This window comes from Arachis ipaensis, chromosome B6 (genome assembly GCF_059453495.1).
Source record: "Arachis ipaensis isolate K30076 ecotype BB chromosome B6, ASM5945349v1, whole genome shotgun sequence".
Taxonomy (NCBI): domain Eukaryota; kingdom Viridiplantae; phylum Streptophyta; class Magnoliopsida; order Fabales; family Fabaceae; genus Arachis; species Arachis ipaensis.
Genome location: NC_142441.1, coordinates 128,812,388 through 128,884,476, shown reverse-complemented (window position 1 = coordinate 128,884,476; position 72,089 = coordinate 128,812,388). Strand labels below are relative to the sequence as shown.

Genomic DNA, 72,089 nt, shown 5'->3' with positions numbered 1-72,089 from the left:
ACATACGTCTATTTAATTAGACTTGGTCAAATTTTTTCAAGATATGGTTATAAAATTTAAAATTCAACTAAAGATATCATTATAGACTTGATTCTAATTAATTTAAATCAAATTTCATCTTAACAGATTAGATATGATATGATATGATTGGATTTAAATCAATCAGAACATAATTAAGTCCTAGTTGCTTCCCTTAAATAAAGTTCAACTCCTCTTTCCCTTGAATATTTTCATTCTTGGCTTTCAAACAAGTAAGTCATCGTTGATCTTGATCATAATGGCTACAATGTCTAATGATGAGTTATTAGAGATATTGTCTTGGTTACCTGCAAAAGCAATCCACAAACTCAAATCTTCTTCAAAACTCTTTTCAGAGCTTCCACAAACTCCAAACTTTGTAGCAAAACAAGCAGAAAACTCATTGAAGAAAGAATGTCCTTCATGCTTCTTCATTCAAAGAGATAACAATCTGAATCACAACGACCACGTCGAGTTGCATCCCTTGCTAGGAGAGGAACTTTCCTCTGGGGTCCCTGAAAACATGCTAGGATTCAACGCGTGCTCGCGGCTAAAGATTCTAAGCTCAAGCAACGGTTTACTTCTCTATCTTCATCGAACAGAATCTTTTATCATCAATCTAGCAACTTGTTATTTTTTACACATTCCCCTCCCCAACCACTTGCAGTAGCGAGGGAATCTTCATGGTGTCTCCATGACACTGGAATGCGACTCTGATGATTACAGGTTGATTTTTTTTGACAATGAAGATTGGAGTTCACATTTTGATTGCCATGTTTATAGTCATAAACAAGGTCCTTGGAGCTTAAGGAAGAACCGTTTCTTTGCTAGATCTAGGAATTTGAAATTTGACATGCCTGTGATTTGCAATGGCGTCATTCACTTCATCTCGGATTGCTACGGTTATCTTACTGAAGATAGCACTTATTTGAGGCCTTATATCATGTATTACGAAATCACGAACGATGATGTTGAAGATGAAAGCGTTGAAACCAAGATTTTGAGGGTTCCTAAAGAAGCAAGAAGGGGTTCTCATGATGACAGTTGCCATATGAATATTTTCAAATGGGGAAAAGTTACTGGCTATCAAACTATTTACTTAGTTAGATTGAGAAAGCGTGTGTTTACGGTTTGGATTCTAACAAACTATGAATCGAGTTCGTGGAGAATGATCATGAAGGTGAGAGTGAAAGGAATGGGTTTAGTGGAACAGAACCCTGTGATCAAAGGATTTACCATTTTGAATGGTGATCTTGTTTTTGCTACGAAGAAGAAGGTCTATACATATGGTTTAACTAGTGAGAAATATATGGTGCTCTCGAAAATTTGTGAGCATGGGTGTGACTCTAGATTTGTTCGTTTTGTTCCTTATTCAGATACTCTTCGTCCATGTTAAATTGGTGCCAAAAGTTTGCGTCCTTATCTTCAATTAAGGAAACATGACAAGCCGGAAAAGTTAGAATTAGACACATTAAATTACTTAATTAGGTTTACATAATTAGAGGATGAACAAGACTCTGAATTTTATTTTATATCAAATATATTTAGATTTTGAAATTTTTTTGTCGTGGTTGAATTTAATCCCATTGTATGATTAACAATTTTAATTTTTATAATAATAATAATAATAATTTTCTCTTATTATTATAGGGAACTCAAGATGATCTTTATCATCCCAAGTAGGAAATGAAGGAGCACAGTTCTTTGTACAAGCAAGGAGAATAATGTGGAAGAATTTTAAGGTTGACTGCAAAATTGCAAATGCTCTTAATGTGGTTCAGGCTCCATGCGAATTTTTTATTTCTTGAATCATTGTTCGAGCATTTTAGTCAATTAAATAGATTTTGATTCAGGTGCAGTAACAGGGCAGGTAAATGTCAACTTGTGAATATATGCCATAGTTTACAAATAGTTCACAAGTTGAAATTTAACTGCCCTGTTACTGCACCTGTATCAAAATCTATTTAATTGACTAAAATGCTCGAACAATGATTCAAGAAATAAAAAATCTCATGGAGCCTGAACCACATCAAGAGTATTTACAATTTTGCAGTCAACCTTAAAATTCTTCCACATTATTCTCCTTACTTATACAAAGAACCGTGCTCCTTCATTTCCTACTTGGGATGATAAAGATCATCTTGAATTCCCCATATGATAAAGATCATCTTGAGCTCCTCATAATAATAAGAGAAAATTATTATTATTATTATAAAAATTAAAATTGTTAACCATACAATGGGATTAAATTCAACCACGGAAAAAAAAATTTCAGAATCTAAATATATTTGATATTAAATAAAATTTAGAGTCTTGTTCATCCTCTAATTATGTAAACCTAATTAAATAATTTAATGTGTCTAATTCTAACTTTTCCGGCTTGTCATGTTTGCTTAATTGAAGATAAGGACGCAAACTTTTGGCACCAATTCCACATGGACGAAGAGTATCTGAATAAGGAACAAAACGAACAAATCTAGAGTCACATCCATGGTCACAAATTTTCGAGAGCACCATATATTACTCACTACTTAAACCATATGTATAGACCTTCTTCTTCGTAGCAAAAACAAGATCACCATTCAAAACGGTAAAGCCTTTGATCACAGGGTTCTGTTCCACTAAACTCATTCTTTTCACTCTCACCTTCATGATCCTTCTCCACGAACTCGATTCATAGTTTGTTAGAATCCAAACCATAAACACATGCTTTCTCTATCTAACTAAGCAAATAGTTTGATAGCCAGCAACTTTTCCCCATTTGAAAATATTCATGTGGCAACTGTCATCATGAGAATCCCTTCTTGCATCATTAGGAACCCTTAAAAACTTGGTTTCAACGCTTTCATCTTCATCATCGCCGTTCGTGATTTCATAAGACATGATATAAGGCCTGAAATAAGTGCTATCTTCAGTAAGATAACTGTAGCAATCCGAGATGAAGTGAATGGCGCCATTGCAAATCTCAGGCATGTCAAATTTCAAATTCCTAGATTTAGCAAAGAAACGGTTCTTCCTTAAGCTCCAAGCACCTTGTTTATGACTATAAACATGGCAATCAAAATGTGAACTCCAATCTTCATTGTCAAAAAGAATCAACCTGTAATCATCAGAGTCGCATTCTAGTGTCATGGAGACACTATGAAGATTCCCTCGCTGCTGCAAGTGGTTGGGGAGGGGAATGTGTAAAAGGTAACAAGTTGCTGGATTGATGATAAACAATTCTGTTCGATGAAGACAAAGAAGTAAACCGTTGCTTGAGCTTAGAATCTTGAGCCGCGAGCGCGCAATGAATCCTAGCATGTTTTCAGGGACGCCGGAGGAAAGTTCCTCTCCCGGCAAAGGATGCAACTCGACGTGGTCATTGTGATTCAGATTGTTATCTCTTTGAATAAAGAAGCATGAAGGATGATCTTTCTTCAATGAGTTTTCTGCTTGTTTTGCTACAAAGTATGGAATTTGTGGAAGCTCTGAAAAGAGTTTTAAAGAAGATTTGAGTTTGTGGATTGCTTTTGCAGGTAACCAAGACAATATCTCTAATAAATCATCATTAGACATTGTAGTCATTGTTATCAAGATCAACGATGACTTACTTGTTTGAAAGCCAAGAATGAAAATATTCAAGAAGGGAAAGAGGAGTGGAACTTTATTTAAGGGAAGCAACTACGACTTAATTATGTTCTGATTAATTTAAATCCAATCATATCATATCATATCTAATCTATTAAGATGAAATTTGATTTAAATTAATTAGAATCAAGTCTATAATGATATCTTTAGTTGAATTTTAAATTTTATAACTGTATCTTGAAGAAATTTGACCAAGTATAATTAAATAGACGTCTGTTAGAAAAAAAATAACAGAAATCTAAAAATAAGAATCTATTTAGAAAGACATAAACCCTCCATCTAATTATAATTTGAACCGCAGCTGTAACCAATGGTATTGGCACATTTTCTTCATTTAATTGTTCTTTTTCTGTATATTGATTACTCCTTTTTATTTTGATTCGATTTGATTGAATGGTTGATTGGAATTAATATTTTACTAACTGTCAATGAGCACTGCATTGGCCAATTGGTGGATGATATGCAATTCAAACAACATTAGTGCAAATCATTGCAGAATATACAGGATGTCGGTTACAAACGAAAATATGGTAGACACAACATCAATTTTCTTGAAAGATACAAGGTTGTGGATTCTTTTTCAGAGCTTGGCTATTTCCATCCTTCCTCTGAAAAAATTTTTCCCTTGTCATATTCTGATTTTTGTAAAGTCTTGTCATATTCTAACTGACACCATAATATTATGATAAAATTCTTTAGGTGTTTTAAGAAGATTAATTGAGTACTATTTTACAAGAGTCTCCAACTAATTGCTTTGAGTATGTACGATGAATATTGATTGTACATTTTCTATTTTACCTCTTGGTGTCGAAACTAATAATGTTATGTTTAAAAAGGAAGATGAAAAACTTAAAAGTGTTCTAATTATGTAGAACACCATAGTTAATCAGATTGTTTATAAACAATGTTGATATAATCAACAGTGATGATAGGTAGTTCAAAAGATTGGTTTTATAAAAGTACGATATTTGTTTTTCTTTGCTGTAGTGTATACAGATTTGGGAGTGCTAGGTAAACAATGACCAACTTGAACAATATGAACAACCACCAATCAAATAAAAATACACTACATCCTAATTTAATGCTACTAATTAAATTTAAGATTAATTTACTCTTTTAACCCTATTAATTCACATTGTTCACACATTGTTAAAAAATGTTGTTGGTTACCTATACTTTTCTTTTCTTAATTTCTATAAATAACTCATTCAATGTAATAAACATCCATATTACAAATGTCATAATAATATTATTAATCATAATAAATTTTACCTTACAAATATTCAAATTGCATACTATTTGAATTGCTTATATAAGTCTCTTATCTCTATTCCTTCAAATTACATCAAATTTAGCACAATAAATTTAATTTCGAACTACACAACATCTCAAACTTACTCAATGGAGATAACTATGTTGAATGTGAAAAGTGTACAAAAAAAAGCATATGAAAAAGGAGTTAACTACATTTGTGGCACATGTAATCAAACACCACAATATCCAACAACAAAGTAACTCTATATACTTTTCATAATCCCATCTATCAAATTATTAATTACTAACCCAATACTTATTTTAGGTTCAAAATTCAATTAAAAGTTTCAGATCAAAGTGGTACAACAACTTTTGTACTATTTGATGGCGAAGCAAAAAAATTGTTGGGTACAACTGCTTCAAATCTAATGGCCCAGAAAAATAATGATATTGAAGCACCACCCCAACTGAAAAATTTGTGCAACCTCACTTATATTTGAAGTCAATGTAAATGATTTTAATCTTAAAGAAAGTTCTCAACAATACACTGTTACCAAAACATTTGTTCCAACAAAAAACACTAAATTTCAACACCCATTTGTTACCAAGACATTTGTTCCAACCAAAAATACTAAATTTCAACACTCATTACAACAATAAAACAGGTAATACTAAAAAAATAACTTATTTTAGTTATTTTAGACATTATTTTTATTTCTAATTTAAATTATTCATTGATTATAGGAACCAACTTCGCCAACACTAATATCATTAGACAAAGATCACATACCCATCAAGAGATTAAGGAGAAAGAAAACTATACAAATTTAAGACACATCTTCAGAAGAAGAACATACTTGCAAAAATGGAACAAACAACACAATAGAAAGTACATATAACTCAATAATTCATAAAGAATATACCTTCACAAGAACTTATACATAATGAAAAAAGTAACAACTCTAACAACAACCAATAAAAAAAAGAGGACGAACGCCACATAAAAAGACCAAGTTCATCAACTGAAACAAATGCAAAAATCAAACCACCAAATAATTGTACATACAACTCTAATATCCAAATATTTTGTACTATAAATTATTTTAAATAAAATACATTTTAAATTTAACTTTAGTGTACACATTTAATTTAATTCTACAAAACATAACAATTTTTAATATTTATTATATACTATCATTAATTTACCGCCCCGCGCATCGCGCGGGTCTCCTTCTAGTTGAAATAAATCCCTAGATAAAGTCCCAAAACTCCCTAGACTGATAACCCATCGTCGTCTTCATAGGGATGATTGGGAGCAACAGTCATGATTCGGGGAGTTTAAGTAGATCACGTTCACATGGAACTTGGGCGAGAACTACCAATCGTAGAAGATAGGGAAACTTCCTCAATGGTGTGGATGCGGGATGCGCCCTGTTTTTTGCTGGTCCGGTACAGAAGCCAATCCTGAGCGTCATTTTTTTGGGTGTCCAAACCATAATGTGAGTTGTTGAATTCTTAGAGCTAATTGTTTCCCATTATGAGTTGTATTTTATATTTTTTTTTCTTGTGTAATCTTCAGACTACAGAGAAGAGATAGTGCGGTCTTTTTGTTTGGACAGACGAGGAGGATGACGCCATTGTTGGGAGAGCTGAACCTGAAAGAAATGCTGACCATTGGAGGATGAGCTTAAGTTGGACAATTAGAAATTCGGAAGCTGATGTTAGGTTTTAAAAATATACAGTTGTGTTTTAATCTTGTTTCTGATTGTAGTTATGTGCATTAGTTATGACTTAGTTGTATGAAAATAATATGTTATATTATTGCTGATTATAGAAATAAAATTAACATGAATACAATTGATTATTGAGTATGACAATTTGTTCAATTCTGGCATGGTGTACAATTTTAAAACTGCAAATTTAATTGGAAATCAAAATAATAGCACTAGATTGATTGATAACAACTAATATGCAAGTATTATTTCCAAGATAATAACAATGTTTATGACCGAACTAGTTGTTCTAACATTCAAAATAATAAGGATTTCTAACATTGATGTTTATACAGTATCATCATTACATAGATTTCTTAAACCCTTCAAGATAAAATCATGTAAATGTATCCAAACATAAACTCATGAAATACAGTTTTACCAAAATACAATTTCATCAAAATACAATTGCATCATTACATAAACTCATTCCTAAAAATAATCATTAAGTTGAATCCAAATTCAAGCCAAGTAAAAGTTACAAAACATAACGCATCACTTCTTCCTTGGAGGTATGAAGTCGGGGATGGGGACAAACTTCATAATCCCTGTCAATCTTGCTGCTATCTCGGAGCTTGCTCTCTGCATTGGGTCCAGATTTGTAGAACTTGGGGGTTGAGTTGCTCTTCTCTTGGGAGACAACTTCTTTGGCCTTGTAGGTTGAATTGGGCTCTATGGTTGTCTTAGAGCTACTTGTGTCTGAGTTTATGAGATTCTTCTTAGGTGAGGCTTTCTTGTCATTCTTACTTGGGTTTGGTGTGGGAATGGGGTTAGGAAAAATCTCACGCAACTCTAGACAGTCATCATTAAATTCTGGTTGGGACACTCCGTATTCAAAGTAAATATGTACAATCCCTTGGTTACACTTTGCATGATAACACATCCCCAACAACTCAGCATCATGCGACAGAGCTCTCAACCCAGTCTTCAGAGGCTTGCTAGGAGCCAACTACTAATACTCCATTATGTTATCATATTCAACCAATTCATCTGTGTTATCTCTGGCATAAACTACAAAACCATTCTCCTTGGTAACAAACCTACCTCCATGGTGAAATGCTATGGTTATGCGATCTTCCATCTACAAAGACATTTCAAGATTAACTACATACAACTCACAATCCAAAAACAACCAAACTTTGACCGATCAAAATAACTAACTTCCTAGCAAAGAAAAAGAAAACCTAGCAGCGAACCCTAAGTCCTAAACTGAATGCATAAATTAAAACAATAGTTTATTAACGTAATGGAACACAAAACACAGGAAATATCATCAACAAATAATAAAGAGAAAGAACAGAGCATAACAATATCAAAGGTAATAGGTTCCGTGACTAACCTCTGTGTGAACAATGGAGAAGTTTTTTTAGTCTCGCCAAGTATCACCAGTTCGAATAGCTTTCCAAAACAGCACAAGGAGAGCTTTGGGGTTTCATAGTAGCGAATTTGAGAGAAGACGAACAAGAGGAAGGATCAAGGTTTTGTTGGTGTTTTGAACTTATGATCACCTTAATATGAAGATGGATAGTTTTAACCCCAACAATACTGAAATGACATCACTTAATGAGTGGAATTGGGTACAAAAGTGAGACAATATGGTTTTGGTTGTGTCTACCGTGTCATGCAATTATGCTAGATCAGCATTCTGGTGACAGAGATAATTATAGGGGCAACTCGGAGGCACGGTTGCAAATTTGAGGGTTTTAATTGGGTTAAAGAAATTGTAGGGGTCATTCTGAGCATCGGGTCAAATTTTATAGGTCAAATTGATATTTAACTCGTGAAAATCATATGCAGTACCATTGGATCGGAAAATTAACGAATGAGGATAACAATTAGGAATAAAATTAGGTTAGGTAGTATGTTGAGGTCTATAATCCGATAGTCTGACCTAATCAGTTATAAGATAATTTTAAACTCAGATTAATTTAAAAGTCTAAATTTGTTCACAAGTTAAACCAGGCTTACAAATTAGTTTAATAAGTCTGCAGGCCTGTGTAGGTCTATGAAAATACTAATAAATATATAAATAATTTTTTATAATTAAAAAATATATATTAAATGTTAAAATTTATTATACTTAATTATAAGTACTTTTTCATATTTTAAATATTTTAAAATTTAGATATTATTATAAAAATTAAATTCGGTATATTATATATTAATATTTTTTAAAATAAATATAAATTTTTTAAATATATTTTATTTTTGTTTTCGATCAAAACATTATATGTATTAGATCTTTTAATAGGTTTTAGACCAAATCAGACTCAATAACAGATCAAACTTAATACTTTAAAAAATGTTTATAACAATTTACAGATCAAACTTAGATCAATTAATTTTATTACAAACCTAACCAATTAAGAATAAAGCCTAACCAAATTTAGTCCGTTTAATTTCCATCCTTAACAATATTTTTTCCTAAATTTGATAAATAAGTTAAGAAGTTCATTAATGCACTTAATTTTTAATTGGATATTATATTGTATATTCAATTATATGTTGATCATCAATCAGATCAAGAACTTAGACACAAGGTTGATTAGGGAATTAATATTCGAGAAAATGTGTGTGGAAAATTATGCTTTGAGTTAAGAATAAATTAGTAAAACAGAAAGATGAATGAAGAATCAGATATAGAGAGAAGCAAATTGAGAAATGACCTGAGAGAATTTGCTCGTTAATGATAAAATGGTGAATCCTACATAATGAGAAGTCTCTTACACCTTATCTAACCTTACAATAGTGAATTTCAACCATACGATTAAATAACATCTACATACTTTCTAACTAACTCAACAATAACTAACCATTTCTAACTGGTGCTAGAAACTAGTTGTCAAATAGCTTATTATCAACTAACTTAGACAATTTATATTATCATTGGCAACTATCATCTAAGTGAAGAATCATCACTTACATCCTCTCTCAAGTTAGCAATCGTTGCAAATTCATCGATTGAATTTAATTTATTGATTAAAAAATACATATACTTATTTAGGTTTTAATCAAGTTTTTTTACTTTTTATTTAATTTTAATTGGTTTTGAATTCTTTTCTTGAATTATAATCATTTATAAATTGTTTGAATTTTGCCTTTTGTTTATGTTAGAAACAAGAGACCAGACTGGAGAAAGGATTATTGAGTGTATTCGAGTTGTTTGGAATGATACAATATAAAAGGGTATTTATAGGTGCTAAGAGAATCGTAATAATAAAGATGTAATATTTTATAATAAATATTCAGATATGTTAAATAATTCTAATGAATGCTGATTGATCCTAATATATTCTGACATCCTCCCTCAAACTCAAGTGACAACTTGAGTTTAAAACATATTTAAAATAACAAAATAAAAAATACATAAACTAATAGAACGGGTGCAGACGGAACTGCCGGAAGGAAGTGCAAACAAAATTGCCACAAGAAAATACAGACGGAATTGCCACAAAGAAACGCGGACGGAACTGCCATAAGAGTGGTCAACTGTTGAAAAACTGCTGAAAAGATGGCGAACTGTCGAAAAATTGCTGAAAAAGTGACAAAGTGTAAAGAGATAGCAAACTATCGGAAGGTGACGAAAAATATATGGTTTCTCCATGAGAATAAGTAAGTAGTGGATTAATGAGCTAATTGGTGAGGTGAAAAAGCATCAAAGCATTGATAAAAAGGGAAGGAAAAAAATGGCACAGAAGAAAAGTATGAAAAATACAGTAATTTCAATCGAAGAAAAATAACCTATCATCTTCAAGGAGGATACCATGGCTCTGATACCATGTTAGAAACAAGAGACTAAACTGGAGAAAGGATTATTGAGTGTATTCGAATTGTTTGAAATGATACAATATAAAAGGGTATTTATAGGTGTTAAGAGAATCGTAATAATAAAGACGTAATATTCTATAATAAATATTCAAATATGCTAAATAATTCTAATGAATGCTAATTGATCCTAATATATTCTGACAGTTTAAATATATTTGTTTTGATATCCAATTGGTGTTCGAGACAAGTTTTGTTTGAATTTTTGTATTAAAATACAAAGTATTGTTTAAAGAAAAAGACATCACAAAGAGTTATAATTATCGGATTGAAACAAACTTGAAGTCGTTAGAAATAAGAACTCAATCTCTACAACTTTTATATTGAATATTTTTTTCAATTCTCAACAATTCTAGGTATAATTCACAATCAAAGATTAGTGTCAAGAATGTTTTGGATGCTATCAGTTCTAACCTTTTCACACTAATTTAAACATAAATTGAGTTGAATAAAGAAGTCTAAATAAGGCATTTCCAGTAGCATTAGAAAGATAACATCCAAGATTTTAAAATGATATTCATATATCTATAATGGACAGAGAAGATGATCCGTGCGCCCGATCATTTTATGCGTACGCAAATCAAATTGCACATGTCATGTTTAATGAAGCATGCGGCTCATGTTTTGGGACTCCAAAGGTCCCAAGCACCAAATTTTTGAATATTCAAGTAGAAAATTATATGCCTCTTAATATGTTATATTCGGGTTCAAAATTTGATGAAGATCAAGTAGTGGATGAGAATTCTTAAGTATTGGGTGTGTGAGTGTGTAGTATGGATGAATTTGTGATGTAATGCCTAGGATTATTAAGGCTGTCCAATCCATCTGACAATAAAAAAAGAGATTGTGAAGGAGAAACGATAGGGAAAGTTTAAATTTAGTTTTTATTATTTTTTAGTTAGGTTTTTTAGAGAGAGAAGCTCTCCACTCTTTTTAAAATTAGGATTAGGATAGTTAGCTTAGTTTAACTTTTGTTTAATTTTTATTAGTTCTTGTAAGAATCAAACACTATTTTCAATTTATTATTTTCTTTATGTTGCTCTTTTATTTTCACACTCCTGTTTACTTTGTTATTATGAATGCTCATGAATGTTTGATTTTGAATTTTTAATTTAAGTTTAATGAATTTTTTTATTCGTATTGTTTATTATTACTTTTTGATGTTGATTGTAATTTTTTTTAAATAAATTTGATGATGTTAGAAGTAGATTTTAGTTAATTGCAAATTTATATTTGAATATGTTCACTTAGTATTTGATAAAAAAATGCCTAACTTAGAATTAGAGTAAAGTAATTGCTTGAATTGATCTTATTAGCATGATTCTAACCCGCTTTCTATTATATTTATGGATGCATTGTTAGGATTTTATGAATTAAGTTGAAAAACCTAACAAACTTTTTTAGTTAATATAGGTTAACCTACTAGAACATCTTCACTTTAATTATATGTATGTTTGATTAGATTGAGTGACTTGAATTGGTTAGATTGATATGACTCCAATTGAATTTTTATATCATTGTGGTTAACTATTTAGAACTTAGTTGATTATTCTTCTTGGTGATTAACTTGTTGGGCCACCGTGGGGAGCTCTCGACCAGGGAGGAATCAAGCGAGAGAACATAAGATGAAAAGACACCACATCCAACTCAAAAACCTTAAGGTACTAAGTTAATGAATCTCTCATCTTATAAACTTCTCACTCTTCCTTGCTTTCTTTGATATGGGACTAACTTTATACACTCCTCACACTTGCAACATTAACAGGAGGTACTACAACAAACACAAACCAAATTTGAGAATTAAAATCCAAACGTCGACAAATTCCTGTACATCATTCATCAATCTCAACTTGGTTGTATTAGTAGAAAAGTGGCCAAGAGTTGAAGCTTTGGTTTAAAAATTTGCTAATTGGCTCTTTGAAACTAATCGGCAGCAAATGAATCAATCTGGATGGTAGTTTTTCTCTCACAATATAGCAATATACTTTGGCATGTTTTGTTGTCTTGTGAAACACTGGATGTGAATGACAAATTTGCAAACTAGTTATCACAAAAAATGGTAATTAGTTCTCTTAAAATAATAACCAAATATAGATCTTCAAGTATGTGTACAAGTAACTCGATTGGCATCATCATGCAATGTTGAGTATATATAGATCAAAGTTGGAGTCAAAGAAGTGGCCTTGAGCTGATTTTTCTTTTAAGTAGCGAAGAACTCTGAATACTATTTGAAGATGAAAATTTTGGACAACCTAGAAGTTGATTTAATCATCCCATGGCATAGGAGAGGTCTTGTTCTAGTCAAATAAAGTAGTTGACTAACTTATCTCCTATAGAGATTTCTATCTATCAAGGGAGTTCTAGATTCTCTATAGAGTTTGGTAGTGTAGTCCATTAGAGTTGACAATGACTTGTAATCCAAGTAATCAAAATCCTTCAAGAGATCAGTGGTGTATTTTCTCTAGTATATATAGATTCTAGAGTTTGATTTGGCCACTTCCATTCTTAGAAAGTATTTAAAATTGTCAAGATCATTGAGATCTGGAAATTGTGATGTAGAATACTCTTGATGAAATCGATTTCATACAATGATGTACCTTGTGAGAATCAAATCATTAAGATAATAAATAGAAGTAAATCCATATTGTATCTATTTGACAAAGAGAGAGTGATCATCAACACATTGTTAGCAGTTAGCTTTAAAAAGTGTGTGAGTAAATGTCAAATACCACTAACTTCATATCATAAAATGACTTTTGTAGTCTACAAACCATTAGATTATTAATTTTCTTGACTTGGAAGCAGTTTCATATGTATCTTTTTATCTAAATTTCCATGTATAAAGTTATGTTGACATCCAATTAATTTAAATGCCATTTTTTAACTATTGCAATTTTTAACTAACCCATAAAGTGGTCATCTTGACAATAAGGTTGAAAGTGTCAACAGTCTTTCACCACTAGTTTGGCTTGATGTCTTTTTATGAAACCATTTGGATTGAATTTAATTCGAAAAACTCAATTGTAGTTACACAACCTTCTATTTTTTTTAAATTTATTTTATAACAAAAAATTGCTGGTGTAATGGACTCAAATGAGAACAAAGAGAAACTGTAATGAGAGTGATAGTAATTGATTATAGAACAATTAGTATATTATATGATGTGTGCAGAGCTATATCTTTTATACTCTCACAAGGCATGCAAGTCATGCACACTTACTAACAAACTCCCATAACAAACTCCAAATATATCCGTTACAGAATTCTCTTTCTCTCAACGACTAGTAGATATTCCTATAGCCTCCCGCAAACTAAGTGGGTTCTTGAAGACAAACGCAGTTTGTCTCGAAAGCGTTCAAAGCTAATTAAGGACAGGGGCTTCGTCAGGAGTCTGCTACCTGAGACGAAGTTGGGATATGAACCACATATAACTGCTTACTCGTGACTCTATCCCGAACTAGATGAAGATCAACCTTGAAGTGCTTCGACCGATTGTGAAGAACCGGATTCGCCGTCAGCATAACAGCCCCTAAATTATTGCAAAATATGGTAGGAGGCACTACAGAAGTGACACGAAGTTCATGGAGTAACTTTTGCAGCCATATTATTTCTGAGTTGGTGTCTGCGAGCGACTGAAACTCCGCCTCAGTGGATGACCGACTCACGGTGGGTTATTTTTGGCTTGACCATGACACCAAATTCGAACCAACATAGACACAAAATCCACTGGTGGAGCGCCGATCGTCAAGGTCATTCGCCCAATCGCTATCTGAAAAAGCCAGTATAGGAAAATCAGTATTTGGTGTAAATAATAGGCCATGAGTGGCACACCCATAGAGATATCTTAGTATGCGCTTTGTGGCAATCCAAAACTTTGGAGAGGTTTTTGCATAAACTGGCTAACACGGTTCACAGAGAAAGCTATCTCTGGATGTGTGAGAGTGGCGTATTGGAGACCCCCTACTATAGAACGGTAAAGAGTGGACTTCTCAAAGAGGTCATCCCCTTTAGAAGTCAACTTTTTAAAACTGAGCATAGGTGTAGGGATAGATTTAGCTTTGTCTAGCCCTGCTCTTTGCAAGAGATCAGTTATATATTTGGCCTGTGACATATGAAGAGTGTCTTTAGAGGGATACGTGACTTCCAACCCCAAAAAGTAGTGTAAAGGGCCAAGGTCTTTGAGGAAAAATATAAAGTTTAGTTGTTGCACCAAATCTGCAATCTCATCATCATTAGATCCTGTAATAATAATATCGTCCATGTAAACTAATATATAAATTCTTGATGTAGGAGTAAAGCGGGTAAAGAGAGAAACATCTAATCTAGTGTTAGTAAAACTATATTTGAAAAGGGTAGAGCTCAGGGTAAAGAAGCAAGCGCGTGGCGCTTGTTTGAGGCCATATAATGCCTTGTGAAGCCTGCAAACAGAGTTGGGATTAGTGTTAGTAAAACCTGGAGGTTGATTCATAAATACAAGCTCGTGTAATTCTTCATTGAAAATGCATTGTTGAAATCATACTGCTGAAGTAACCATCCTTTTGAAAGAGCAATGCTTAAAACCACCCGTATTGTAGAGGGTTTGATTAGGGGGCTAAAAATTTGATCATAATCCACGCCTTCAGTTTGATGGAAGCCCTTTGCCACTAATCGTGCTTTATATTTGATGATGGACTTATCAGGGGCCCGCTTAATGGTAAATACCCACTTATAGCCGATAATAGTTGCTTATGGTGGTGGTTCCACAAGTGTCCAGGTATTATTTTTTACCAACGCATCATACTCATTCTGCATGGCTCTAGCCCAATGAGGACTTGACAAGGCTTGTTTTATATTCTTTGGGATCTCTTGTGTAAGGTCTAAAAAGGTATTGTGACAATGTTTTTGTGGTAAGGTACCTGTTTTTGACCGTGTGGTCATCGGGTCAGTATTGAGTGATGAGGGGTGAGTGGGGAGATATAGATTGAACAAGGTTTGCTTGAGCATCTTGGTGCACGAAATTGTGATCTCCATGCTCGAACAAATCCTGGTAATGGCTCCAAAGCTTGGTGCTCTGATCTTAATTCATAATAGTCACAACTTCGATACAACTAACCAGCAAGTGCACTGGGTCGTCCAAGTAATACCTTACGTGAGTAAGGGTCGAATCCCACGGAGATTGTTGGTATGAAGCAAGCTATGGTCACCTTGTAAATCTCAGTCAGGCAGATATAAAGTGATAATGGTGTTTTCGAATATTAATTAATAAAATAGGGATAGAGACACTTATGTAATTCATTGATAGGAATTTCAGATAAGCGAATGGAGATGCTTTCGTTCCTCTGAACCTCTGCTTTCCTGCTATCTTCATCCAGTCAGTCTTACTCCTTTCCATGGCTGGCTTTATGCAAGGGCATCACCGTTGTCAGTGGCTACAATCCCTCCTCTCAGTGAATAATATGCTCACGTACCCTGTCACGGCACGGCTATTCATCTGTCGGTTCCCGATCATGCTGGAATAGGATTCACCCTTCTTTTGCGTCTGTCACTAACGCCCAACAATCGCGAGTTTGAAGCTCGTCACAGTCATTCAATCATTGAATCCTACTCAGAATACCACAGACAAGGTTTAGACTTTCCGGATTCTCTTGAATGCCGCCATCATTCTAGCTTACGCCACGAAGATTCCGGTTAGGAGATCTAAGAGATATTCATTCTAGCTTATTTCATGTAGAACAGAAGTGTTTGTCAGGCACGCGTTCATAAGGGAGAAGGATGATGAGCGTCACACATAATCATCACCTTCATCACGTTCTTGGGTGCGAATGGATATCTTAGAAGCGAAATAAGAAGAATTGAATAGAAAACAAAAGTACTTTGCATTAATCTTTGAGGAACAGCAGAGCTCCACACCTTAATCTATGGAGTGTAGAAACTCTATCATATGAAAATACATAAGTGAAGGTCCAGGCATGGCCGAGATGGCCAGCCCCCTAAAACGTGATCAAAGGATCATAAGGTAATCCAAAGATGCCTAATACAATAGTAAAAGGTCCTATTTATAATAAACTAGTCACTAGGGTTTACATGAGTAAGTAATTGATGCATAAATCCACTTCCGGGACCCACTTGGTGTGTGTTTGGGCTGAGCTTAAGTGTAGCACGTGCAGAGGCCATTTGTGGAGTTGAACGCCAGTTTCTGTGCCAGTTTGGGCGTTCAACTCTGGTTTTGGATCCTTTTCTGGCGCTGGACGCCAGATTTGGGCAGAAGGCTGGCGTTGAACGCCAGTTTACGTCATCTATTCTTGGCCAAAGTATGGACTATTATATATTTCTGGAAAGCCCTGGATGTCTACTTTCCAACGCAATTGGAAGCGCGCCATTTCGAGTTCTATAGCTCCAGAAAATCCACTTTGAGTGCAGGGAGGTCAGAATCCAACAGCATCAGCAGTCCTTTTTCAACCTCTGAATCTGATTTCTGCTCAAGTCCCTCAATTTCAGCCAGAAAATACCTGAAATCACAGAAAAACACACAAACTCATAGTAAAGTCCAGAAATATGAATTTAACACAAAATCTATTAAAAACATCCCTAAAAGTAACTAGATCCTACTAAAAACATACTAAAAACAATGTCAAAAAGCGTATAAATTATCCGCTCATCACAACACCAAACTTAAATTGTTGCTTGTCCCCAAGCAACTGAAAATCAAAATAGGATAAAAAGAATAGAATATACTATAAATTCCAAACTATCAATGAAACAGAGCTTCAATCATATGAGCGGGACTTATAGCTTTTTGCCTCTTGAATAGTTTTGGCATCTCACTTTATCCATTGAGGTTCAGAATGATTGGCATCTATAGGAACTCAGAGTCCAGATAGTGTTATTGATTCTCCTAGTTCAGTATGATGATTCTTGAACACAGCTATTTTATGAGTCTTGGTCGTGGCCCTAAGCACTTTGTTTTCCAGTATTACCACCGGATACATAAATGCCACAGACACATAATTGGGTGAACCTTTTCAGATTGTGACTCAGCTTTGCTAAAGTCCCCAATTAGTGGTGTCCAGGGTTCTTAAGCACACTCTTTTTTTGCTTTGGACCTTGACTTTAACCGCTCAGTCTCAAGTTTTCACTTGACACCTACACGCCACAAGCACATGGTTAGGGACAACTTGGTTTAGCCGCTTAGGCCAGGATTTTATTCCTTTAGGCCCTCCTATCCACTGATGCTCAAAGCCTTGGGATCCTTTTTTATTTGCCCTTGCCTTTTGGTTTTAAGGGTTATTGGCTTTTTCTGCTTGCTTTTTCTTTTTCTTTCTATATTTTTTTTTTCGCCTATTTTTTTTTTCTGCAAGCTTTGTTCTTTGCTGCTTTTTCTTGCTTCAAGAATCATTTTTATGATTTTTCAGATTATCAAATAACATGTCTCCTAGTCATCATTCTTTCAAGAGCCAACATATTTAACATTCTTAAACAACAACTTCAAAAGACATATGCACTGTTCAAGCATACATTCAGAAAACAAGAAGCATTGTCACCACATCAATATAATTAAGCTAAGTTCAAGGATAAATTCGAAACTCATGTACTTCTTGTTCTTTTGAATTAAAATAGTTTTTATTTAAGAGAGGTGATGGATTCATAGGACATTCATAACTTTAAGACATAGTTACTACTACTAATGATCATGTAATGAAGACACAAACATAGATAAGCACATAACATAGAAAACGAAAAACAGAGAAAGTAAGAACAAGGAATGAATCCACCTTAGTGATGTCCTTGAGCTCTTCTATGTCTCTTCCTTGTCTTTGCTGCTCCTCCTTCATTGCTTTTAGATCTTCTTTGATTTCATGAAGGATGATGGAGTGCTCTTGATGTTCCACCCTTAGTTGCTTCCAATAATTGTGTGGAAGAAAATGTATCCCCTGAGGTGTCTCAGGGATCTCTTGATTTGCAGTCAAATGTTCTACCACTGAGCTATAGACTCTTGATGGAAGCTTTTGTCTTCCCTTTCCTCTTTCCAGAGGTTTCTCTGGCCTTAGGTGCCATCAATGGTTATGGAAAAAACAAAAAAAAGCTATGCTTTTACCACACCAAACTTAGAATGTTGCTCGCCCTCGAGCAAAAGAAGAAAGAATAGAAGAAGAAGAAGAAGATATAGAGGAGATGGATGGATGTGTGTGGTAAATGGAAAACAGAAGGGATGATCATGAATGGGAAGAGAGATGATGAGGTAGGTGGGGATCCTGTGGGGTCCACAGATCCTGAGGTGATCCTGTGAGGTCCACAGATCTTGAGGTGTCAAGGCATTTACATCCCTGCACCAATTTAGGCATGCAAAATGCCCTTGCACACAACTCTGGGCGTTCAGCGCAGGTTGGTGCCCATTTTGGGCGTTCAACGCCCATTTGCTGCCATTTCTGGCGTTGAACGCCAGAACCATGCTTGTTCTGGGCGTTCAGCGCCAGGATGCTCCCATTCTGGGCGTTCAGCGCCAGAACTATGCTCTGTTCTGGTGTTTGAACGCCAGGCAGATGCTCCTCCAGGGTGTGATTTTTCTTCTGCTGTTTTTGATTCCGTTTTCAATTTTTATATTTATTTTGTGACTCCACATGATCATGAACCTAAGAAAACATGAAAAATAATAAAAATAAGAATTAGATAAACATTGTGTTGCCTCCCAACAAGCGCTTCTTTAATGTCAATAGCTTGACAGTGGGCTCTCTTGGAGCCTCACAGATGTGCAGAGCTTTGTTGAGACTCTCCAACACCAAACTTAGAGTTTGGATATGGGAGTTCAACACCAAACTTAGAGTTTGGTTGTGGCCTCCCAACACCAAACTTAGAGTTTGACTGTGGGGGCTCTGGTTGACTCTGCTTGGAGAGAAGCTTTTTCTGCTTCCTCTCCATAGTTGCAGAGGGAGATCCTTGAGTTTTAAACACAAGGGAGTTCTCATTCCATTGAAGGAATATTTCACCTCTGTCAACATCAATCACAGCTCTTGCTGTGGCCAGGAAAGGTCTTCCTAGGATGATGGATTCATCCTCTTCCTTTCCAGTATCCAGGACTATGAAATCAGCAGGGATGTAAAGGCCTTCAACCTTTACTAACACGTCCTCTACTTGTCCATAAGCCTATTTTCTAGAGCTGTCTGCCATCTCTAATGAGATTTTAGCAGCTTGCACCCCATAGATTCCCAGTTTCTCTATTACAGAGAGGGGCATGAGGTTTATTCCTGAACCAAGGTCACACAGAGCCTTAAAGATCATGGTGCCTATGGTACAAGGTATTATGAACTTTCCAGGATCCTGTCTCTTCTGAGGTAATGTCAGTTGATCCAGATCACTTAGTTCATTGATGAACAAGGGAGGTTCAACTTCCCAAGCATCAATGCCAAATAATTTGGCATTCAGCTTCATGATTGCACCAAGAAACTTGGCAGTTTGCTCTTCAGTAACATCCTCGTTCTCTTCAGAAGAGGAATACTCATCAGAGCTCATGAAGGGTATAAGGAGGTTCAATGGAATCTCTATGGTCTCTAGATGAGCCTCAGAGTCCTTTAGTTCCTCAGAGGGAAGCTCCTTATTGGTCACTGGACGTCCCAGGAGGTCTTCCTCCTTGGAATTCACGTCCTCTCCTCTCCTCACAGGTTCGGCCATGGCACTTATGTCAATGGCCTTGCACTCTCCTTTTGGGTTCTCTTCTGTATTGCTTGGGAGAGTACTAGGAGGGATTTTAGTGATCCTTTTACTCAGCTGGCCCACTTGTGCTTCCAGATTTCTAATGGAAGACCTTGTTTCATTCATGAAACTTACAGTGGCCTTAGATAGATCAGAGACTAGATTTGCTAAATTAGAAGCATTTTGTTCAGAGTTCTCTGTCTGTTGCTGAGTTGATGATGGAAAAGGCTTGCTATTGCTAAACCTGTTTCTTCCACCATTATTAAAGCCTTGTTGGCGCTTTTGATCCTTCCATGAGAAATTTGGATGATTTCTCCATGTTGAGTTATAGGTGTTTCCATAAGGTTCACCTAAATATTTTACCTCTGCTATTGCAGGGTTCTCAGGATCATAGGCTTCCTCTTCAGAAGATGCCTCTTGAGTACTGTTGGATGCAGCTTGCATTCCATGCAGACTCTGAGAAATCATATTGACTTGCTGAGTCAATATTTTGTTCTGAGCCAATATGGCATTCAGAGTATCAACTTCAAGAACTCCCTTCTTCATAGGCGTCCCATTGCTTACAGGATTCCTTTCAGAAGTGTACATGAACTGGTTATTAGCAACCATGTCAATGAGTTCTTGAGCTTCTGCAGGCGTTTTCTTTAGGTGAATGGATCCACTTGCAGAGGTATCCAATGACATCTTAGATAACTCAAACAGACCATCATAGAATATATCCAGGATGGTCCATTCTGAAAGCATGTCAGAAGGACACTTTTTGGTCAACTGTTTGTATCTTTCCCAAGCTTCATAGAGTGATTCACATTCTTTCTGTCTGAAGGATTGAACATCAGCTCTAAGCTTGCTCAGCTTTTGAGGAGGAAAGTACTTGGCTAAGAAAGCCGTGACCAGCTTATCCCAAGAGTTCAGGCTGTCTTTGGGTTGAGAATCCAACCATAATCTAGCTCTGTCTCTTACAGCAAAAGGGAAAAGCATGAGCCTGTAGACTTCAGGATCTACTCCATTAGTCTTAACAGTATCACATATCTGCAAGAATTCAGTTAAGAACTGAAAAGGATCTTCAGATGGAAGTCCATGAAACTTGCAGTTCTGCTGCATCAGAGAAACTAATTGAGGTTTCAGCTCAAAGTTGTTTGCTCCAATGGCAGGAATGGAGATGCTTCTTCCATGTAAATTGGAATTAGGTGCAGTAAAGTCACCAAGCATCTTCCTTACATTATTATTATTTTCGGCTGCCATCTCCTCTTCCTGTTCGAAAATTTCTGAAAGGTTATCTCTGGATTGTTGTATTTTAGCTTCTCTTAATTTTCTCTTCAGAGTCCTTTCAGGTTCTGGATCTGCTTCCAAAAGAATATTATTATTCTTGCTCCTGCTCATATGACAAAGAAGAAGGCACAAAAAAATAATAATAATAGAGATTCTCTTTACCACAGTATAGAGGTTCCCTTATGTGAGTAGAAGAAAAGAGGAAGAAATTCGAACACAGATAGAAGAGGGGGTTCGAATTTGGTGATGATGTGAGGAAGAGATGTTAGTAGATGAATAAATAAATAGAATAAGATGTGGGAGGGAAATTTTCGAAAATTATTTTGAAAAAGAGTTAGTGATTTTCGAAAATGGTTTTTGAAAAATGTTAGTAATTTTCGAAAATTTTTGAAATCAAAAATAAAAATAAAAATAATTAGTTAATTAAAAAGAGATTTTTGAAAAAGGGGGAGATATTTTCGAAAATTAGAGAGAGAGAGTTAGTTAGGTGGTTTTGAAAAAGATAAGAAACAAACAAAAAGTTAGTTAGTTAGTTGAAACAAATTTTGAAAAGATAGGAAGTTAGGAAGTTAGAGAAGATATTTTGAAATCAAATTTTGAAAAAGATAAGATAAGAAGATATTTTTTTAAAAGATATGATAGAAATTAGTTTTTGAAAAAGATTTGATTTTTAAAATCACAATTAATGACTTGATTCACAAGAAATCACAAGATATGATTCTAGAACTTAAAGTTTGAATCTTTCTTAACAAGTAAGTAACAAACTTGAAATTTTTGAATCAAAACATTAATTGTTATTGTTATTTTCGAAAATTATGATATAAAATAAGAAAAAGATTTTTGAAAAATATTTTTGGAATTTTCGAAAATAACTAAGAATTTTGAAAAAGATTTGATTTTTGAAAAAGATTTTGAAAAAGATAAGATTTTCAAATTGAAAATTTGATTTGACTCATAAGAAACACCTTGATTTTAAAAATTTTTGAAAAAGTCAACTCAAATTTTCGAATTTGATGAGAGAAAAAGGGAAAGATATTTTTTTGATTTTTGAAATTTTTATGAAAAACATGAAAATTATGCAATGCATGAAATTTTTAGATCAAAACATGTGATTCATGCCAGAATGCTATGAATGTCAAGATGAACACCAAGAACACTATGAAGATCATGATGAACATCAAGAACATATTTTTGAAAAATTTTTAATGCAAAGAAAACATGCAAGACACCAAACTTAGAATTCTTTAATGCTTAGACACTAAGAATTCAAGAATGCATATGATAAACATGAAAAGACACAAAACAAAAAATCATCAAGATCAAACAAGAAGACTTACCAAGAACAACTTGAAGATCATGAAGAACACTATGAATGCATGATATTTTCGAAAAAATGCAAGATGCATATGCAATTGACACCAAACTTATAATGTGACTCAAGACTCAAACAAGAACAAAAAATATTTTTGATTTTTATGATTTTCAAATTTTTTTTATTTTTATTTTTTTTTTTCGAAAATAGTTTTGAAAAAAGAAAACTAAGGATTCCAAAATTTTCAATATGAATTCCAGGAATCTTATGCTCTAAAGCTCCAATCAAAGGGTTAGGCATGGCTTAATAATTGATGCATAAATCCACTTCCGGGACCCACTTGGTGTGTGTTTGGGCTGAGCTTAAGTGTAGCACGTGCAGAGGCCATTTGTGGAGTTGAACGCCAGTTTCTGTGCCAGTTTGGGCGTTCAACTCTGGTTTTGGATCCTTTTCTGGCGCTGGACGCCAGATTTGGGCAGAAGGCTGGCGTTGAACGCCAGTTTATGTCGTCTATTCTTGGCCAAAGTATGGACTATTATATATTGCTGGAAAGCCCTGGATGTCTACTTTCCAACGCAATTGGAAGCGCGCCATTTCGAGTTCTGTAGCTCCAGAAAATCCACTTTGAGTGCAGGGAGGTCAGAATCCAACAGCATCAGCAGTCCTTTTTCAACCTCTGAATCTGATTTCTGCTCAAGTCCCTCAATTTCAGCCAGAAAATACCTGAAATCACAGAAAAACACACAAACTCATAGTAAAGTCCAGAAATGTGAATTTAACACAAAATCTATTAAAAACATCCCTAAAAGTAACTAGATCCTACTAAAAACATACTAAAAACAATGTCAAAAAGCGTATAAATTATCCGCTCATCACATCTCCAGAATGTAGGTTCTTGTATTTTTCAAGAAGACACTCATGAGTAATTAGAGAAGCTTCAGCCTCCCCTACGATGAAGGCATCGGATTTGGATGTTGATGAGCGGATATTTTATACGCTTTTTGGCATCATTTTCATATAGTTTTTAGTATGTTTTGTTTAGTTTTTATTAAGTTTTTATAGGTTTTAGTGTTAAATTCATATTTTTGGATTTTACTATGAGTTTTTGTCTTTTTGTAAAATTTTAGGTAATTTTTTTGCTGAAATTGAGGAGTTGGAGCAGAAGTCTGATTCAGAGATAGAGAAAGCACTACAGATGCTATTCGGATCTGACCTCCTTACATTCGGAAGAGCTTTTCTGAAGCTACAGAAATCCAAATGGAGCGATCTCAATGGATATGGAAAGCTGACTTTCAGAACTTTCCAGAAATATATAATAGTCTATACTTTGCTTCGGATTAGAAGGCCCAAAATTGGCGTTCAACGCCAGCTTCCTGCCCCTTCCAGGCGTCCAGGGCCCAAAGAGCAGAGACCAGCGTCCAAACGCCCAAAGAGGACCCCCTAGCTGGTGTTCCACGCTCAGAGACCTAAAAGCACGTGGATCTCATCAAAGCTCAGCCCAAACACTCACCAAGTGGGCCTAGAAGTGGATTTTAACACCAAATAGACTATTTTACCCTTACTAATAATTTGTTTAGTATTTAAAGGATTTTATTTATGTTATTCGCACCTTTGAACATCATCTAGACTTTACACATTATTTTCGAGTTTTACTTTGTATTTTACTTTCAGTATGAGTTTCTAAACCTCCTAGGTTGAGGAGAGGAGCCCTGCTTAGCCCTATGAATTAATAAAAGTATTACTGTTTCTTCTCCAATCTGTGATTGATTTATTTCTAAGATCTATAATTGATCTTTATCATGGTGAATAGGATGATCAGACAATCAGCTCTATTCATCACATTAAGACGAACGTGCCTGACAACCACCCACGTCTACTTGGGCTCGTGTGAATACGTGATTGGAAAGCACGAGCCAACAGCTATGTTTATACATCTCTCAGACGGCTAATCCACGACTTCGTTGGGGACTTCTCGAGACACCAGTTCAGCCGATTTCCGGGGAGATTAGGGTCTCCGTGGTATAGGCTAGAATCCTAAGAAGCAGCATCCTCTGATCCGGAAGATTTGACCTTGTTTGTGGCATTTTGGGTAGGATCGCCAAGAGAATGGACTGCTATGCGCTTCACCCTTCGTCAGATTGGATGACCACGGCCAATGGCGTTCAATCTGTAGTAGAGGAGATCAATGACCACGGCCCATGGCGTTGATCACATACAGCCTGCCATAGAATAAGATCATTCACAAGCAGAGAAGACAGTAGTACCAGAGTTAATTCAGAAAGACAAAGCAAATCCAATCCTTAACCCTATTCCTATCAGTATTTTCTACCTCTTTTGCTTTATTCCTTTCAAGTCATACATTACTCTTACAACTTCAAATCAACAACCTTGTGATCTGCCTGACTAAGACCTACAAGATAACCATAGCTTGCTTCAAGCCAACAATCCTCGTGGGATCGACCCTCACTTGCTCAGGTATTACTTGGACGATCCAGTGCACTTGCTGGTATAACAGTACGAAAGTGTGGGGATTCGTGCTACCAGACATAACCAGGATGATGTATGAAATGTATTCCTCAGAAAGGCCAGCACACAAAGCATCAATGTGTTCTTCATCAGTGAGAATGTAGCCAATGGCACGAAGGGAGTCTACCAAATCTTTGATCTTGGCAATGTTGTCAGAGGCAGAAAGACTGTTTTTTCTTGAGAGTCTGTAGTTGAGTCTTGTATTGCTTGTTGTGCGTGTTGAGGCAGCAAAATATTCTTGAAGCTTGCTCCAAACTTCATGAGCGAATTGGCAATGCACCATGCGACTTTTGAAGGACTCGTCGATGGAAGAACGAAACCAAGAAACTAGAGAGTAATCAATAGTACGCCATTTGGTATATGTAGCGGAGATAGTGCCCGCAGCTTGTGCCTCAGAGGAATCAAATTGTGCAGGGACTTTTTCAGCAAGGAGGTGATCTTGGAGCTTTTGTCGATGAATTGTAAACTAAGCCAATTGTTGCCATGTGATGAAATTCTTTTCAGTAAATTTATCTTGTAAGGGTACAAGAGCACCTTTTGTGGTTGAGAATGTGACAAGAGCCATGAGAAAAAGAAGAATGAATGAAAGAAAGAAAAAAAGATCTCCTGAATAAGTGACCTAGCTCGATGATACTATGTTGGTGTAATGGACTCAAATGAGAACAAAGAGAAATTGGAATGAGAGTGATAGTGATAGTAATTGATTATAGAACAATTAGTATATTACATAATGTGTGTAGAATTATATCTTTTATACTCTCACAAGGCATGCAAGTCATGCACACTCACTAACAAACTCCCGTAACAAACTCCAAATATATCCGTTATAGAACTCTCTTTCTCTCAACGACTAGCAGATATTCCTATAAAAATAATTTTGATATTTTCACACAAAATAGTTGAATCTTGATAGATAACAATGGTCTGATTTATTATTTTGATGATTGATATGATGTAAAAGATTGACTAGTGTAGTTAGCTTTATAGCAAGTATTTTTTTATTTTCTATTTTGTTATATTTGTTATAGTAATTAGAGCGGTTAAACGAACTAATCCAGTTCATTTAGGTTCAGTCTGTCTAAATTTGTTGGTTATACAAATTTACTTGTTTAATTTTTGTTTATTCATGGATATCATTTTTTAAGATCGTAGCTTATAATCAGTTAGATAGATTATACTGGCCAACCAATCTAACTTTTATTTTTTATTTTTAAAAATATTTTCAATAAAAAAATTTAGTTTAGACTAAAAACCAAAAAATTTTGACAAAAAAAATTCTACTTTTAGACTAAAATTTTAAACAAACAGAATTTTTTTAGTTGGTTATTTGGATCTTTGGCTGCATTAGGAAAAATATTAAAACAATTTTTTTAAAAAAATAAAAAAAAATTAAATGGGTCGTTTGATTAGTTTGTAGACTAATTTGTCTAACTTGTTATTTTTTTAGTTAAGCATATTTAGCCAATTTAATTCAAAATTTAAATAGATTTAATTTTTAAAGACAAAAATTTATTAATCTAAACTGATAAATGAGTCAGTCACCAAAAAAAAAAAAAAACTGATAAATGAGTTGATATGACGGATTTAGTCCATTTTAAAGGGTCTGGTAGTCATTAGGCACACACATTATTTCCACAGATAATCCGTAATGAGCCGTAGATGGCCAACCGAAGATGAGTAGAGAGGATTCTAAACCGGCAAATGGATTAAGTGTAATAATGTGGAGTGCCACCAAAGAGAAGTGTAATAGAATATCAAGTACAACGAATCTCTCATCTGAATATTACAAGACCACCTTGAATGCTTTCACCTCAATATATATCTAACTCTGAAAATTTTATATTCGCTACACACATCTTGTTAAATTGGCAAGGCCCTACATCATTAATAATTATTGTTATATATCAATTGAAGTAACTGGCACCTCTATTTTTGGTCTATTCACACTTTTTTTTATAACATTAAGTAATCTTTTATTTTCTAAATTGCCATATCTTAAATAAAGTTATTTTAACAAAATTAAATTTTAATTGAGTATAGCTATTCTTTTATTTATTCACAGGTACTCTTGTTTATATAATAAATTTATTTGCTTTATGTCATCATTTTTTTTATTTTGTATATCATTATAATATTTCCCCGGTCCTCTTTTTGAATATATGCACTCCTTAATCTATTCATTATTTTATCATTTTCAAAATTCTATCAAATATTATTTGCAAGTATTTATAACAAGAATCATATAAAAATAGAGGTTTCAAATAATATTTAATATCGAACTATCTAAATAAAAAATAAAATTTAACACCAATCAATATTATTTAAAAAGAAAAGCCATAGAATGTTATGTTATTTAATGAGCTTGTTAAAAATTAAACCAACAATTAAAAATTATAATTTTTAACGTTGTGTGTATCTTTGATGATTTTTTGTAACCTTTTATTTTTAAAGAAGTATTTAACTTAGCTTATACCCTCTATCGTCAAAGTGCTTACTTAAGAGGGAGCTATCTCTAAACTAAATCTTTTTTCAATTTTTATCTTATTCCTTTCACAATAAGTGAAGGTATTCATTTTAAAAAGTTAATTAAAAAAATTAATTAATTTTAAATTGATTTAATAATTAATTTATTAATTCATTTAAATAAATATCGGAATTTGATATCCATTTTATTTTATATGTACAGTAATTTATTGACCAATAATAATTTTTTAAATAAAATTTCAATTATAACAAATTAATTTTTAATTTACCAAATTAAAAAATATCCTGGAAAAGAAATTACAAGAGGAACGGGTGGTAAAAGTCAAGTACTAGCGCTTCAATTATTAGGGATAACGACTTTCACAGTAATATAATATTAACAATAAATAATGGATTAGAGGTTGGTAGAATATGGTAGGCCCCTTCTATAAAAGAAAGGGTGACTTAGTATATATAGTTAATTATGAACTTTGGACTCCTTATTAATAAGACTTAAGAAATTGAAAGACTTAAGAGATAACGGTGACCGTAGAAATTGGAAATGGTAGGCTTATAATACATACACATTCTAATAAGTATGTACGCTTAATTTAATTTAATAAAATTTGTTTCTAACCAACAAGTTTAGCCTTCATTATGCATACAAGATAACCTGTGTCCACAGGGCACTCTTCTCTCTACTTACTTATATCAACCACCCATTCTACCTTTTAATAATGCTGAACAAACTTATCCAAGACTGCAGAGTTTGTCTTAGGAATGGGCATGCCAGCTGTATAAATTATTTCTTATTAAGACGAATATTATTCTTTTTTTTTTTTTGGGATATTTAATGTTCCATTAGTTGTTATTAGGGATGTAGGGACGGGGGAGGCCTCTCCGCTTCCCGTCCTCCAACTCCAAAATTTCCCCTTTTTGTTTTTGGCGAGCTGAACCCTATTTTTTCATTTTTCGTTTTTTTACAGTTCTCACAGGGATCCTTATTTCCATGTCTCTACATTCTTATAAAAAATTTTAATTATTTTTTTTAAGAAAAAATACATATAATACATTAAACAACATAACATATAAATGCATCTTGTTTAAATTTGTACAAGATGTCTCTGGTACGGGTTGAGAGATGGATCGAGAACTTGCGGGTTGAGGCAGATGCCGAATCACTTGACTGGAGCAATGGGGGGAGGTACCTGCAAAGACACTCCGACGCTCAAGTCAGAATGGATCTGAGAGGTATAAGGTGTGAGGAATGAATGAATACCTGGAGGGACCTGGGTCCTCTATTTATAGGTGATGGTGAATATCTTATCTTATCTTATTTGGCTAAGATAAGGGAAACGTTTGAATTATCTTATCTTATCTTATTTGGCTAAGATAAGGGAGACGTTTGAATTCGAAAGTTGGTTAGGAGCTCTAGTGGGCTGGTTCCGGGCCTTCTGGAAGGGCGAAGCGGGTCAGACCCTGGTTACCGGGTTCGGGAACCGTTCCAGGTGTAGGATCCGTGGGCCGGATCCGTAACAGTTGCCCCCGGAGTGAGAGAGAGAGGGTGCTCGGTCTCATCGCTGGAGGAACCTTTTCCTCGCCGTTGTGGTTTGACAAGGAGATCGTTGTTTGATTTTTCCGATCAAGGTCGAGAATTTGGGGAGTTTCTAGCCGTTTCATGGTCAGGCGAGGACCGCGTTTTTGTGCGTCTCATCACATGCCGGGTTTGATGACCGTTCCGAGGAAGGACCCGGAGATCGGGTCTGGAACAGTTGCCCCTAGAGCATGAGAGCATGCTTACTTGGTCTCAATGCTAAGTTGTTTGGAGAGTCCAATTCTCTATAGTTCGGGAGACTGTGAGGAGCCTAGAAAAGGCGTGACGTCATCCTGCACTGATTGGCGGGATGTTGGTCAGTCCGATTTTCCGCGAGTTGGAAGACCGTCAGCTCATGCTTGTTTTGTGTGGCCTTTTCTAGGCCGTTTATTGTGAACTTATTTTAGGCCTTTTGGTGGGCCGATTTCAAGACTTTGTTTATTTAGCTTATTTGGATTTCCATTTTGTTATTCGGATATCTGTTCTGTTATTTGGATATCTGTTTTATTGGCTTCGGGGTGATCGATTCCCGGGTAGCCGTTCACTTATTTGGATATCCGTGGGTAATCGATTCCCGTGTAGCTGTTTGGATATCTGTTTTGTTATTCGGATATCCGTTTGTTGGCTTCTGGGTGATCGATTCCCAGGTAGCCTTTTCACTTATTTGGATATCCGTTTTATTATTTGGATATCCGTTTTGTTGGCCTCGGGGTAATCGATTCCCGTGTAGCCGTTTGCTTATTTGGATATCTGTTTTGTTATTCGGATATCCATTCTATTATTTGGATATTCGTTTTTGTTGGCCTCGGGTAATCGATTCCCGTGTAGCCGTTTACTTATTTGGATATTCGTTTTGTTATTCGGATATCCGTTCTATTATTTGGATATCTGTTTTATTGGCTTTGGGGTGATCGATTCCCGGGTAGCCGTTCACTTATTTGGATATCCGTGGGTAATCGATTCTCGTGTAACCGTTTGGATATCCATTTTGTTATTCGGATATCCGTTTGTTGGCTTCTGGGTGATCGATTCCCGGGTAGCCTTTTCACTTATTTGGATATCCGTTTTATTATTTGGATATCCGTTTTGTTGGCCTCGGGGTAATCGATTCTCGTGTAGCCGTTTGCTTATTTGGATATTTGTTTTGTTGGCCTCGGGGTGATCGATTCCCGTGTAGCCGTTTACTTATTTGGATATCCGTTTTGTTGGCCTCGGGGTAATCGATTCCCGTGTAGCCGCGTTTGGTTTGTGCCGTCGGACGGGGCAATGCTTTTGAGAAAATGAATTCCATTTATGGTTTGGGCCTCGTTAAAACCTCCCAATGTGGGTAGGAAAGAGTGCCCAGTAAGAAAATATACGATTAAACGACTTAAGCAATAAATGCAAGTTAAAAAGGCAAAATATAAAGGGTAAAGAGATAGTCTTAAACGACCTCAATCTTGTTGCTTTGGAAGGATGTTTCTACATATAGTAGCACCGTAAGTTGGTGAAATTTCAGGATCTTAGAAGCTTGGTCCCGTCTAGTCTTTCGAGCATGTAGGCTCTTTTTTCGATTACCGTCCTAATTTGGTAGGGACCCTCCCAGTTGGGCGTGAGCATCCCTTCTCTGGGAGTGGGTGGACCGATATCGTTTTGTCGTAAGACGAGATCTCCTGGTCCAAAGTCTCATCGTACCGTGCTGCCATTGTACCTTAGACTTATTCTTTGTTTTAGGGCTAGCTCCCGTAGGTGTGCTATGCTCCTGACCTTGTCTGCAAGGTCCCACTCTGCCTCTTTGTCGTTTCCTCGCACGGTTCTGTGCGGACTTTGGTCTTGGCGTGCATCGAGGTCGGTGAGGAAGATGCCTACCGCATCTCGGGATCTCTTGCGGAGGGTCGAGCTGGTGTTCTCACACTCTACCGCGACTTTCTGGTCTCTGTGTATTGTGCCGATAGTGCCGTCATCGGCTTGGAACTTCATGAGTAAGAATTTGGTGAAGATGACCGCCGAGAGGTTGTTAATGGTCTTTCTCCCGAGGATGATGTTTGTAGGTGGTGGAGTTCTTGAGGATGACAAATTCGGAGAGGATGGTCTTTCTTTGGTTTCCAGCTCCGATGGTGAGGGGAAGTGTGATGGTGCCGTCCAGTTGAAGGAAGTTATTCCCGAGCCCAGTTACCCCATTATGGTGGGTTTGTAGGTTTTTGTTTCGGAGCCCGAGTTTGTCGAAGGATCCCCTGAAGAGGATGTTGGAATCTGCTCATGTGTCGAGTAGTATTCTTCTGACCAGCTCAGTTCCTATCTTTGCGGAGATAACGAAGGGGGCATCTTTCGCCGAGGTGCCATATTGGCAGTCCTCGGGGGAGAATGTTATCGCATTATTGGTGATGATTGTCGGGGTTTGGTTTCTGACTGCCAGGACCTTGAGGTTCTTTTTTAGTGCCGATTTCGACTTTTCCGGCTTATCCTTGCTTGTTATGACGTTGACGACTATGGTCGGGTCTGTTTCCGGACTTTCCGGAGGGGCTTGTCTTTGTATCATTGGGTTGCGTCCTTCCCTCTCTGGTGATCTGTCTCTTTCTGTGAGCTTCGACTCCCTGATGATCTTGGCAAACTCGGAGAGCTTGCCGTCTCGTATGGCTTGCTCCAGAGCGTCTTTTAAGTCGATGCAGTGCTGTGTTCTGTGCCCGTATCCTCGGTGGTAGTCACAATATAAATTCTTGTTGCCGCCCATTCTTTCTTTAAGTGGTCGGGCCTTCGGAAGGATGCCTCGGTCAGCTATTTGGTGGTAGATCTTGGTGATGGGAGCTAACAAGAGGGTGTAATTTGAGCATTTGTCGGTTTGGAATGTTCCTTTTGGTTTTCTCTTGGTGGGGTGATTTGGCGAGGTGCCGTACCGCCGTTCTGCCGTTTATTGGCCGCCACGACTTAGCTCACCTCCTCATCGTTTATGTAATCCTTAGCGACGCTCTGAATCTCGTGCATAGTCTAGACTGGCTTCGCGGTGAGATACTTTCAGAAGTCCTCATTCATAAGTCCATTGGTCAGGCAGAGGCTCGCGACTGAGTCCGTGAGTCCGTCGACCGTCAGGTATTTTCTCGTAGATTCGTCTTGTCTTTGGGTAATTCCGAGCAAGCTAATGGGGTGTTTAGCTTTGGTGATTTTGATAGTGAACTGGGCCATGAACTTTCTGGTGATATCGTGGAAGCTGGCTATGGACCCGTTTGGGAGGGCGTTGAACCATTTGATCGCAGGGCCAGCTAAGGTTATCGAGAAGGCTTTACACCGGATCATGTCGGCGGCTCCTTCCAAGTTCATCCTGGCCTCGAAGGCCGTTAGGTGTTCCCGGGGATCGTTGGTCCCGTCCTATTTCATGTTAGTGGGCTTGTTGAAGTCCTTCAGGAGTTTGGCTCTCAAGGATTTTTCTATGAACGGGATGGCTTCCATTATCACGTGCATGTTTCCTGCTCGTTTGGCCTCCCGATGGTGCCGTCGGTCGTCTTCTCCGCGTCGGTGTTTCGGGTCTAGGGAAACGCTGCGATCATGCTGTTTGCAGTGTTGTTGCTCAGGGGGCCTGGTGTTCCTGGTATCGTGATGAGATTAGGTCCTGGAGGTCGCTTGGCTTGTATGCTCCGGGTGGTACCGTTCTTTGGGTGTGACTCGGCCTTTGAGGTTTTGCACCCTGAGGCACAACTCTTGGATTATCTGGACCGCCTTCTCTCCCAGGCCATCGGGTGGCCGGGCTTCAGTGGAAGGACGGTTGTCCTCTCTTGGTTGTTGCTGGGTTGGGGTTGGTTGGCGATGTGCCGCGTTTATTATCCTCCCATGGGTGGGAGGAGTGTTATCTTGGAGTTCGGGAGTTGGGCTTTGTGGGTTTGAGTTGGGGTGTCGGGTGGAGGATTGCTCCTCGAGGTTCTCCGTCATGCCGCCACGATTTGGCTGTCCCCCGTATCTATGCAAGAACCTTGAGAACTTTCTTGATCTATTGGCTCCTGAGAGGTCTGAGCTTGGCCACGGTGGTAGCATTTAAGGAGGTCGTTCATGATGAGCTTTCTTATGAATTTTCAGTAAGGCCCGAAGGGGATCATGGCGACAGAGTTGTCACAGGTGAGGCGGCGGATGACAGAGGTTTGGAACCTAGTGTTGAAAGAGGTGACCTTGTGGGTTTGGAGGAAGAGCTTGAAGAGTTCAAAAGAAGAAGCAACCTCGGTGGGCATGGAGCCGAAGTAGAGGGAGAAGATGGGGCCATGGCGCTTGGAGAGACGGATGAAGGAGTGGTGAATGAGAGGGTCCAAGAGGTGGAGGTGTCCTACTAAAGGGAGGCGAGACTTTGGGCTCAGAGGATTTGGAATTTCACCGTTGGAGTAGGGCGAGGGTTCATAAAGAGTGTTATCACTAAGAAGGTAATTGCAAGTAACATTGTTTCTTTGGGATTTCGCCGTTGGAATAGGGCGAAGGTGTGTTATCGTTGCAAAGGTGATGTAAGTTAAGGAAACATTATTCCTTTGGGATTTCGCCGTTGGAGTAGGGCGAAAGGGTGCATAAACATGCAAAGGTGATGCAAGTTAAGGAAACATTATTCCTTTGGAATTTCGCCGTTGGAGTAGGGCGAAGGTGTGTTATCCCTGCAAAGGTGATGCAAGTTAAGGAAACATTATTCCTTTGGGATTTCGCCGTTGGAGTAGGGCGAAAGGGTGCATAAACCTGCAAAGGTGATGCAAGTTAAGAAAACATTATTCCTTTTTGCTCTCAGTTACACGCAAGAAATCTGAGTTTGATGATTGCTCTTCTGGGTTATCCGCCATGCCGCCACAACGTTGCAAAGTCTCCACAGACGGCGCCAATGTACAAGATGTCTCTGGTACGGGTTGAGAGATGGATCGAGAACTTGCGGGTTGAGGCAGATGCCGGATCACTTGACTGGAGCAATGGGGGGAGGTACCTGCAAAGACACTCCGACGCTCAAGTCAGAATGGATCTGAGAGGTATAAGGTGTGAGGAATGAATGAATACCTGGAGGGACCTGGGTCCTCTATTTATAGGTGATGGTGAATATCTTATCTTATCTTATTTGGCTAAGATAAGGGAGACGTTTGAATTCGAAAGTTGGTTAGGAGCTCTAGTGGGCTGGTTCCGGACCTTCTGGAAGGGCGAAGCGGGTCAGACCCTGGCAACCGGGTTCGAGAACCGTTCCGAGTGTAGGATCTGTGGGTCGGATCCATAACAAAATTTTAAAATAATAAATTAATTGAAGTTCAACATCTAAGTTTAAAAAAATAAAATAATATAATATAATATAAAAAAATAAAATAAATCTTAATACAATATATATATATATATAATAGATGAGATTACTAAAATACCTATAAGAATATTTAAAATATTAAGAATAATTAAATAAATTCGTATTATTTGAGAATTATGAAGATGATGAGGCAAGATAAATTTCCACTCAAGTTACTCAAGTTCTCACAAGTGTCTCGAATAAAAAAATATTCGCAAAAATCTCTGCACCTCGAAGAGTTTTATCATTTTTAATTATTATCATTTTTGCATTTTAGGTTTCTATTAGGGAGTAATTATATGGATAATATTCTAAATTTTGTAATAAAATATTCTTAAAAACTAAAACTTAAAATATTAATTTTTAATAAAATGTTCTCAGTTTAAAGTTTTTAATTAGTATCTTTAGACAATAATTAACAGAACTCATATAATTTATAAACTAATAAATATATTAACTAAATAATATAAAATAATGAATTTAATTTATATGTATTAGCTAGTTAGTAATATAAATAAAATTTTCTATGCAATTAATTATTCAATTATTTTGTTTTTTGACTTATGTATCACATAGAGAGAGATGCCATGAGTTAAAAGTTTTAGATATACAATTATCGAATTATTATATAGAGTTTAATTTTAATGTAACGATAATATAAAATGTTTTACTTAGTTATATATTATTTTTATTTGTTTATAATTATTTACGTAATTAATATAAAAAATAATTATTTTTATTGATATTAAGTAACATATTTATACTGTCATGCATTAAAATTAAATTCTTATTATATAATATATTAATATATACCTTTTGTGTAATATTGTATCACAATCAAACTCTAAAAAATGCCGTCTCTTATGTGCAGCAACATCTAAAACTTTCACCCCTAAAGATCAGCTTTAATGTCATCCACAAATATGATTGATGAATCGGATTTCTCTTCTCAAAATGTTCGTGTCATAATCCCAACCATTCATCGCATGAATACCTTATTAAGCTAACCGCTAAACAAAAAACAAAAAACAATAATAATATACGTCAAAGCCTAAGAAAGAAATAGAATAGTAGTGCATGCTTCAAGGATTTCACTACTCCCACTATAAATGCATGTCAAGCTTCACATATCACAGTAATAACAAACACAAAACCCCATCATCACTTCATTTTCAAATTCAATAATTATTTTGCAGATAGTCACCAAGAAAATCAAATTATTCAAAAGCCATGGGAAACTCTTGCCAAGAAACTCCACCACTACTTCTCCAAGACCTAAAAGTAACAATCCACCAAGCTTCAATGATTTTTCCCTCCAAAGAAACACATAACAATAACAATAACAACAACAATAACAAGTCTTTGTTCTTATCAAACATAGACAAAGTCCTAAACTTCGACGTGGAAACGGTTCATTTTTTCGCGGCAAACAAGGATTATCCGTCGTCCAAGGTTGCGCAGAAGCTCAAGGACGCCCTGGAGGACGCCCTTGTAGCTTACGAGTTCTTGGGAGGGAGAATGAAGATGAACTCCGAGACCGGAAGGTTAGAGATAATTTGCAATGGGGAAGGTGCTGGGTTTGTTGTGGCTTCTTGTGATTATAGATTGGATGAGATTGGAGACTTGGCTTTTCCAAACCCAGCATTTGCACAATTTGTTCATAAGTCTAAGGATTTCCTGAAACATGGTGATTCTCCACTATGTGTTGCCCAGGTAAAATTATAGTAATAATAAATTCATGTTGCATAAATTTCCTTTCTTAATATTATTGAATGTTGGAATAAACTCACTGTTTTATATTCTTTCTTATCTTCTCTCTCCGTATACATGCTTTTAATGCTGAAAAATATAATGATAATAATAAAAATGTTATTTTAACATTAAAATTAATTATTATATATATATATATAAATACATATATATATATATATCGTTTAAATTATTTTTAATATATATTTTATATTTTAATATATATTTTATACTAATAATTAAATTTAACAACGGATTTTAATATACATGATTGTAAATGTTATATTCAATTCGAGATGTACAACAATAGATATAAGTAACAGTTTTTAAGCATAATATATAGATAGATATCATAACCCTCAAATTGTTTGTACTCTGTGCTAACACAATTATTACACCAATTATTTTAGATTTTGTTGTGACCCCAATTCAAACATTGTTAGGTTGTGTTTTTATTGTAACATGATCAATTCATATATTTAAATAGAACCATTCAAAGTGAAATACCAAATTATATAGGTAAAATATGTTTTTTTTAATATCTTTGTAAAAAAATTTAAAAATATTTTTAATATTAAATTAGTATCAATTTTATTTTAATTTTTGAAATAAATTTAAATTCTACTTCTTTGTGTTAATTATGTTTGTTACTATTGTTTGAAATTATGTTTAAGTTGAAAATTTGTAATCATTTTAACTTTATTCCTAAAATTTAGATTATGTTTCAAATTATACTACAATTAAATCGTCTTGTATCTTTTATTATTTTATCTCTTTTTGTAACATTTGTTCGTTAAATTATTTCTTAAAACTTGAACACAAAAACGAAATTTTATTTCGGTTAAAAGAACCAGCCAAGCCTCGGATTGTTGACTGGGACAAAGACGTAAATAGACAGCCATGGTATAGAGTAGAGTCTCCTGAACCTAAAAAAAAAAAAAAAAACTTTTACCAAAAAAAGTTTTGACAACCAAAATAAATTTAAAAAAATCCAATAACGAAAAATGTTAAAGTAAAAAAAAAAAAAAACAGAATGATAAAAAAAATCAACTAACTACTTATAGAAAAGATAGAAAAGAAATACCAAAAAAAAAAAAAAAATAGAAAAGATATCACTGCTTCCTCCTCCCTGGACACCATCGCCGTGCCGTCAGAGGCACACCACCACCGCCAATACCAGTGGAGCTGCCACCTCCATCACCATATCACATCCACCGGTAGCTCCATCAAAATCGTATCTATTTCCATGCACCACAAATTTTATGTTGGTTTATATATGATAGAAATATTTGATAAACAAGTTATATTTTTAATCAAGTTCAACCAATTTTTTTTCTTATATATTTTTTCTTTTTTATTCAACTGATTTTTATTTCTATTGTACTAATAAATTATTAACCAATTTAATTGAATTTGATTACCAAAATAATTTGATTACGAAAAGATCTTGATATATTTAAGGTCTATGAAAAATTCAAACCGTTACTTCCTACACTAAAAGATTTCCTTTTTTAATTTATTCTTTAAATGCTAAATCCTTTTTCCAAGAAAAAATCACCCATCTATATCCTTTTTCTATCTAAGATTTCCATTTTAGAAAGAACTCTAGAATTAGTAGGCTTTGATGTAGTTGTGAGTCTTCATGAGTTATTGTTTTCTTTATTTGAGCTATGACTACATTATGAAAGTAGTCTGAATTAAATGCATTTCATGTCTCTTCAAAAAAGCAAATTCGCTTTACAGTCCACAATTCAGGCATTAAAGGAATGAAGTATAATTTTATTATGATTATTATTTTTTCCCTTTTCAGTTTTTACATGCAAATGGCTATGATCCGAGCAGTAGTATCACTTTCTATATATGTATGCATGCATGACACCGACAAAACGTATGTATCCTCTAATAATAATTTCTCTAGCTACTAACAACCACCATTTATTCATTTTTAAATCATTTCCTTTATTTTTGTGCAATAATGCATGTATGGATAGATTTCCATATCAAACAATATCGGCAATGATAATATATATCGTTTTTCGTTGATTAGTAGTTTCTCCATATTTTTTTTTGTGTTTTGATTTGGACATGATATGATTGATACTATATATATATATATATATATATATATATATATATATATATATATATATATATAAGTGAAGTAGTAATACGCCAAAATCATCATAATATACTAGTGTATATTAAAACCATATGAATTATTTTTTTCTAACCAAAATATTTTTTCAACTTAATTCTATAAAAAAGATAAATGTCTCAAGAGTGCTGATGATATTGAATACAAATGCTTTTTGCGGAAAAAGATATGGACGTGTTAATGACTAGTTTTGAGCAGGTAAGAATGCAGGTAAAAAAGGGTACCATATTTATTGTAACTTGTAAGCATCAAATAAGAAAATTGAAATGTTTTGATAACAAAAAAAATTAACTAAAAGAATAATATTACATATTAAATTTTTTTTTTAACAAAATTCAACTAAGTTAATTTAACATAATAAAAATTAGTTATAGTTAATATTATTATTTAATTTTGTTGGATTTGATTTATAAAAAATTTGGATGTGTAATATTATTTGTTTGAATTTTTATTTGTCTCTCTAATATTAACGGTTTGAACCATTTTAAATATAAAGTTAGTTCGACTCTATCTCAACCTATTAACTGAAATATATTTTTTTAAATATTTAAATTGACCTATTTAAAAGTTTAATCAAATATAGAAGACATTTAGATTTCTACTTGATGATAATAAAGATTTTAATTGAACAAACAAAGAACTCTGCTTAATAAAAACGGTAAATATACACTTGACTTGACCAATAAAAGTTTTCTTTTTATTTTATACTTTTAAATATTTTTTCAGCTTATAATTTTCACTGGGATCCAAAATGATTTCTAGAAATGCAAAAAATTTTCACTTTTAAAATGACTAAAAACTCTATTTAATTATTAGATTTTTTAGTGAATTGTAAAATTTGTTCTATATGATCTTTAATGATAATGTAAAATAAATAAAAAAATCAGTTTGTTAGGCCTAATATACTTTTATAATATGGCCTTTCTTATTGAAAGGACCTTTAAGAAAACTCTTATGTTATGTAATGTCATATTTAAAGAATAAAAAAGATTTCGGTTATATTGAGTGTATACTATATTTTTTTTTGATAATATTAAAGAGAAAAAAAAAGTCAAAACTTGTCTTATTTAATATTTATTAATTGTTGTAATAATTAATAACAATTAAATAAGAAAAATCTTGACTGTTTTTGAGTAATATTTTTTGTTATCAAACATTTTCAATTTTTTAATAATAACCTTCTATTTTTCACCTTAATTTAATGAATGTTTTTTGAATAAAATCTATAAAATAATTAATAATGTTAAATAAGTGTTTTGGAATACCACATTTAATATGAATGGAAGAATTGCCTCATATATTGAACTCTCCTTTAATTACAACATTATATCGGGAAGCTGTAATTATTTTATGTTGATCAAAAGTTAGGTAGCCGAAAAATCAGCTTGACAATAAAGTTTGAGGAGGTTGGTTGAAAGTGATATTGAACTCCTGAATCATGATATTGAGCTCTCTTCTTACTCTATAGTTTGTTTTTAATTTAATATTAGTACTTCCCCTGTGGAAGTAGGAAAATAAATGTTAGTGCTCAGCACAATAACAATTAACTACTTTATTTAGTAACTAGTTAGAAACTGAGATTCAGCGAAAGAGATTTATCTTTTTACTTTAACTAGATATCAAATTGATAATTTTGTCTTTAAGTATAAAAATTTTAAAATATTGGTTTAGTTATTTCATCTATGAGACGTTTTTCAACTAACAATAGATTAATCACTATATTTAATTATAGACACTTATTTTTTTAAACAAAACTAGTATTAATTCATATTTTATTTTATTATTATTATTTTTTCATAATTTGTGTGTATTATTTACTTTAAAATTGATATTATTAAAAATGAAGACAAAAAATACTCTACAAATATATTCAATTATTTATATAAATTATTTAACATATTCTTTTAATAAAATGATTAACTTCTCAAAACAATCAAATATGTTTCAACAAAATAATCAAAACATTCGTAGTAAATCAAATATTTTATAAATACAAAAAATTAAATTATTAACTTATATTTTTATACTTTTATCATGTATGAAATTCAATTACAAATTTAAATATAATTTGAGCATATTATTTATAAAATGTAACTATAAGTATAACTATAAATATAAATATATTGTTAATTGATGATTAATTCTTTGTTTTACTAACTGTGTAAAGATAGTAACTGGTACTCTCCAGAGACGGACCTAGGGGCGAGTAGTGGCCTCAACCCCCCAAATTTTAATAAATTATATTTATATACGACATATGTATTTAAAAAATAAAAAATATTATATAATTTAATAATTTTATATGTATTATTTTTTACTATGTGATGGATTTAAATCTTAATTGTTTAATTTATTAATATTTTTTATTTAACTAATTTAATATCATACCATCAAGTTTTTGTATCTTTCAAATTAATTTTTATATAATAATCTCTATATTTATTAAAAAAATCATTTATTTTTTATATTAATATATTTAATATTTATATTATTATATTAATAATGACTTACGTAATTATATTTTGGTAACACATTATGTACTTTAGATATTTTTTTTTGTAAAAAATACTCATTTTTCTTCTAAATTTACGTTGTTAAAAGAAAAAATTTTATAAAGATATCTTATATTTTGTATTCTATAAAAATATTGTATCTTTTAAATAATTAATAATTAATAATTTATTTTCAAATTTTTTAAAATTTTTAAAAGAATTAATTTTAATTAATATGTAATAATTTTTAACTAAACAAACTATAACTTATTAATATTTTATAATTTTATAATGTATTATTAATATTATTTTATTTTTTTATATAATATTAAAAATAAAATTGTAAAAAAATTTACAATTATATACATATTTTTATAAATCTTTTAAAAAACTAATTCTAATAACTATATGTTAATTATTTTTATAAAATAAAAAATTATTTAAAATTTTACCCCTCCATATTAAAATTAAAATTTCTGTCCAGAGATTGATTGATCCTTATAATGGTGTATACAGATAACATCATGCAAGTGTGGGGGCTTCGTAATTGGCTTCACCACAAGCCACACAACCTTTGATGGTCTCAGCTTCAAAACTTTCTTAGACAACCTTGCCGCGTTGGCTTCCAACAAACGAATGCCTGTGATCCCCTCCCATGACAGGCACCTCCTTGCCGCACGATCTCCACCACGTGTCACCTTTCCACATCCCGAGATGCTTGACCTTGGAGAATTCCCCACAAGCGCTGAAGCTGGCGTCTTCGAAGCCTCCTCCGAGGAACTCCACTTCAAAGTCTTCCATTTAACCACTGATAACATCAACTGCCTCAAGGAGAAAGCCAAGGATAGTAATGTAAATTCCCGCGTCACCGGCTTTAACGTTGTTACCGCGCTTGTCTGGAGGTGCAAAGCTCTATCCTTTTCGCCGCCGGATCCTAATAGGTCGTCCACCATACTCTATGCCGTTGATATTCGGTCAAGGCTGAGCCCTCCATTGCCAAAATCCTACGCGGGTAACGCGGTTCTAACCGCTTACGCAACAGCGAAATGCGAGGTACTGGAGAAGGGGTCGTTTGCGAAGTTGGTGGAGATGGTAAGTGAGGGTGCAAAGAGAATGAATGATGAGTATGCGAGGTCTATTATAGATTGGGGAGAGTTGCACAATGGATTTCCAAGTGGAGAAGTTTTGGTGTCTTCATGGTGGAGATTAGGATTTGAAGAGGTGGAGTATCCTTGGGGTAAGCCAAGGTATTGTTGTCCCGTGGTTTACCATAGAAAGGACATTATACTATTATTTCCTCCTGTTGGTGGCAGCGACGGCAGTGATAATGGGATTAATATTATAGTGGCACTTCCTCCTAAGGAAATGGACAAATTCAAGAATTTCTTCTATGAATTCTTGATATGAAATTCAGTGTGGTAATATGTGATGGCTTTTACCTTCTTTTGTCTCAAATAATTGTCCATTTAAATAAATTATTTTTTATTTAGTCTAAATAGACAATTGTTTGAGATAAAAAAGTAATATAACTAAGGATAATAATAGCTAACGGTCACGTATAATGTATAATTTGTGAATTATTAATCACGACCTGATAGATTTTCAAGTGCTGTGTACGAATAGAGGGTTTGAATAAATGAATTATATTGTTAGTTACCACTACCAGTTTATTTACTGTTCATGATAGATGAGCTTTCTTAGAAGTGAAAGAATATTTAATTTTTTTTTTTTTTTGTATCTTTACATTTTACAAAAATATTAACAAAAATTCAACACAATGACGTAGGACTTATTACAAAACATAAAAATAAAATAAATATTAATACATGTACTTATGGTTTACTCACATGTATTATGTTAATAATTTTTTTTCTATAATTAAGGATTAATTTAGTGGAGTTATTTTTTTTAAAGATGTTTGTTTTTTTTTAAAAAATAAATTCTTTTTGTATTTAGTAAATATATGTTTATTTTTGTAATTTTTAAAAGTTAAGAGTATTTTGTTGTACTTTTTAAGATTAATTTATACTTATCAAAAATTAAAAAATTAATACAATTTTATATATTAATAAATATTCAAATTGATCATTATATTCATGTCAATAATAATTTACTTAAATTTTTTTTAAAAATTATTTTATCAAATACTATTGTTATTACTTGTATGATTAAAAGTTATGTATAGTTTGTATTTTACTATGTCAATTTATGCTTATGCATGTAAATGTAATAGCTCTCTAGCTTTGATGAATTCATTATATTCTTTTTATATTTTGATGAGAGTGAGAGATTATGAAGTTTTGTAACACCAGAAAATGGTAGGTATTAAATACATAAATAAATTGTTAAATTGTTAAATTGTTTTTTATTTTTTCACTGAAGATAGGGAGACTCGAACTCGCAATTTCTTAGACGAGTATGGAAAGACTATACCATTTGAGTTATAACTCATTGGTAAATTGTTTAATTGTTATATAATTGTTAAATATTAAATTAAGAGGAAGTATAGGGAGCCAATAGAATATCTATACAATGTGTACAATAGAGGTATAGGGATGTTCAATTCAGTAAGATATCAGATGTTTATTATCATTGTTACCCGAATGGTTATTTTGGATAATATGGGTGTATTGTGTTTGAGAAATTAGTAGTATTTTATCTTGAATGTTCATTTTTTAATTTATATTAGCCAAATAAATAACCCATTGTACACATTGTATAAATACTCCAATGATTCCCTAAGCCAAATTCTTAAATTAATTGGTGTTACACAATTAGGCATAAATATTACGATTGTAGTGCTTATATTTGGATCGATTGGACATTGGTTTGATTGTTTAGGGCATCATTTATTATAGATTTTTCATTTTGTACATTTGACAGATTGATTATTGTTGACTTTTTTTTAGCACTATTGTTGATAGTTTTATTTATATCTCTAATAAATAAATATTATATTTTTTTATTTATTCATTGTTTTAATAAAAAATAATTAAAAATAAATTTAGAAATATATGTTTTATATAAAATTTGCAAAATTTTTAAAAATATTTTTCTTAATTATCTTCAAATTTTGTGTGAAAAAATCTTACAGTAATCATATTTTAATTATCTAAATATAAATAATCATTAAAATAGCACTGTGAGAAGTAACTTAGAAAAAAATTTGAAGGTAACAATTTTGTGAATACATCAAATAGTCAGCCATTTTTCTTTGGATTTTTTCCGACAATAAAATCAACGGTATTATGATTTTTGTATTATATTTTTGTATAATTCAATTTAAAAGCTAATGTATGTGAATGAAATTCTCTATTTTTAAATATAAACATAGGAAGACACAAAATAAAAAAAAATGAAAAAGATGAAAAAGAAAAAATATAAAAAAAATTAGAAAAAAAAAGAAATAAAAACCAGAGCACGCATGAGCAACAATAGAAAAGAAAAAGAAGTACAAGATTTAAAGTGTATAATTTCACGTACATACTGTATGAGTGATATTTTTTGGTAATTTAAATACATTAAAAAAAACTGTTTAAATAGAAGGACAATTTCATTTAAGACTATTTTTAAATTCATCCTAAAGAGAAGGAAGTTCCACTTGATGAAGTTATAACTTTATCGTCATCTTTGCCATGATTTTTGCCACCGTGTTTGCATCTCTTATAATCAAACAAAAATCAATATGCCAATTTCAATGCATGATATTCCTTATTTTGAGTACCGATAGATGAATAAATTCAAAACCATCTTAGTGATTAGTAACAAGATTAAACGTTTTTACACAATCCGTCTCACAAATAACATCTCGTTGACCCACATCTCAGATTAAGAGATATCCTTTTCAAATAGCAAACAATTCTCCTTAAAGAATACTGTTACTCCCAATCATTCCCAAACACCCCTTTGTCAACTCCCATTACAATCTCTAATAACGCAAGCAAAACCAACACTATCACCAGAACCAGGATAACTAGCATCATAATTAATCTTAAAAGTATTAATGGATGGAGATTCCTAGAACCACTTAGAATAGAGGGGAGGGACAAACGCTGTAATTCAAAAATACTCCTAAATTCCTTTTCTAAAGCTAATGCCAGACAAATCACTTTTTTCGGAGGCCAAGTCTCATGAGAATTAAAGATGTCATTATTCCTTACTCACCGTATCCATCAAATTAAAGTCCCAAACAAAACCTGAACGAATGCTCTCTGCTATGATACATGAAGCCAGTTCTTCAAATCCAGAAGATGACAAGAAATATCCAACCTATGCCATACAAGCTGAGTTTTTGGACAATTCCGAATACAATGTAAAACCAATTCCTGGATAGAAAGGCATCTTGGGCACCTATCCGATGACGACATCCCTCTTTCGAAGCGAAAACCTGCAGTAGGAAGAGCCTCCTTAAGACACATCCAAGCCAAACACTTGTGCTTTTCCGAACAAGTTGGCGCCAAAGCCAAAGTCAATTCTCCCGCTCCTCCGATCCCAACTAAACTGTTACTTACACAACCAGAAGTAACTATTGCGTGAGTTATAGACTTTGGCAGCAGATCCAGATTAATATCAACCCACTTTCGGACCTGCTTGTGTAACGACCCGATTCTCGACAGGTCCAGATCACTGCCAGTCATCAGGTGTTACTTCCCATCAGCCCTATAAGACTCTAGACTTGACGATAGTTACTACATATGAGTATTTCACACTAATGAAATTGTGTATGTTAGCTTATTTTTATCATTTGCTTTTCTTAGTAAACCGTTATCAATAACCAAACATATCCTTAGAGATATACAGTATAAAATTAAATACCAATCTAACAACAAAGTCAAATAGCAACAAGATTACAGAAAATCTTCATACATATATACACTTCAAGTTAGTTCATATATATATATATATATATATATACAGTTGACCACTTTTTAGATAGCTGGCTCATATAAAAAACTCCTAAGCTGGTACCCAGACTAAAAAAGGAAAAGAAAAGATCAAATCCTATCCCTCAAAATGCTACAAAGGTGAGGGAAAGCAATGTCTTAAAGAACAAAGACCATCTATCTTACATTCTTTCCACAATCAAGGCATAAGTCGGTGGACATCGTCTCAGGACTAGTCTCGAGCATCTCCTGTAGGGTCCGAAAACTCATGCTCCTTTGGTACCTCTCTGAATAGAACTCTAATGGCAGCAGTCTAATCGAAATCCTCCATCTGGTGAAAAAAGGAAAAGGAAGGGGGTGAGAACCTATATGATTCCCAGTAAGGCGACATCGTGAAAATGCATCTCTCTCGTGAAACCTAGAGTTCTGGCTCTATCGTTATAACTTGCTTGTCAAGTTCCTCGACTACTTTCATATCGCGGGCTCTGACATAACTCTTTCTTGTGTCTTTCTTTGGGATCAATGTCGTTCCTATGCTATTTTCTATGACCATTATTTCTAATTTTTTTTATCTTATTCTAAGCTTTGGAAAAAGTTAAATTATATAATCTTAGAAATACAAACAAGAAACAGAGAATAGAAAATTAACAAGAAGCAGATAGCATACAGCAGAAAGAATAAACAGTAAACAATCACAATCAAATGTGCAAACAATTTATGATGCATGCCTATTCCTAGCGCATGCCATGAGCTCATGTGTTGGTTGTCTACCCGTAACCCGACGTTATTCGGAGTGAACCCCGAATATGGTTCCTTTACTGTGTCAGTTAGACACCTTGACATCACGGTTACCCGTGTCAGTTAGGCCTCATCATAATAACATTTTAATGTGCATCATAGTAAGAAACAGTACTATTAGTTAGGCAAATATTTCCGCATTAGCAACCTTAGGCTATCAGTTAGGCGGGAACTTTCGCATTAGCAATTTGGTACAAGGCCCATTCAACATACATTATGCTATCAGTTAGGCGGACATTCCCGCATTAGCAATCTTAGGCTATCAGTCAGGCGGGCACTTTTGCATTAGCAATCGGCACAAAGGCCCGTTCAAACATACAATATTCAATTATCCTTTAATTCCTAGTTTTTCATTCTTTGTCTTTTTGTCATACCTCCACATCACCAAATAAATACGCATACCTCCGCATCACCATGTTACCAAGCATACCTCCGTATCTCCTTTTAACTTTAAACATTCATAGGGACAACTTATATCCTTATTCGTTTTCTTGGCGACTAGTCTTCTATTTAATAATTAATATAATAGACGGACTCAGATTCGTGCAAACTTTATGTTCATGCATTTATATCGAACTCAAGTTTTATTTGGTTTAAGTTTCAGAGCATTCTCATTTCCAAAACAAAAGTTATGCATATCCTATTTTAAGAGATTTTTATTGGGTTAACCGGTGAACTGGTTAACTTCTAAAGTGCATAATTAATTTTCTAGAATAGTCATGTCTCTGAAATTTGAACTAAATGAAGTAGACACCATAGGATTTCATTTGGATTTAGTTTCATCACAAATTTTTTTTTTGCATTAGGAGATATTCATCAAGGAAGTCACTACTCTAATTAATCTTTTCTGTGGTATGTGTCCATAGTAAGAGTATTCAAAACTATTGCATCAGTAACATTGAGCCAAATAAGTTAAGTTGTTCAAAAGATGAGAAGAACTAAGAATCACAAATTCTCTTGTAATAAAATTTATTTTCTAAAGACAAAAAGAAAAGGTAAAGGCCAACTCCTCTAATGTGAAAAGCATGCAAAGTAAAATTTCAATGTGTAAAGGTTGAAGACAAAACACAGTGCCTATTGAAACTATAAAAGCAGAAATTATAGATCATGAGACCAACAAGAAAGACCAACCCCAAATAAATAAGAAGTAACAGATTTCTAAGTTACCTAGCTGATCAAGTTCAGTTGTATGTTCTCATGACATATGGACATAGTTGACAAACTTTGTGTAGCTTCTTCTAGAAAAAACACAAACAATAGTTTCCAAATAACATGAGACAAGCAAGTAGATGGATTTATGTAAGAACATTTCTACCTAGAAAAAATCAAACATATGTAATGAAACAGGAAATTCCAAATTTTTGCCACTACTTCAAAGTCAAGCAAAACTAATACCTTGCAGATATCAGAATTAGATTCATTCCTCCATGCTCCTCTTGTAATCCTAGTATTATCAAAATTAAAACATTTTTCTTGCACTGCATTGGGTGATCTTTTTCCTGTAATGAAACATAACACATTATAACTGTGATCCTTGGACATAGACATGTTATTTTCTTACCCGTGCAGAAACATCTTATGATCAAGAAAATAGAATCATAAAAATAGAAATTAAAAAAAAATCAAAATCATAACAACAAACTCACAAACAGAACATCAAAAATCAGAATCATAGAAACATAAATTCAAAATAAAATTAAAAAAAATAAAAACCCTAGTAAACAGAAAAAAAAATAAACAGAGCAAAATAAATAAATAAAACAAAAATCAAACTTTAAATCATCACTGCAATTTCAAAAAAAATAGCAAAAGCCATTAGTGAAGAAATAAAAGAACAATAATCAACAATAAGAAATATAACCAACCTAACCTAACACTGAGGCTCAAATTCTGGTGCGTGTTGCTGTTGTGGATGGAGGACGACGGCAGTTGTTGGTGCGGGAGGACGACGGCAAATGCTGGTGCATGGCGCTGTGGAGGAGGACGGAGAGAGAAGAGCTACAAAGAAGGGAGAACGAGAGGAAAGGGTGGCGCCGCCACGTGAGAGGCTGAGAAGAGAGAGGAGTTCATCGACGGCGGAGAAGAGAGAGGAGTTCATCGATGCTGTAGACAGAGGTGGTGTGTGGAGCCATGGAGGGCGACAAGGAGACAAAATCGCTACGAGAAAGGGAGAAGAAGTAGAAAGGGCTGCGCCTCCACGACGGTGTTGTCTGGAGACGTCGATGGCGAAGAAGAGGGAGTAGTGGAGTTTCAGCGCTTTGAGAGTGTGAGAGGATGAGGAATTTTGCGCTGAGAATTGGAGCACTGAAGAGTAGAAAATGGATACGGTAGTTACTGAGTTAAAATTAGGGTTACCAGTGGGTGCGACTAGGTATATTTGGGGGTGTTGATGAGAAAATTATTAGAAATAATGAATTTTTTAATTTTTTATTTGAAGGGTTGAAAATGGCGCTTGTGTTTTTAATTTTTGACATTAAATATTTTTTAAATTAATATAATTTATTTTATTTTATTTTTTGAATTATTATTTTTTTAATTTTTATTTTGATTTTTTTGACCCATATATTCTAATATATATTTATTAGTATTATTTATTAAATTTAATTATAAATATAAATATAATTATTATATATATATTTTTGAATTTATTCATATACATAAGTATCAATTACTTTTTGTTTAAGTATTTTATTATATATATAAAAAGTTGAATGTGTAAAATTTTATTTTTTGAGGCGTTTAATAATAATTTTATATGGTGTTTTATTTGTATTTTTTACTTGTGAATTGGAGTTTTGGCTTTATTTTACTTGGTTAGGGAGAATAGTTTTGATTTGAGTTAGTGTGTACGGAAATATAATTTTGAAAAATCTCTTATATGTTTAGATATTGTTATTTTGTTTGCTCAACTTAATTTATTTTATTGCATTTTTTTAATTTTAGTTTGCATTTTAACTAAAGATTAAAAAAAAAAACTATAGACATTTTTGACAAAAATACTACTCACAAATATTTTTTAACAAAATAGCTCACATTAGTAAAAATCAGAAAATTCTTATTTTACTTACAATTTTTACTTCTCAATGTCATCTTCTATTTTATTCTTACTTAAATTTTTTTTGCATCTAAAAAAAGTATGTACTCTTTGTACTCTTATATTGTGAAATTTGAGAATTTTTTATTTTATATTTTGAATTTCAAGTTCTATATATTTTAATGAAATAAAATATTTTTTTCGCTCTTAAAAAAAATTTCACAATAAACATGGAACACAAAATTCATTATCGACCTAATTGTTCAATATTCTAACTATATAATATATTTTATTTAACCTCGTTAATGCAATTGCACAAGTACTGCTGATTTTGTTTTATATAAAAAGTAGAATAAAAATTTATATAAAAAATTCATACAAATTTATACAAAAAATTCATACAAATTTTAAAAAAAGCTCTTGTATAAAGAGATGTGTATTAAGAATATGTACGACAGGAAAAAAAGTTGTATTATTACATTTTGTGTCCAACAAATTAATTAGCAACATAAATTTCATGAAATCTTGTCAGGAATAGAATATATTTACATATAGAAAAAACTAAGGGTGGTAGAGAATAAAACATGGCTCAAATTAAAAGAATTCTCTTTTATTTATTGTGGGGTTGAATTAGGTTCCTAGTATATGCATAAGATAATACATAAGTGACAAAATAAAAAGAAGAAAGAAGCATAGCAAATGTCTTTTCTGTTTTAATTTGTGAATATAAGCAAGTAGTGTGCAGATGGGAATGAAGATAAGAAAGAAAAAACGTTATATTCTGTTTGCAAATGGTTCACTACATACATATTATATGAGCCACAAGAAACCACTACAATGTAAAATATATAGGGCTAATTATTGAGATATTTATTCATTCTTTCAGTGAGAAAAACAACCGGATATATATGTATAATATGAGCCATTTATATCATTTGATAGGTTAAAACTATTTTCATAAATTATTCTTTGATAAAACAACATAAAAATTGTGAAATTTTAATATAAAATATTTTTACACAATATTTAGAATAATTTTAGAGTGAATACCTGTTCTGAGGGTTACCTGAAACGAGTTGCTATCAGGCCGAGTCGTGCGGTCCAAGCTTCCTTTGTGATAGCTTCCGACTTCCTTTAATAATGCCGAGATGTCGCCGTTCGAGTTTCTCGGAAGCAGGTGGGAGATGGTACTTGCAGGGGACTCTAATACCTAAGTTAGCAAGGATTTAAGCAAGTTTTTAGTAGATTATATCTGAATATACCTGAGCGTGTCAGTGTATTTATAGTAGAATGTTGAATCATATTTTAGAGTAGTTTTACTTTTATTGGGTGGATTACTATTTCCTATTTCTAAGGAAGTTTATGATATCTCTCTTTTAGCAAAGTGGGAGATATCTTAAGAGTTAGTTAATTATTCAAATGATTAGCTACCATTGTTGTGCTCGACCTCTACGAGGTCGGATAGGGGTAAAAGAGGCCACCATTTTTGAGTCTAGCTTTATGTTTTTGGGTAAGGATATGAACAGTGCTCCTAGTTGAATCCGAGCTTTTATGAGGTCGGGCTCAAGTATCAGTGGATTTGCCCTTTCACATTGGATAAATCGCCTTTTTGGAATAAGTTGGGCAATGGATGTGTTTTTGAAACGTCACATCTTTTCGTAATGTCACGCACGTTCTTTTTTCGGTTACCTTAGTAACCATGCACACCATTAGTTAGGGGTGCGAAATGACATTTTTTCCCATAGTGTCTTATGAATACTTTATTTTTCTTCTTTCTTCCTTTTTTCGCTTTCTTTATCTGAAACGTTTGCACCCTTTTCTTTTTCTTCAATCCCTTCAACCTTCCTTCGTTTACTTGCTCCCGTGTTCAAGGTTTCTTTCATCTTGAGACTTAGAGAACTTTGTTCACACTTTTGGAGAGGATCGTTCATGTTTTGCAGTTTGAATTGCCCTTAATTCTGTTTTACACTCCTTCATGGTTGGTTCTTTCTTCTCCTTTTTTTTTATTGTGTTTGAATTTTGTTGCTTCATTTCAGTATTTTGGGTAGTATTTTTTTTTATCAATAATTATGTGTTTGTTTCAAATGGATGGTGATTTTAAAATGTTGCTGTAGTTTTTTAAATTGTACTTTTTTCTTGGTCTTAAACTTTATTACCACTGTGAATCTTAATGTGGTTTCTCTACTGTGTTGCTCCTAAATGGTGTCACTTTATATGTTTGAAGATGGTGCCATTTCTATTTTTGACAATGTGATGATAGTTTGTGCGTATGAGAAAATGTAGGAAATGTAATCTTTTGTTGGTGTTGTTGACGACGATCCGACTTCTTATTTTGACGATTTTTTTGTTTGTTTGTTGTATTATAGGTATAGCTTGTATGTCTAGGTCAATTATTCACAATATGTCGTCTAAAATTCTATCCAATCTGACCTGGGTAGATATATCTCTTCTTACTCCTATCCCTGTTATTGATAGAGAGTATGCCAAGACCTTTCGTAGGCATTATAGGCTGTGTGAGAATTGAGAGAATAGGCATAGGTATGAGATCTTAGTGACCGGTCTTGAGGAGAGGGTTTGTTTTCTCTGATTTTGAGTCCGATGTCCTTAAAATCTGCATTGTTTCTCTTACCTAATTGCATCCTAATTCTTGAAGTTTCTTGAAAATATACTAACTTCTTTGTCGGAAACTTGATGTCCGACCTTCTCTTAAGGTCTTCTTTTATCTTTTTGTCCTCACCAAACCCTTTAGCTCTAAAAAATAAGGTTGAATTTTTTTTCGAGCTATTCAGGGTAGAAAAATTTTTGCCATTTTTGATGAGTCCTTTCATGATTTCAAGAATTACTTTTTTAAGATTCGTGCTGTGGAGGGTGTTTGACCTTTCTTTCTCAGTGAGGGGGATGAACCTATTTTCCCTTTATATTGGGAGAAAAAACATGTAATAGTTAGGTACAACCTAGATGATTTAGACGAGATTGAGGAGAGTGTAGTCGGGTTGTTCCAAGAGTTTTAGGGCTGAGCTCCTTATTTGGATATTAAAAGATATTTAGGAAATCCGAGCCAGCTTTAGTTCGAGTTAGGTAGTCTTCTTTGCCAATTTATAGTCATTTTATCAAAATAATTTCAGTGACTAAAGTAACTTGATTTTGTATTGTGCAGAAAAGATGGCTCCCAAGTTGGCTTCTATGAAAATACTTCGGTCTGCAAAGAAGAATGTTGTTGCCCGAAGCATACAACAAAAAGGAACTGGTGAAACTGTCGAGTTTTTCTCACCCTCTAAGTTGGGCTCGGGTGCCTCAACCTCTTTAAATATTACTCTCGATCCAGCTCCTTAGCCAACCCCTCCTCCTTCTAGCTCGGCCAAATCAACAACCTATCCTCCTCCTTTTATTACAGAACCGAACCCTAAGAAATGCAAGTCTTTGGATTTGGGGACTATATATGAGTAGGACTTTAATGCGCTTTCTTGGAGTGAAAAGAACATCCTGTCCTATAGCTTTATCAGCATGGATGATGTTGGCATAAAGAGCCACCTTCAACTTCTTGCCCGAGGTGGAGTCCGGACAACCGGTATATACACAATCTTGACTAGAGAATTGGAGAAGACTCCCCTTGGTGCTACCAAAAGCGCATTGACTATCTTGCAGGCTGAAGTGGAATCTTTAAGGGAGTCTAAGAAGGAGTGGGAGGAAGAGAGGGAGTCTCTGCTCTTGGCAAAGTTCGGGCCAAAGCAAATTAGGCGGAGGCCGCTTTAGTCATGTCGGAGGGGTTAAAGAAGAAGACTGAGGAGAGTAACATCAAGGTCTTCGGGGAGAAGCTCGATTTGGTGGACGAGGTCACTAAATTCCGAGACAAATATGCAAAACTTGAGGAAACCATAGCTGAAGGTATAGACGAGATGATTGCAAATCTGAAGGCTCAGTTCCGAATTGTTGCTCCCGAGGCGGACCTCTCCCTCATTAGTCCAGACAATATTGTCGTGGATGGGAAGGTTGTTCCTGCTCCAGATGATGATGATGAGGAAGATACTTCTATCCCTGATCCAAAGACCTCGGGGCGTATTTCGGACAGGCTTCTCAAGTTCTTGATCCTTAATCAGGTGGCAAGCCCCTTCCTTCTACAACTCTCCTGATTCCTGTGATGCCGATTTTTGAATATGCTCCGACTTCTTCTGCTCAACCTGAAGATGCTGTCACTGGCGAACAGCTCCACCCTTTGTAATTCTTTGCTTTTAATTGTCCCGATTTATGGGTCTTCATGAACAATTCTATTTTTGTAATAGTTGTAGTTTGAACAACTTCTACTTTGCTCTTTTAATAACGTTTTCCCACTAATCGGGTAGTGGTTGTTGCATGAATGGTTAAACAAATTTGAATAGTTTAGTTGGCACAACTATTAGTTGAATACGAACTTTTTTATTTTGACAACTTTCATTGCTGTTTTTGCTAAGTTGGAAAAGACATCGGCGAAATAGATCGGTCCCTTTTGAACCTTTCATATATTAGTATTATCTTCCTTTAGTTTATTTGAACTCCGACTTTACGTAGTCGGGCTTTATCAAGTTACTCTTACATTTTGTTTTATGTTTGACTTGTTTTAAGGTCGGACCACAAATTGCTTATATAACTTCTTACACTAATTTGTACCTCGTCGCTTCATCTTGCCGACCAAGTAGGTCGGGCAACAATTTTCACGGCATTTTGAGTTTAAATTAATGCGTTTGAAATGAGAAACTAGTAGAAAAATACCTTATTATTAATAAAAAGGATCTACATAAATTTGTTTGCTACTAAGGATTTTTCTTGTAATCCCTAGCCCTATCTATGATGCCTCATTAAATCCCCCCTCAGGAAAATTCTTTTTAGAAAAAACTATGAAGTCGAAAAAAAGAGTACACCAGGGAACAAGGTATGCTCTTCTAACTGTAGTACTCTAACTGTAGTACCTCTTTAAGTTACATGTGTGCCACGACCTTGGGAGCTCGTTCCCTTTTAGGTCGGACACCTTATAGTAATATTTTCCTAAGACTTTGACAACCTTTTAAGGTCCCTTCCAGTTTGCAGTCATCTTTTCTTTGCTCAAACTATGAACTCCGATGTCATTCCAGATCTGTATGAGGTCACTTGTGGTAAAGCTCCTCCTGATGACTTTCTGGTTGTACCTTATGGTCTCCTTTGTTTCAATGCTTCCTCTTTTATACTTGTTCTTGGACTTCTAGGAGGAGGTCAAGCTCTTCCTTTTGTGCTTGAACATTGATCACTTCATCATAAAATCTAACTCTTGAAGATTCTTCAGCGATTTCTACATAAATCATGGCCTCTATACCATAAGCAAGTCGAAAAGGTGACTCCCTAGTTGTTGAGTGGGGAGTTGTCCAATATGTCCACAAGACTTGAGGAAGCTCTTCTGCCCAATCTTCCCTCTGTCTCTTGTAGTCGGTGTTTCAAGCCGGCCAATACAACTTTAGTTGCAACTTCAGCCTATCCATTAGCCTGAGAGTGTTCTACCGATGTGAATTGGTGCTTAATCTTGAGGCTGACCACCAAATTCCTAAAAGTTGAGTAGGTAAACTGAGTTCCATTGTTTGTGGTGATAGAGTGTGAAACTCCAAATCGGGTGACAATGTTTTTATAGAGAAATTTTTTACTTCTTTGAGCTGTGATGGTTACCAAAGATTCTGCCTCAATCCAATTAGTAAAATAATCAATACCCACTATGAGGTACTTTACTTGTCTGGGAGCTTGTGGAAACGGACCGAGAAGGTCAAGGCCCCATTTTGAGAATGGCCAAGGTGAGGTGACACTGATAAGTTTCTCCGAAGGTGCTACATGGAAGTTGGCATACTTTTGACAAGGTGGACACTTTTTGATGAAGTCGATCGCCTCCTTTTGCAAGGTCGGCCAAAAAAAGCGGACTCGGATCACATTCTTAGATAGTGATTGTGCTCCTAGGCGATTTTCATATATGTCATTATGGACTTCTTCTAAGACTTCTTTAGTCTTGGAGATCGAGACACACTTTAATAGAGGTATGGATACTTCTCTTTTATAGAGAATATTATGGACCAATGTATAGTCTTGTGCTTCCCTTATAAGCCTCCTTGTTCGATTATGGGAGTCATCCATCCTAGACTTTGGTTGGATATAGTCATTGTGTCCAACTTATCTTCTTCCTTCAATATTGATGATGCATGGAGAGTTTCTTGGATCAGGTTTCTGTTGTTGCCCCCTAAGTTAGTGCTGGCTAATTTAAAGAGGGCATCTGCATTGGATTCCTAAGATATATGCCAAACCTTTTTTTTCGAGAACTGTGCTAATTGTTCTCGTGCTTCTTCTAGGTACTTCTTCATGTTAGGATCTTTATTTTCATAAATTTCATTAACTTGGGAAGTTATCATTTGAGAATCACTAAACACTATCAATCTTTCTGTCCCTACTTCTTTAGCCAGCATCAAGCTAGCAAGTAAGGCTTCATATTCTGCTTGATTGTTAAAAGCAGAAAACTCGAACTTTAGTGATAGTTCAATCTGAGTTCCTTCTTCATTTTCCAAGATAACTCCTGCTCCACTTCTGAATTTATTGGACGATCTATCTACATATAGATTCCAAGTTGACGGATTTTCCTGGCCTTCGGTGTATTCGGCTACAAAGTCGGCCAGATACTGGAATTTGATTTTTGTCCTAGTTTCATATGTTACGTCAAATTTGGACAGTTTCACAACCCATTGTAGCATCCTTCCCGCAATGTACGTCTTCTGTAGAATGTGCTTCATGGGTTGATTAGTTCGGACCTTTATAGTATGAGCTTGAAAATAAGGTCAGAGCCTTCTGGAGGTGATGATAAGGGCATATGCGAACTTTTCTATCTTTTGATAGTTTAGTTCTACCCCTTGTAGGACTTTGCTCACAAAGTAGATGGGTTGTTGTCCGTTCTCATCTTCTTGGACCAAGGCTGAGGCTATAGCCCGACTTGATACTGCTATATAGAGAACGAGCTTCTCACCTGGGACAGGTTGGGTAAGGATTGGGGGTTGGCATAGGAATGTTTTAATGTTTTGGAAAGCTTGCTTACATTCTTGAGTCCATTCAAATTGGTTCCCTTTTTATGAGAATTGAGAACAAGGGTAGGGACTTCAGGGTTAATCTTACTAGGAACCTAGACAACGCAGCCAACCTCCCATTTAATTGTTGGACTTTCTTGAGAAAAGTCGGGCTTTTCATCTCCGATATCATTGTGCACTTGTCCGGGTTGGCCTCAATGCCTCTTTGAGTGAGCATGAAGCCTAAGAACTTCTTGGCCTCCACTACAAAGGTACATTTTGAGGGATTCAATCTCATCCCATGCTTCTTTATTATGGAAAACACCTCAGATAAGTTGGTCAAAAAGGCAAGGTCGTCTCTGGTTTTAACGAGCATGTCGTCTACATATTCTTCCATTAGTTTTCCAAAGTGAGATGAAAATATCTTAATCATTAGTCGTTGGTATGTGGCTCCAGCATTTGTCAGTCCAAAAGGAATTACTACATAACAATAGTTAGCTTTTGGAGTAACGAAAGAAGTCTTTTCCAGGTCCAATTTATACATCAAAATTTGATTGTATCCTGAGTATGTGTCCATAAAGGACAGATACCTATACCCTGAGGCTGAGTCAACCAGGTCGTCAATACTGCGGAGATAGTATGGATCCTTGGGACAAATTTTGTTGAGGTTGGTGTAATCAATACACATCCTTTATTTTCCGTTTTACTTTTTAACAAGGACCACATTAGCCAACCACAAGGAATACTTTACCTCCCTTATAAACCTAGCTTCTAATAAGGCTTGCACCTTGTTCTTCCATGACCTGCGTTCTTTTAGGACCGAGCTTCCGTCGCCTTTGTTGAACAAGTCGGAGACCTGGATAAACAACAAGCTTGTGAGACATGAGGTCAGGGTCTATACCAGACATGAGGTCGGGGTCTATATCGGCCGAACTCCCTTGGTTCACCAAAGTTCTATGCAGGTTTGCATTAGCAAGGATCATGGTAATTACTATAGGGTTGTTGTGGCCAGGTGTTACCCCTTCTGCATTCTCTTTAATGAATGAGAATATTGGTAAGTTGGAAACTCTATTATCTTCCCCCAATTGATACACTTCTTTGAGATGCCTTTTACGCAAGAATTTAGTGATTTTCCCTCCTACAAATCCTCTATTTAGCATGTGTATGTGTCTCTCAGGAGTTTGGGGGGATCGATCTCGCCGCCCTCTGTCATCGTCATCTCTTTTCCTTTTTCTTTGGTTGTTCGACCTCTCAGCTAGGTACTTTTCCAGCCGACCTCCCTGGCCAGCTTTTCTATGACATTCTTTAAGTCATAACAGTCATTAGTTATTCTGTCTGACTTTCAGCCTTTTTGTGCTTAATGCGACAAGGAGGCGGAATTTTTTCGGTGTGATAAATCTCTCTGTATATATCAACAAGAGAAACTCGGAGTCGGGTGTAGTTGTGATACCTTCGAGGCTTCTCCGAGCTATACTCCTCTTTTTTCTTTGTTTCCTTTTCCTTATCCCGAGCTTGGTAGGACAGGTTTGGACTTGGGGCTGGATCTCTAAGTTGGAAGTTCTTTTCTATGTTGATATATTTCTTTGTCCACTCTTGTACTTTGTACAAGAAAGTCGGGTGTCGCTTAGATATAGATTGGAAAAACGGCCCTTCTCTAAGGCCGTTAACCAACCCCATTATCACTGCTTCAGGAGGTAAGTTTTATATTTCTAAACAAACTTTGTTGAATCTTTCCATATAATCTCAGAGTGTTTCTTTGACTTCTTGTTCAACCCCGAGGAGGCTTGGAGCATGTTTGCCTTTATCTTTCTAAATTGAAAATTGGATAAGGAACTTTGTTGTCAGGTCATCAAAGGAAGTCGCTGCTTTGTTCAGCGTTGTCGGGAAGGCCTTGCAACGAGTCGCATCGGACATATCAACTAAGTACATCCGACTTTTGAAATTGCTAAGGTGATCTCTCAGGTCGGTCATACCGTTATAAAAATCAATGTCGATTTTAAAGTTTCTTGGTACTCTGGCTCACATGATTTCTTCAATAAACGGATCCTTCCCTTCGAGTGGACTTTCCTCCCGATCTGGTCGATTGCTATGACTTCGAAGGTCGGCCTCCAACTTCGAAAGCTTTCCTCCAGCTCTTTCTGTCGTCGCACTTCTTTTCGTAATTCTTTTTCTGCTTCTTATTGTCGTTCAGCCTCCTGCCGAGCTATTCCAATCGGCCACGATGTCCATGTACCAGTCCTAATATCTCTGTTGGATGAGGAGGTTCTTCTTCAGGTGAATAGATGATAAACCACTATTTTATGGTTTATCTTGTGCTCAATTGAGTGGATTTTATCAACTCTTTACCCACTTATTCATAATATTTGCATGGTTTTATATTTCCTTCCTAATTTTATTCTATAATTAGAAACTTGCTTCCCGAGCCTTTTAATTACCAAAAATTAATTTCTCCTTATCACCATTCGATGCCTTGATATGTGTGTTAAGTGTTTTCAGAGATTATAGGGCAGGAATGGCTTGGAGGATGGAAAGGAAGCATGCAAAAGTGGAAGGAATATAAGAAGTTGAAGGAAATGCTAAGCTGTCTAGCCTGACCTCTTTGCACTCAAACGGCTATAACTTTAGCTATAGAGGTCCAAACAACGCGGTTCCAGTTACGTTGGAAAGCTAACGTCCGGGGTTTCGATTTGATATATAATATGCCATAGTTGCCCTGACGCTAGGTGACGCGACCGCGTGACCCATGCGGCCGCGTCGCAGTGACGAAAATTAGCGTGTTTGAATTCGCAACCAGCGAATTCTGGGCTATTTCTGACCCAGTTTGCAGCCCAGAAAACACAGATTAGAGGCTATAAAGTAGGGAAATGCATCCATTCATAAAGAAGCTTTGATATTCACAATTTTATTTTTAGATGTAGTTTTTAGAGAGAGAGGTTCTCTCCTCTCTCTTAGGATTAGGATTTAGGACTTCTCTTAGTTTTAGGAGTGACTCTCAATCCCAGGTTCAACGTTCTTTTTATTTATTTTCTCAATTCGATTTATGGATATTCATGTTATATTTAATTTCTTTGTTTAATATATTTTGAGGTATTTCAGACTTATGATTGCTCTCTTTAATTTATTCATGCTCTCAATGTATCCAAATTATTTTCATTCAAATAGATATTTTTCCCTTTTTGCTTTGGCTAATTAATTGGTAACTCTTGAATTGTCAAACTCATCGTGATTGATAATTGTTATCTTTGCTGATTGATTTAAATTCCTATAACTCTAGTCTCTCCTTAGGAGTTGACTAGGACTTTAGGTGTTAAATTGATTTATCCACTTGACTTACCTTCATAATTAGAAGTTGACTTAGTGGGAGCAAAAATATAATTCTCATCACCATTGATAAAGATAACTAGGATAGGAATTCTAATTCTCATACTTTGCCAAGAGTTTATTTTACAGTTATTTATTTATTTTATTCTTCTTATGCAACATACTGCTCTCTTACTTTCTAAAACCCCTAATTTACAAAACTCATAACCAATAATAAGAACATACCTCCCTGCAATTCCTTGAGAAGACGACCCGAGGTTTAAATACTCGGTTATCAATTTCAAAGGGGTTTGTTACTTGTGACAACCAAAACGTTTGTATGAAAGGACTTTTGAAGGTTTAGAAACTATACTTGCAACGAGAATTTATCCGCAAATTTCTAGACCACGCAAAAGTTCTCTCATCAAAATGGCGCCGTTGCCGGGGAATTACAAACGTGTGCCTTATTATTGGTTATTGTAAATATTTGCTTTTTACTTGTTTATTTGTTTCTAGTTTTTGTTTTTATTTTTGCTTTTTCATAAATTAAGAGGTTATTGGCTTTTATTTAGTTATTAAAAATTTTTTCAAAAATTTGTTCTTCGTGTTCATCTTAACCTTCAAGTTGTTCTTAGTTGTTTTCTTCATTTTGATCTAAAAAATTTTAAGTTTGATGTCATTTTATTGTTTTTCTCTTTCCTCATTAAATTCAAAAAATTCAAAATTTAAAAGTCAAAAATCAAATTTCAATATTTAAATTTCAAAATTTCAAATTTTAAATTTCAAACCAATTTCAATTTTCAAAATTCAATTTTCAAAATTCAAATTTAAAAATAAAAAATTAAAATATCAAATTTCAAAATTTAAAATTTTAAAATTTAAATTTCAAAATTTAAATCTTTTTCAAAAATCATATCTTTTTCAAAATCTTATCTTATCTTATTTCAAAAATCAAATTTCAAAATTCATTATTTAAATTTCAAATTTCAAAATTTAAATTTTCAAATTTAAAATTCAATAACCTTTTAATCTAAATTTGTTTTTACTTTCGTTTTTAATTTTTATTTTGCTACTATGAACTCTCACCCCTTTGGCTATGAGTCTGGTTACAATTATGTTGCAAGAAGAAAAAATTACAATGAGAACAGGCATCAAGGTTGGAACAATCAAAGATGGGAGGAGCCACAAGGATTTGATCAACCCTCATGGCAACAACCACCTCCAATGGACTATCAATAACCACCACCATATGCCTATAAACCCTCTCTCCTCAACACAACTTTGAACCACCATACTCACAAGCCACCTACAACCATTCACCTCCATATGACCCTAACCCGTATCCACCATACCAACCACCCTATGAACCAAATGAACCCTCCTATCCACCCCAAACCTCCATGGAGAAAGCACTTGCCGATCTAAACTCTACTATACAAGCTCTCTTCGCCCAAATCAGACCACCAAATACCTTCAACAATCAACCCTCAAGCTCTAGTGCACTTCCTTGTCAACCATAGAATGATCTCTCTATCCCATCACCATCCATGAAAGAGCACCCACATCCATCAATCCAAGAGCAACATGATCTCAATGATGCTATTGACATAGAACAAGAGAAAAGTGATCATCTTCGCGAATCCATACTTCATAAGGAGCTAGAGGAGGCCCTAAAGGTGAAGGTAGTAAAAACCCTTGAAGTCGAAGGAGTGGTTAAAGAATTAGTGAAGGAAGAATCAAGGGATCATCTCAAGAAAGCAGCAGATCGATTTCATGCAACTCTATATCAACTAAATCAAGCGATAAGTCAATTAGGTTCCCGAAGCTCGGACACTCAAAGTGCTCCCATGGCTTCATGTGCGCAATCTAATGAAGAACGTAGCATGAAGGAGATATTAGAAACTCCAGTAGACAGTACGGAGCATGACTTTGTACTGGAACAAGTGGAGGAAGCTGTAATTATCGAAGAAGAAGAAGTGGTTGCAGACTTAGGAGATGCTGAACTTCCATGGGAAAGTCAGGTTATAGAACCTCCTTCCAAGGTGATTGAAATTGATGCTGAGGAGGGTGTACAACCTCCAAGGCATATCATGATTAAGAACTTGGAAGAGGTCGATCAAGAGATGGAAATTAAAGAAGAAGAAGCACAGCCTCCCATGCCCTCGGTAAGCAATGAAGAAGAGATTGAATTGGAAGAAAGCTACCAAGAAGAGGTTGAAATTGAAGAAGCTTGCAAAGAGGTGGAAGTTGTCAAAGAGCACAAGGGAGTGGAGCTTGGAATCACCTTGCCAAAGTTATTGGAGACCCCTCCCCCTAAGTTGCCATCATCCTTCACAACATTCAAGTGGGTAAAATTCATATCCCATAGCTTTCTAATTCCACTTGAATATGGGCTACTGGAGATGGATGGTCAACTTAGAGCTCTTTGTGGTATTAAGAGTAAGAGGATGATGGTTAGTGGTTGGAGTTATCAAGCAAGGTTCAACATGGTTGCATACTCAAAGTTTAAATGCAAGGGTTGGTGTAAAGCTCAACTGAATGGGTCTAGAAAGTTGTTTGGACGCCTCAGTGAGAATTCTAAGGCTGAACCACCCGGATGGAATCATGATGATCAACAAGAAGACGGGTGCAAAAGCAAGGTTTGGGATCTTGGAATCTGTTCTGACATCCAACACCCCGGGAGCCTAAGAATTTGTTTGAAGCTACTCAAAGGCTTTACATGCCTAGTTTGGGACCTCAGAGGCTGTTGGAATTTCAAACACTGGTGGAGATTTTTGGATGAATACAAGCATAAGCCACCATAACAGGAGGCTCATCAAATGTCCAACTTAAGGACTTTAACTAAAAGTGCTAGGTGGGAGACAACCCACCATGGTATGATCATTCTTTTTTTCATCTTTATTTAGTTTTATTTGTTTTCGAGTTTTATTTTATTTTATTATATTGAACCTGGAGTTTTGCATCACATTCATATTAACACTGCATTCTGCATCTTTTCAGATTAAAAAAAAAAAGCACGCACGCGACGCAGCAGCGTCGCTGACGCGTCCGCGTCACCAGTGGAATGGGAAGAAAAGAAAATAAACAGAAAGTTACGCAGGAGCAGGGCTGGAGGTGTGCCAATGGCACAAATCACCCTACGTGACCGCGTCACTGACGCGACTGCGTCATATGGGAATAATGGCCTCCCACGCGACCACGTGCCCCACGCGGCCGCGTGACCAGGATTTCGACGTCAAAGTGGTGCACGACCGAAAGTTGTGCGAGAGTGGTGCTGGATTGGTGCTGAACGCACAATCCTTCCCATGCAAACGCATGACCGACGCGTCCGCGTCATATGCTTATACTGACCACTCACGCGATCGTATTCCCCACACGACCGCGTCACCCTGGATTTTGGCAATACTAAGTTTTGAACAGAGAGTTGTGCGACCGCGAGGCTGCACTCGCGCCACTAGCACAAATCGAGTCACGCAATCACGTACCCCACGTGTCCGCGTCACCCAACCTTATCGCGCACCACGCAACCGCGTCATCCATGCGACCGCGTCGCCAGCGTCGCACAACCTATCCAGATTAGTGCCAATTTTCTTATCTTTTCTTTTCTAATCCTAATTTCTTCCTTCTCTCTCCTTTCTCACTTTCTTTTTCTACTTCTCATTCTTTTTCACTTTCATTTTATTTTATTTAATTTATCTGCATACTTTCATTCATTGCATATTTTTATTTTTCTAAATTTATTATTGGTGTTCAAATATTCTTATTCAACTGTTATATCTTTTCTGGTATTTTCTTGGTGCTTAGTGACTTGTTTAATTCTGATTGGGTAATATTATTTAAATCAATGCTAATTTTTATAATACTGATACTCATTTTGCATTGACATGAACTTACATTGTCTTTCACTACCCACTCTCTTCCCCATTGTTGCAAATTTTGCGCCATTGGTATGCCATGGCTTCTATTATTTTCTCACTTACATGTTGAAGCTTCCATGTAAATGAGACACTTTTCATTTGGCATTAACCCAACCATACTTCATTTATTTTTTTACCTCTATTATTGGGTTACCTTTCTTCCCTTTTTCTTTCAGGATGGCCACCAGAAAGAGAACCGAAAGACGTTTACATGGGGAGACAGACAAGTTTATTGTTTGGCCAAATAATAAGCATTGCACTTTTGTTTATTTCCTATTAATTATGCGATCAATAATTGGCCCAAAGGAAGGTTATTGTTTGGCCAATTAATAGAAAATATATGCGGTAATAAATAGGTTGCGAAGTTTAAGTTTCCATGTGCGTATTAAGTCGGTCCAAAGAAAGGCTTAATGTGTGACAGGAATTTTGACAATATTTGATTACTGCATTGAGAGTATCACTTACAGTTAATTTTTCTATCCAAAGATTGAAAATTAATGTTGTACTAGATATCTCAATATAGATTTTTTACCCATTAATTAACTAATATTTACTGCATATTTTTTTTGTTCTAATCCAGAAACTATGGTTTTAGCTACCAATGTTTCTGCGCAAATTAGCAGTATTCCTATGCTGAATGGTTCAAACTTTAAAGTTTGGAAGGATACCGTGGAGATTGTCCTCGGTTGTATGGATCTAGATATAGCTCTTCGAGAGGAGAAACCCACTTCCACTCCGGAAAACCTCAATGAGGTTAAAATAGAGAAGTGGAAGAGATCCAATCGAATGAGCATTATGATCATGAAATGTTCAATTCCTGAGGCGTTTCGGGCTCAATTACTGAGGATAAAGATGCCAAATAGTTCCTGAAAGATATTGAAAAATTCTTTACTAAGAATGAAAAGGCGGAGGCAAGCAGCCTTTTGAGCAAACTTGTCTCCATGAGGTATAAAGGTAAAGGGAACATAAGGGAGTACATTATGGAAATGTCTCATCTTGCTTCAAAATTGAATGCACTAAAGTTAGAGTTGTCTGAAGATTTACTCGTGCATTTTATTTTGATTTCCCTTCCTGCACACTTTGGGCAATTCAAAGTGAGTTATAACACTCTGAAGGACACTTGGTCCTTAAATGAGCTTATATCTCACTGTGTGCAAGAAGAAGAGAGGCTGCAGCAAGATAAGACTGAAAGTGCTCACATGGCTTCATCTTCTCAGTATAAAAGAAAGCGTGATACTACTGCGAATGTGCCTTCTCAGCAAAAAAAAAAGGCTAAGAAACAAGATCAAGTTTCAACTTGTTTCTTCTGTAAGAAGGTGGGACACATGAAGAATGATTGTACCAAATATGCCACATGGCCTGTAAAGAAGGGTATAATTCTTACTTTCGTTTGTTCTGAGGCTAGTTTAAGTTATGCACCTGTTGATACTTTGTGGGTAGATTCTACTGCTACTACTCATGTAAGTGTTACTATGCAGGGTTGCCTGTGGAGCCGACCGCCAAGTGATGCTGAAATATACATCTATGTGGCAGACGGCAATATAGTTGCAGTCGAAGCTATAGGAACCTTTAGATTATGTTCCACGAGTGGATTTTACTTGGATTTATTAGAGACATTTTATGTACCATCATTTAGACGGAATTTGGTTTCTGTTTCTCGTTTGGACAAATCAGGTTATTTTTGTTCGTTCGGAGACAATAAAGTCAGTCTCTTCTATAATTCGAATAATATTTGCTCTGGTCATTTGGTGGATAATCTATATAGGCTTGACTTTAATTCTTATAATAATGAAATACTGCAAACGGGTACAAAACGAAAACTAAATGAGAATTCGACATCATTATGGCACAAACGCCCAGGTCACATCTCTAAACAGAGAATTCAAAGGCTCGTGTCGAATGGAATTCTTGGACCCCTAAATTTGGCGGACTTTGAAGTCTGCATTGAGTGCATAAAGGGAAAAAGGACAAACGAAAGGAAATTAGGTGCCGAGAGAGCTAAAGATGTCTTAGAACTGATACATACCGATATATGTGGCCCATTCCCTACTATCTCTTGGAATGGACAACGGTACTTTATTACGTTCATAGATGATTACTCTCGTTACGGGTATCTATATTTAATTCATGAAAAGTCCCAAGTCTTGGATGTTTTCAAATCTTTCAAAGCTGAAGTTGAACTTCAACTTGGAAAGAAAATTAAAGCTGTCAAATCTGATCGTGGTGGTGAATACTACGGAAGATATGATGGTTCAGGTGAGCAACGTCCCGGGCCTTTTGCTCTTTTCCTAGAGGAGTGTGGTATTGTTCCACAATACACCATGCCAGGCAAACCTAGCATGAATGGTGTTGCAAAGCGAAGGAACCGAACTCTTAAAGACATGGTGAGAAGTATGATTAGTCATTCTTTCTTGCCTGAATCACTATGGGGAGAAGCCTTAAAGACCGCAGTGTACATCCTTAATAGGGTGCTAAGCAAAGCAGTTAACAAAATCCCATATGAAATTTAGACTGGGAAAAGGCCCAGTATAAAGTATTTACATATTTGGGGATGTCCAGCTGAGGCGCGACCTTATAGGTCGCATGAAAGAAAATTGGACTCAAGGACAATTAGTTGCTACTTTGTTGGTTACGCTGAGCGCTCACGGGGGTACAAGTTTTACAATCCTGCATCAAGGTCTATTTTTGAGATGGAAAATGCGAGATTTCTTGAGGATGTTGAGTTTGGAGGGGAAGGAAATATTAGGAATGTTGCTTTTGATGAGGATTCTATAACTGACAATGATCAGGACCTTGTGCCTATTGTTGTTCAAGATATAGTTATAGTACAAGAGCAAAATGAGAATCCTACTGTAGATCCAATTACAGTACAAGAGAACAATGAGAATATTGTTGTTGCTTAAGATACTGCTACAGTACAAGAAAATGATGAGAATCCTCCTCAACCCCAACCCATACAGCAAGCTCAACAACCTCAAGAAGTGTCATTAAGGAGATCCAATAGAGAAAGGAGAAAATCCATCTATGGTCTCAAACAAGTTTTCCGTCAATGGTATCACAAGTTCATCAAGTCATTACCTCATATGGTTTTGAGGTAAATATTATAAATGAATGTGTATACCGCAAGTTCAGTGGGAGTAAATACTTTTTTTGGTCTTATATATTTGATGACATTCTACTTGCTAGCAACGATATAGGCTTGTTGCATGAAACTAAGAAATTTCTATCGAACAAATTTGAAATGAAAGATCTTTGTGATGCCTCTTTTGTATTAGGAATCGAGATACTAAGAGATTACTCTCAAGGTATTCTTGGATTATCACAAAAGAACTATATCGAAAAGATTTTAAGTAGACATGGCATGGAAAGTTATAGACCAAAAGGACACACCCGTAGCTAAAGGAGACAAGTTCAACCTCAAGAAATACCCTAAAATGATCTTGAGAAGACAGCAATGCATGATAAATCTTATGCATCAGCACTAGGGAGCTTAATGTATGCTCAAGTCTGCACACGTCCTGATATATCATTTATAGTGGGAGTGTTGGTAAATACTTGAGCAATTCGGGCATGGATCATTGGATAGCTGTTAAACGCGTAATGCGTTATCTAAAGAGAACAAAGGATTACATGCTCATTTATCGGAGATCAGAAAATTTGGAGATCATTAGATACTCTTATTCCGATTTCATGGCATATGGTTGCGAAACTTTGTCACTGAGCTTCGTATAGTAGATGACATTGAACGGTCATTAAAGATATTTTGTGACAATAAGTCAGCAGTAATATACTCCAATAACAATAAGAGCTTGATAAAATCGAAGCATACAGACATTAAGCTCTTAGTTGTCAAGGAGAAAGGTTAAGAAAAACAGATTTCCATAGGACATATAGGAACAAAGTATATGCTAGCAGACCCATGAACCAAGGGATTGATCCCTAAAGTCTTTCATGAGCATACTGCTCGGATGGGTATCAATATTTGTGATGCCTTGGTTTAGTGGGAGTTTATTTTATGCTATATGTCCTATGACAGATATTGAGTTATTTTTTTTCTGCAGAATTAAGTTGATGGTTTATTTCATGTTATGTGAAATATTCATTTTGCAATATTTATATTGTGTTTGATCTTAATAAAGTTGGACCAGCTGGAAATAGACATGCATGAGATCAATTGGCATGTAATTTCCATATTACTCATCCAAATTTGATCTATGTCGTTGAGTATATTAGGATGGTGATTCGCGTGGTTTAGTCACGGCATTTAATGTGATAAAAGCTGCGGTAGTTCCATATCTAATGTATGAGACGGACCAGATTGTTAAAGTAATGAGAGAAATAGCATTCAGATGCGCACATAAAGTTTATAAAGATGTGATTATGTCAAGAAATAATATATGTATAGCCCAAGTGGGAGATTGTTAGGAAATTATTTGATTTCCTAACTTATTTGTGGGTAATACATATATTAATTATTGGTTCGTCCGAACACTGGGGAGGCCGAGCTTAAGCGCTTCCGAGTGGATTGACACCGAGGAGGAAGAGCTTGACGTCAGCCAGAAGTCAAACACCGCGGCGGGAATACCTGCACAAGATACTCCGATGCTCAAGTCAGTATTGATTCACAGTGAGTGAGTTAAGAGAAAAGAGTGAGAGAATGAGAGTGATAGAACCTGAGACCTAGCCAAGCATATTAGCTAGGTTTTATAGAAGTTGTTTTCTGCCCGTTAGTGGATAAGTCCTAGTTTATAGGTTGGTTGAGATATTCTGTTTTGGTGCTGTAAACTAGTTGAGCACGTTTCTTATTTGAGTGATACTGTTTTCGGTCCTGATCACGTGTCGAGATTTGCGGACGGCTGATACGGGACCGAGCTTTATGATGCACGTGTCTTTTTATTCGGACGGGTAAGGTTGAGCTTAACTGTTCTTGTTCCGAGCTTATTTAATATGACGCCAGCCCCCGATATTTACGCGCCGAGTATTTCGGGTGACTGATACGGGGCCGACCTTTCTGTGCAACCGAGGATAAGGGTGACGTATCATAGCCCCCAAGCTTGCCTTGGTGTGGACAGGACTAAGGCGAGCTTTCGGACCGAGTATATCGCAATCCTCGGTTGCCGAGTTTTGTTTGTCGCACATAACCTTTGTAGCCCCCAAGCTCGGCTTGGTTCTGTCTGGGAATACAGAGCGTTGTGAGTGGCTTCGTACTTCGCGCCAGTGTGAAATGATTGATGTGAAAAAACCGCTCCACTACTCTAGTTGCCCTTGTCCATTGGTTTGTGTGGTGGTTTTAATGCTTCCCTCTTTTTTTCCAATCTGAAGTAAATGCATAGGGCCTAGTAACCGTTTCTTTTGTGGGTTTTATGTTACTTTGCGTTTTCTTCTTCTTCCCAACTGCTGTAATCTGGGATAGAGGTTATTTTCTTCTTCTTGTCTGAGAAATGAGCAAGCAAGGTCAGTGTTAATTCTTCTTTCTTCTTCATCTTGCTTTTTTCTTTCTTTGTCTTCGATGGAGAACTGTAATGTGGGTGCTTCATACGATTGGGTTGATGTTAGGGTGAGAGAACGCAAATCCCAGTTTGATGATGAAGAGTCTGTGAAACTATTAGGGTCGGGTGTCTGGGTTAGGCCTGGTAGTGATATTAGGATTGAGTTGCTGCCTTGTGAGGAGGAGGATCGTGTTTGTGACCGGTTAGACGATTGGTCCTATTTTTATATGTACAGTTGCCTTTTCACAGAGCTGGGGGTAAGACTTCCTTTTACCGAATTTGAGTGTGGGGTTTTGTACTGGTTGAACTGTGCCCCAACCCAATTGCATCCCAACTCCTGGGGTTTCGTTCGAGCTTTTGAGGTTTTGATGGAGCTTTTAGAGTGTCCGCCGTCTCTTAGGTTGTTTTTCTCCTTATTTCAAGCAAAGGGAGTGAATAGAGGGCTGTGGGTAAACCTTAGTAGCTATCCTCGTCGAGCGGTGTTTGGTTTGTATAAGTCTTCATTTAAGGATTTCAAATCAATGTTCGTTAAGGTTAGGAGTGTTCCCGAGGATTTTCCGTTCTATCTGAACGAGCATTTGGTTGAAAGGTTTCCTTTATTTTGGTGCTCCAAACCTTACCAGGCCCTGGATGTAGACGATAGGTTACTAGATGATGATATTGTCATGGATTTTTTGTTTAAGTCTCTGGGTCCGAAGGGTTTGTTGTCAGTTGCCGAGATGTTGAAATGGGATTCCGATAGGCAAGCAGTGTATGATCATATAGGTAACTGCACTTTGTTATGTTTGTATTGTGTTTCTGATTTTCCATGTTTTCTTCTGACTTGTTTGCATGTTATTTTTCAGCTGAGAAAGCTCCTGCAATCACTACTGCGGGGTTGAAGTCGTTCTTTAGCCAACGGAAGAAAAGTGAGAAGGAAGTGTCGTCTAATGTGGGGAAGGGGCCAGCCGCTATAGTAGCCCAATATGGTCCTGGGCCGAAGCCTAAGCGAAAGAGGGTTCAGGCTAAAGGTAGTCTTGCCGAGGTGCTGGATGGTAAGGGGGAGTCGTCGCTGATTCTTCAAGCAGTTGAATCTGCTTATGAATCACAAAAAAGGCTTCACGGATATGATGAGAACGAGCATGGCAGATCTTTATGGGCTAAGCTTTATCCTTTTGGCGTTATGGCGGACGAGCTTTGCTGCTTTCCTGATGATATGAAAATGATTGATGAGGTGGGCCGAGCTGGTGTGAGTCGTTTTCTCCAGGTATGACTTAAGTATTTGTGCTTGCTGAATGTTCCTTTATAATGTTGTTTGTTTACTGAGCTGTTTTTCTTCTAGGTTATTGGTGCTCGGATCGTCGCCATTGGTCGATCTCAGGAGCTCGCCTTAGAGCGGGAGGAAAAAGAAGCTGCGCATGTAGAGGAGTTGTCTGAAATTATCCAGAAAAAAGATGATAAAATTGTTGAGCTGTCATCCTCCATTGAGAAGAGAGAGCTTGAATTTGCTGAGGAGCGGAAACTGCACGAGGCTTCTTTGAAGAACACGAAGTCTGAGGTCAATCGGTTGTCTGCTCGGATCAAAGAGTTAGAAGGCGGGGTCTATGAGGCCTTTGCCCAAGGGTTTGACCGCGCCGTTTCCCAAGTCAAGGTGTTGTATCCCGAAGCTGATTCTTCAAAGCTCGATGTTATGAAGGTTGTCGTTAATGGAGAGCTTATGGAAGATGAAGGTGCTGCTGGGAGTGAGAGTGAGGGTTCCAGCATAGGTGATAAGATAGAGTAGGCTTTAGTGTTTGTCTTGTTTATTTTGTATGCTTGTAGTATCTTTGAAGCTTGTTGCTATTTTTGTCTTGAACTTTTTTCCTAATGTTTGACAATGATGTTTTGTGGTTCGAGTATATAGCTCGGTTTGAAATTATAGCTTCTGTTGATTAATGTGATATATATATATATATATATATATATATATATATATATATATATATATATATATATATATATATATATATATATATGTTTTGGTTAGATTATAGTAGTGTGCCGTTATGTGAAAACGACTGTTTGTGTTTGATGATGGGTGAAGCCACTCTTTGTTTGATCCGTTGATAGTAGAGGCTTTAATGTACTGTTTTAATGATCCCTTAGGATTCGCTCGAAGTAACTTGTTTGTTGTATTCCTTCGTATTTGTCCGAGTATTATGCTCGGTATGCGCATGTTGTTTTCCGAGTATGAAGCTCGGATTAGTTTGTTAATTGGAAAGATTTTGACTTAGTCTCATGATGGGAGTTTTCCGAGGAATATTCTCGGCTTGTGATGTTAGTGTTCCGAGGATAATGCTCGGATAATTCGCTACATTTACTAAAATGTATGCTAACTGTCAAAATGAGAACTGTTTTGATTGTACATTAGGTTGTTTGGGTACAATGATTTGTTGCGTCCGGCCTCATTAAAACCCTTTCCGAGTAAAACCCTTGCATTTTGGGAAAAAACCTTCGGGGGGAAAAAGAGTACCATCATTCGCTATTATACAGGCTGTGTCAAGACTGATATCCCCTTAGAGAGGAGACATTCCATGTTCCTGGAAGTTGTTCTCCTCTAAGGGTTTCTAATTTGTAAGCCCCCTTTCCGAGGTTTTGAAGGACTCGGAAAGGTCCTTCCCAGTTTGC

The 72,089-nt window shown here is 35.3% G+C and overlaps 4 protein-coding genes and 1 pseudogene across 4 annotated transcripts; 2 read left to right on the top strand and 3 right to left on the bottom strand.

Moving 5' to 3' along the window:
* The first annotated feature begins 712 nt into the window (after positions 1 to 712).
* Positions 713 to 1,414, top strand: LOC107647336 (uncharacterized). The gene has a single exon (XM_016351418.1). The coding sequence runs from the start codon at positions 713 to 715 to the stop codon at positions 1,412 to 1,414; it is 702 nt and encodes a 233-aa protein (XP_016206904.1).
* A 1,319-nt stretch (positions 1,415 to 2,733) lies between these two features.
* Positions 2,734 to 3,585, bottom strand: LOC148562712 (uncharacterized). Its single transcript, XM_088490966.1, has one exon. The coding sequence runs from the start codon at positions 3,583 to 3,585 to the stop codon at positions 2,734 to 2,736; it is 852 nt and encodes a 283-aa protein (XP_088347092.1).
* A 29,672-nt stretch (positions 3,586 to 33,257) lies between these two features.
* On the bottom strand, positions 33,258 to 34,527 carry LOC148562711 (2-hydroxyisoflavanone synthase pseudogene; annotated as a pseudogene).
* A 1,182-nt stretch (positions 34,528 to 35,709) lies between these two features.
* GLC (HXXXD-type acyl-transferase family protein) lies at positions 35,710 to 42,644 on the top strand. Its single transcript, XM_016306637.3, has 2 exons — positions 35,710 to 36,302; positions 41,502 to 42,644. The coding sequence occupies exons 1-2, from the start codon at positions 35,820 to 35,822 to the stop codon at positions 42,390 to 42,392; spliced, it is 1,374 nt and encodes a 457-aa protein (XP_016162123.1). The 5' UTR covers positions 35,710 to 35,819; the 3' UTR covers positions 42,393 to 42,644.
* A 13,328-nt stretch (positions 42,645 to 55,972) lies between these two features.
* LOC148562710 (uncharacterized) lies at positions 55,973 to 56,470 on the bottom strand. The gene has a single exon (XM_088490965.1). It carries the CDS (start codon positions 56,468 to 56,470, stop codon positions 55,973 to 55,975), a length of 498 nt encoding a protein of 165 aa, XP_088347091.1.
* Between the last annotated feature and the right edge of the window lie 15,619 nt (positions 56,471 to 72,089).

What these genes read in the sequence shown, in the direction of transcription:
- LOC148562710 (XM_088490965.1), bottom strand. Translation starts at nt 56,470, where the DNA reads ATGAAGCACATTCTACAGAAGACGTACATTGCGGGAAGGATGCTACAA.
- GLC (XM_016306637.3), top strand. Translation starts at nt 35,820, where the DNA reads ATGGGAAACTCTTGCCAAGAAACTCCACCACTACTTCTCCAAGACCTA. An exon ending in CTCCACTATGTGTTGCCCAG is followed by an intron (nt 36,303 to 41,501) that starts GTAAAATTATAG and finishes TGGTGTATACAG; the next exon opens with ATAACATCATGCAAGTGTGG.
- LOC148562712 (XM_088490966.1), bottom strand. Translation starts at nt 3,585, where the DNA reads ATGACTACAATGTCTAATGATGATTTATTAGAGATATTGTCTTGGTTA.
- LOC107647336 (XM_016351418.1), top strand. Translation starts at nt 713, where the DNA reads ATGACACTGGAATGCGACTCTGATGATTACAGGTTGATTTTTTTTGAC.